The sequence below is a fragment of the Marmota monax genome, unplaced genomic scaffold, assembly GCF_021218885.2.
Source record: "Marmota monax isolate L192 unplaced genomic scaffold, Marmota_monax_Labrador192_F-V1.1 WCK01_AAM20220418_F8-fsc00099, whole genome shotgun sequence".
Lineage (NCBI taxonomy): Eukaryota > Metazoa > Chordata > Mammalia > Rodentia > Sciuridae > Marmota > Marmota monax.
In genome coordinates, this window is record NW_026692126.1 from 131,245 (window position 1) to 203,333 (window position 72,089).

General features: G+C 38.6%; 1 protein-coding gene across 16 annotated transcripts; it reads left to right on the forward strand.

Moving 5' to 3' along the window:
* The first annotated feature begins 5,930 nt into the window (after positions 1-5,930).
* On the forward strand, positions 5,931-59,200 carry LOC124105642 (complement factor H). 16 transcript variants are annotated; one of them, XR_009228625.1, is made up of 11 exons: positions 5,931-6,073; positions 10,641-10,820; positions 12,020-12,205; positions 15,290-15,388; positions 16,753-16,944; positions 18,917-19,087; positions 21,075-21,248; positions 49,989-50,173; positions 54,774-54,921; positions 57,931-58,801; positions 59,037-59,200. XR_009228625.1 is itself a non-coding variant. In XM_058585584.1 (8 exons), coding segments are annotated over exons 1-8 (1,062 nt in total). In that variant the 5' UTR covers positions 5,931-6,015; the 3' UTR covers positions 38,369-48,861. The 16 variants fall into 16 exon arrangements, 7 of the variants coding, with proteins under 7 accessions (XP_058441567.1, XP_058441554.1, XP_058441542.1 ...); XR_009228627.1 differs by having other exon boundaries at positions 57,931-58,488; positions 58,651-59,200; XR_009228633.1 differs by lacking the exons at positions 49,989-50,173; positions 54,774-54,921; positions 57,931-58,801; positions 59,037-59,200 and adding exons at positions 28,967-29,011; positions 29,583-30,633; positions 38,367-40,230; positions 41,230-48,861.
* Positions 59,201-72,089: the final 12,889 nt, after the last annotated feature.

Sequence of the window (72,089 nt, forward strand, 5' to 3'; positions counted from 1 at the left end):
GCCCATCTTATTGACAGATAGAACAAAATTGTTAATTATATCATTTAAAAAACTTAACATTTTTAGTCAAGATCTTTCTTACAGGTATAGAGCTCTAAATATGCTATGCAAAGTGTGGTGACATGATAGATATGATAATAATTATCTTACTGCCACTGTGTGAATTTATTTTTTTTCTGTAAGATTCTTAATAATGTTACCTGAAAAATGTAACTCTATAACTGTAAAGGCTAAACAAAATTAACCATGACCCTATTTTTTTCCATAAGCCCCACATCAGAATGATTTTGCATAATTTATCCAACTTTCAATACATTTTAGTCCATCACTGGTTAGTTTGAATTTTTTTTTTTGATACCTTACATTTTTTGTGTGTTCAATATAAATCAACAGCTTATATCAAATTCAATCCCACTCCCACATGCTTATTATCAGTTTAAGGGAGGAAAAAATGCTCTGCTCAAATAGACTAAATTGCAAGTATGTGCACTTTCTCAGCAGGAGAAGAAAAAAATTATACCCAAAGATCCTGGCAAAATTATTTGGAAAATCAAACATTTGGATCCTCTTCACTGTTTTGCTTCAATTATCATGTGTAAGAAAATACACATAATGAAGATTGCTTATTTTAAACAACGCACAGTTTGTGATTACTCTGTTAAAAAAAAAGTAGAGATTTACATTATATAAGTAATTTCTATTATTATAATAAATGATTATCAAAATCAACGAAATAGCTTTGGCCTTGTAGTCTTTCTTCAATATGTTATCCCTTGTGTTAACATACAGAACACCATTCAGAATTTAAACCTAGACCACATCTATATTTTATCCATGTATACAAGCTTAAAAATAAGCACAAGATCACTTGTAGAGGTTCTAAAATAAATCAGCCAGCAGACATCAGGAAACGGAACATGCTCTGTTTCTCACTTCTGTTCCCTTTCTGCTTAGTTATCATGGGAGCCTGTTACCTCCAGGCAGCTGCTTTCTGTTCTCTGAACCCAAGGCTGTGGGTGCAGAAGAAAGGAGGGAAAGGATGCTGAGAATAAAGTCATGTGGACCCCTGGGAAATTTAAAGGCAACATGGGCAGATCATGTTCCAAATCATATTTTTCTAAATACAAAAACTCTTCCCCTTTATATGTTTGGCATTCATGAATTCAGTGTCTTTACAGCACTGCCCCCAGGGGAGTCAAGGAAGGAAGCCAGGAGGCCAGCCTGACCTCCAGGAGGCCCCATGGAGCCCATAGGTTGCCTGAGCTTGCTTGGTCATGCCCCCATGCTGACTACTCAAGAGATGGATGGGAATTAACTCATGCTTAAATAACCCCTGGGGTCCGCCATCCTGTCTTAAATCTGTAAGGTCTGTTGAATCATTTTCTTCAGATGATAATACAAAGACACTGAACAAAAAAGCTGTTTTTGTTTTTGTTTGAAGACCAACACATAGGTTTGATACATGGAATTGTCAGTGTAAACAGAAAGAAGAGATAGAGTAGGAGAATCATCAGCCGGTGGCAGGAAGATGTGGGGGTTTTGAAGATGTTAAAAATGGGAGGACTGTTTTCAAAGGAGTGGGATTGTGGTGTGGAGTAAGAGACTCACAAAAATAAACTTTGACTACTTTGCTATTTTATTAAGATTTTGAGTGACTGCAGCTTTTGTATGATAGGAACACATAAAGGAGAAGGATCCAAAGTTAAATAGGAATCCCCTTAGAGGCCACCGTCACCTTCTCTTCCTAAGACAGCCACCTTCCAAATCATCCATGAAACACTAAGTATCTAGCATTTGCAGTAAGGTTCCCTGTGGCAGGGAATCCACCTCTTTAGGATTAAGTCCCCTCCTAAATATGGAACAATGCTTCCTCTAAGGATCTTCCTGCAGCTCCTTACCATCTCAGTGTTGCTGTGACTTACGACAAACAACAACCAAAAAAGTTTACCAATTACATTAATTTATAGAATAGCCATTGAAGGTTGTAATTGGAGCCACATTTAAAAAAAAAAATGCTTCCACAACAAATTAAAAGGCCTGAGGCTTACTTCCCCAAGGAGTTTGGCTATATCCATTGTGCCACATCCTTTGCTTTCAAGTTTCCTGTTTTGTTATGAAGATGGCCTGGTTGATATACTTACATGATTGTGCCTATAACATATCAAATCATGTGAGATTTATTTGGGGATTTCAGAATGCAATAGGAAGCAGGACATTATTTTTAAAATTTTTGATTATCAGAAACACTTATAAATACAATGAATTTCAAACTCTTTTCAAATCCATTGTCCTTTCTATATATTTCATCAGGTCATTACAAAGATGCCTATCTAATACCAACCTCTGTCTTAAACCTAAGTAGAATAAGCAGGAAAAACAGAAAAAAGGAAAGAAAGAAAAGGAGAGAGTCAGAGGTGGCTAGGGTAGGGGAGACAGAGGGGAAAGAAGGAAGGAAGGAAGGGAGGGAGGGAATAATGATGTTTTCTTTTCAGGAGTCTCCATATCATTAATAAAACTAAAACATTACTATTTAGCAAATACATAGAAATGGCATAACATCTTATTTTCCCAAGAATTCTAGTAGTATTTGAATTTTTGTCATAATCTTGAAAGTGAATTTATTTTGAAAACATAGCAAATAACATCTTACACCATTTCTGAAGGAATGTAACCATAGTAGTAAACAATGCCGCTTGGAACTAATTAGTAGTAAAGGTATAAATTTTCATGGCCCCTGTGGATATTCTTCTCATACAAATTTTAGGACTGAATGTGATCTCTGTAGGAAAAAAAGAACACGGAAAAGAAAAATGATTGTCTGGGCTCAGCAGGCACAGATTTATTCATTAATAGCAAAGTAATTATATTTTGCTTACATGTGGACTACCTAATTTCATGAAAATGATGCAAAAAGAAAAGTATAACATTAGGAAGGGATGTGAAAAACAAGTTTGAGATATGTGAAGCATTATTGGTGAATCAGATCAGGTAATTCCTTAAGAAGGTCAACAAACCTGCTGTTCCTTTATCTACATTCTTTTAAGTGAAAATATATTCACTATTCCAAGATGCCTCTTTCACTGTCAATGAAATCAAACTTCTTTATCAAATAATTCCTTTCAAAATTATTAAGAAAAAAAACAATAAGATCTAATTATTCTTATGTGGCAAATGGTGATGCATATGCTGCCAGGGAATGTTCTGCAATATTTTATCTCATTTTTGTCACCAAAATGTAACAAATTAGAATCCTGGCAAAGTGGGTGATGTCTTACACTTTCTATAAACTTCTCTTCAATAGCAAGCTAACATCATAATTGAATGAGGGATTGATTTTTATCCCTAATGAGAAAAATGACATCATGTAGTGAAACCAAAGAAAGCAGCTGAACATCGTAAGCACTGCTGAAGAAATTGTACATGTAATTTTCACAAATCATATAAAAATGTGCATATTCGAGTCATTGACGCCAAACAGAATCAAAGAGCCAAGTTAAAAAAAAATCCTTATTATCAATGTTTAAACATCATCAAGTAAAAATGCCATATCTGATATAATTTTATAACATTTTGAAAATCAGGCCTTAGATGGAGGGTGCATGTATCTGAACAATTTTTGTTTGTGTTGTTTTTATTCTGCTTAGTTTTTGCTGGCTTTTTGACTATTTTTTTGGCCTACAGCATTCACAGGAAAATGGGAGGGATAATATTTTCACAACCAGTGCAATAAGCCACGCAATGTGTCACTTACTGGAATCTCTAATGTCTTTGGAAACCTGGTCAATAATATTCCAGGAAAACAGAACCAAAAACAAACAGGCTATTAGCTAAGGGCAAAAAAAACTACATACTGAATTCAACAAGCAGTTACCTTGATTTGACTGTTTTACCTGAAAAAAAAAAATTCACTGAATATTTTCCTTAAATTGATCTCACCTAAGTAGGAGATTTTGAAGATGACTTGTATATTAAGTATGTTTTCAACAAGTCTTTCCTGTTTAATGTTTTTGCTTTTGATACAGGTCTCAGTAAATAGAATGCTGGTTCTGTTATTAATTTACAATGTTTGTGCATTATCTGGGAATCATAAAAAATAACACAGAAAAACAAATTTCCCATATTATTTCAAACACCTTATGCTTACACAGGAATTTACCCCATTAATATGTAAATTTCATAAACTAATAAGACATTCTTCCAATTTTGAATATTAAGATTATTTCCAGCTTTATACTATCATAAGTGAATTATAAATAGGAAACACTGAGTTGTATTCTGAGTTTCAGAATACAACCTTTAGGTAGACTGTCAAAAGTTGATTTACTGGGGCAGGGGCTTGGGCTCAGTGGTAGAGCACTTGCCTACCATGAGTGAGGCACTGGATTTGATCCTCAGCACCATATAAATAAAATAAAGGTATAAAAAATACAATAACATTATTTTTTTTTAAAGTTGATTTACTTGATCAAAGAATACAAATATTTCAGGGTTCCTGAAAAATACTGACAAATCATTTTGCAAACAGTTATACAAATTTATATTCCTGTTTGCCATGTAAGAAAGTTTCTGTTTCACTCTATACCCATCCATATTAAAAAGTATAAGAACTATTAAATATGGCATCTCGTTTTAATGTGCATTGCTTAGTTTACAGGTGACTTTTTTTCTATGGTTAGAAGTTATCTCAATCTCATCTTATCTGGATCTTCTAGTTAATTATTTATAAAGTAAACTCTGACAATGTTTCACAATACAACAACTAAACCATTGGTGTATGTTTCCCTCTATTATCTGACTTTTGACTTATATGTGTGAGTATGCCTGTGTACACGTGAACATGTTATATCAAATTTGTCATTCTCTTTGTTAAAGACATTAATTCTACAGTCTTATTTTTATTCTACAGTCTTATTTTTTCCAATCCCTTAATCCTAAGAAGTTTCTGTCCATCAGATTTTTAATATTGAATCATATTATCTTTTATTTTTTTAATAACTTAATTTTCATATTATTCTTCCTTACCCATTCATCACAAAAGATTAGTAAGGTACTTATTATTTGTCAAAAAGAAATACTTTGAACACAGCATAAAGCAATAGTCAACAAAAACTGATATGGCCCTTGTGTTTTTGGAACTAAAAATCTCCTGCAACAGGCAGCTGTTAATGAAAGGAATGTTGAAGATGAAATGAAAAAGATAAGGAATTCTAACTCAGATGAAGGGATGGTGAAACAGAAAAGTGTTTTTGTTATTCTAAAGCAATGTGGTGTGAATTCTGATAAAATAAGAACAATGTAGCTGAAAATGTTTGAGAAGGGAGCATGAATCAAGATAGCCAGAGAGGCCAGGGGACCCCGCCACAATACAAACCCCCTAAAATTTCCCTTGGTTTTATCCTAACAAGACAGGAAAATATTAAAATGTTTTTGATGTTAACACCAAAAGCTAAAAATTAAAAATAAGAAGCTTAGTTCTCCATGCTGAAAATAAGGGAAATGATTTCTCTGCCCATTTTTATTTATATTTACTTTAGAAGATTAGCAATTGAAATGTAAATTCCTGTGGGGTTTTGTTTCTTTGTTTGTTTTTGTTTTTTCCTTTTGTCAGCTTTGAAACCCAGGAATCTTCCCCAAGAAGCAGGGACTATCTTTTTGAAATATAAACATCAAAGGAGATAGTGACCCTCTCTCTCAGTGAGTACCTTTTCCAGGTGACAGAACTTCTTCCCATACTAAATATATAAGAAGTTTGGTTTTGTTGGGAGACCCCTTGGCTCCAAAGACTAACTTCCCCATCCCCTGAGAAGAGCGGTCCAATGGTGAGCCCTGCTAACTCTCAGGTTCCTTACCCACCAATCAGAAAGCACCCTGTGCCAACTGTCAATCCCTATTTCCCAAGCTCTATCAACTTCCTTTAAAAGGTACTTTCCTGTCCTGATTGCGATTTTTAGCAGAGGTGAACTGGACCCTGTGAGCACTCTCAGCTAATAAATGTGCCCTTAAAAGATTCAAAACATGAGATTGCCTGCAAAGATTATTTGGTTGATATTATGGACTGTTTGTACAGCAGAAGGTAAGATGAAAACAAAAAAGCTTTTTCCTCATAAGTGTATTAGGAAACATTTGCTGATGTTGTTTTTCACATAATTAAAATTTAGTGTAGAAAATGTGATTTAATTAGTAGTTTGTAGCTCAGTGTTTGGCTTTTGACATTTTATACATTAAAAATGGAATTACCTGGGCTGGGGCTGTAGCTCAGTGCTTGCCTCGCATGTGTGAGGCACTGGGTTCAATCCTCAGCACCACATAAAAATAAATAAAGATACTGTGTGTTCATCTACAACTAAATAAATATTTTTTTAAAAATGTAATTACCTTATTTGAATGGCATACATGACTATTCATCATTTTATTTCATGTATAATTTAAGAAACTATTTCAATAAGTGTTTCTGAAAACTAATCGGGTATGATCATTTCCCATGTAATTAACATAAGATACAATCTACTCTTTTTGTTTACAAGCTTCATCAAAATGCTTTATGTGAAAGTAGTAAGAGATTTGTGCATATACATAATCAAAGAAAGCCTTCAAATCAATAATGATTGGATTTATTTCAGATATAATTTTAACTCTTCCTAAAAAATAATAATTTACAAATGATATTACCATGGTCTTAAAAGTTTTATAGAAAAGCATTACTTGTATTATTAGAGTGAGAAGACCATATCAGTTTGAAACACAATTGAATATACAATATTTGTAACATTTAACTTTTTCATTTGGTTTCTTTTTTCCTATGGTTTTCTATAAGGTATAGTCTCTGTGAGCACTCTTTTGAATTAGTAAATGTGAGCACTAGAATTTTTTTTCTGATAGTAGAAAAACAAATTCTGAATTTATAATTAAATTTTTAAAAATTCTTTTTAGTTGTAGATGGACACAATATCTTTATTTATTTATTTTTATGTGGTGCTGAGAATCGAACCCAGTGTCTCATCCATGTGAAGCAAGTGCTTTACACTGAGACACAGCCCCAGCCCCTATAATTAAATTTAATTCTACTTATAATTACCAATAGATTAAAATTTTTATCCTCAGAGGAAGTTTGCTTTCCTAATTCATGATAGGTAACTAGATATGTGATAGGTACCTGAGCAACATTACAATGTCAATTGAATAACATATCATTCATAATTTCCCCAAACTTTTTACTTCTCCAAAACATTTTGATTGAGTGCCTACAATATAGTATCTAACCCCTGAAGAGTATTAGCAAATGTTACAGAACTTTTAACATAGCTCTAATCCCCTTCATGAGAGCTCCACCTACATAATCTAATTACCTCCCCAAACCCCACCTCCTAATATCAACACATGGTGATTAGGTTTAAACATGAATGTTGGGGAAGCAACAAACATGGATATCATAGCACGAGCCTTCTTAACAAAGTCTGATGCTAATTTATCACTCAGATTTCAGAAGAAAAGTCTAATCGGCAGAAGATTATCTAAATGTCAATCAGTTGATCAATATACCCATTTATCTATTTAGCTCTTAAAATAAGAGATTCTTCCTAGTTGCTTAGGAAATTGTGGGAACAATCTAATAATTCTGAAATCTACATGTGGGAAGTCAGAAAGAGAAGGTCACAAACAGACTGGAACTCTCAGGGAAGGCAATTGCTGTCCACAGTAAAATTCCTTCCAGAATTTTTACCTTGAATAATCACCTGGAGTAAAGTCAATAGATTTATTGCATGCCCTCCTAGCAGCACATAGATTAGTGTCTGATGGAATACCAAAAGATGGAGGCCCAGCCATTTTCATCTATCAATTGTTACGCCTATGTATGAGTATGAGTGCATAAATGGTGTAGCCCTACACCATGTACAATCAGAGAAATGGAAAGTTGTGCTCCATTTGTGTAAAACATAAAATACAAATTATTAAAATAAAAAAAGAAAACTATCTCAGCTAGTTAATACCTTTCCACTCTTCTCAACACTGAGGGCTTATAAGACATCAATTCTCTTTTCTCAGTTTATACACCATTGTCATGTAGTTTATATATGTGTGTGTATGCACACTTAAATATACATGTACATATATTATATATATTTGTTTTGTAGTCAATGTTAATTTAGATTTACTCCTGTGTATATCATTTTCTTTGCTCTTCATTTCTTCTTTTATCATAGACCCTATATCCAGGGGCATTTTCCTTTTTCTGAAGTATATCTTTTAGTTCATTTGTTTTTGTTTTATTAATGTGAATTTATGGAGGCAATTTTCTCAAATTTTAGTGATCCAATTTTTATTCTTGAAAAATTATTTCTGTATGTAGAATTCTAGATTGGTAATTACAGCTTTCTCCAAATTAAAAAGATCTTTTTTATTTTTGAAGTCTTGGTCAAATTTATTAACTATTTGAAAAAGTGTTTCAAGCCCCCACCCCAGCATAATGCAAATACATGATGAAAAAATTGAGATCAAAGCGTAGTTCATGTATCATGTATTTTTTTTTTATCAGTTCAATGAGAGTTTCTGGAGAATTTGGCCAAATCTGATATATTCTACAAAGATCTCAAGTGAGATATGCATGTCCATTTGCCACCTGGGATCAAAACAATAACTACCTGTCTGTCTGAATTTCTTTGCCAATGTCCTACATTTTTAGTGTACAATTCAGTGGTTTTTAATATACTCACAAACTTGTACACCCATCACTACCATCTAATTCCAGAACATTTTCATCATTACAAAAAGAAATCCTGAACCCACAAGCAGTCACACCTAATTCTACTTCCCCCAGTCCATAGCAACCACTAAGCTAGTTTTTGACTCTGTGAATTTGCCTATCCTAGATAGTTCATGTGAATGGAATTGACAAGGGTATGGCATGTTACGTTGCAGTCTAGTTTTTGTGTCTGGCTTCTTTCACTGAGCATAAGGGTCATTCATGTTATAGCGTGTATCAATGCTTTTATATGCTCTATAATTTTAAAAAAGAATGTTTCTTAGAAAAGAAGGTAAAAAGATATTTTAACTTTTCTAGCTTGTTACCGCTATTGAGAAGTCTGCTGTAAGTCTAACCATTAATTGCCATTAAATGAATCTGACTTTTTCTTTGGCCAGCTTTGCTTTAAACATTCTAAGTTTTCTCCAGCCTACATATCCAAACTTATCCAAACTCCTGCCACAAACCAGTTCAAAATGCTTCTGAACCACACGGTCAGGTTACTCACAGCAACCTGTTAGTATTTGTATGTTAGTCAGCTTTTCATCACTGTGACCAAAGTACCTAACAACAGTTACTTAGCAAAGAAATAATTTACTCTGAGTTTATAGTTTTAAGGACTAAACCTCTGAGGTGTTGAGCCTAAAATAAATTTTTCTTTATGAATTCTCAGTTGACATATAATTTTAAGCACCTAACTAATTTTTGAAATGAAATTTTAAGCACCTAATTTTAGAAATATAAGACAATGATTTCATGCTTCAACATTTACTATTATTGACTCACTTGTTATTTTAGTGCTATCAAAATAAAATGTTTTTTTTTCTGTATGTGTTTAAGGTTTTTGCTTTTGTTTTTTATGTGTGTGTTTTAGCAGAGCCTGAATATAGGTTTCCTTTGCCAAGATTTGCATTTGTGTTTTGATTTCTCTAATCAATTTTAGGTACCTTTCAGTATTAATTTTTCTGTCAATTTTTCCTCATTGAAACTCCAGTTATTCATATGTTGTGTCACTTGACTCTGCATGACACATCTTTTTACTCTGTTTGATTTGTTCTTATTTATGCACTTTAGCCTTTCTGTATTTCACTTGTGGCATTTCTACATTAGACTTTCTTAAGTTTAATATATTTCCCTCTGTGTCCATATGACTCATGAGACATTATTTCACATATTTATTCTGTACTTTCAGAATAACACATGATTTTTAGAGTCATTTTGTTTTGGGTATCTTTTTATTTTTACTCATTTACATCTTCTTTATATAATTTCTTTAACATACTTAAAAGAGTTATTCTAAAGATATTGATAGCATTGTAGCTTCAGGAGCTAAGTGTCTGCTATTTACTAACTTTATTTTCTCTTTCTGGACATACTTTTTCTCCTTTCATGTGTGCTTTAATTTTCATTCGAGTCCATACATTTTGTATGAGATGGAAGGTTATGACTTAAGTTTACATAATTACTCCCACCAATGAGAGAGTTTGCTTTCTTTTGATCTAATTAAATTCATTTGGGCCTGGGTTACATTTTAGTTTGAGTCAGTCCACTTCTGGTATGAAAAGATGCAAAGAGAGGACTATGTGTGTGTGTGTGTGTGTGTGTGTATGCACGCTCATATATTTTCAATTGAGAACCTGGTAAGAATTTTGTTCCTCTATCCCAAAAGACTGATAAATTCACCTGCTTCTTTGATGCTTTGACTCCTGTTTTAAAATTTGATCCTGAGTGAATATGTTCAATAAAGATACTGTTTACTTAAAGCAGGCCACTTTTCCTGTTGGGACTTTTTGTCTGAGAATATGTGAAATTTCAGTCCAAATCTTCAGCAGGGAACTCTGATTCTAAACAGGTTTCAGAAAATTTTATGTTAGATGTAATCTCTTGTCCTGGCCGGCAGGACACATCAACGTGGGCAGCGAACCTAGATGGGGAGGAATGAAGGGACAAGAGACACAGAAGGATGACAGCAAGACAAGAGTTCTGATCAAGCTGCAAACTTTTATTGTTCACACAGGGGTATTTATATGCTGGGGATGGGGAAGCTCTCTTATCGGCAGTTGCTGGATGTCTGCACAAGGTGAGATAACCGCAGGATGTTTCAGGAAGATAGGTTTCAGGAAGATAGGTGGCCGCAGGATGTCTCAGGGAGATAGATGGCTGCAGGGTGTCTCCCAGGCAGGATGTCTCCCAGGGGGCTGTCAGGCTAATCTTTGAAGGAGAATTTCCTTCTAGTCCCTGACAATCTCTCAAAGTTTGTCTGGTTCTTCCTTTCTACATTACCATTCCTCTATTTATTCAACTTCTGATCATCAATCCATATCCAGAGCTGGCAGTCATAACTAGGTAAGAAATAGCCAAAGACCATATGTTTGCATGAAATAGGGCTTTCTCACTTGGATTTAATTTATTTAATCCTCTCAATCCCACAATTTACTTTTAAACACACACACACTGTTTTACATGCACACTGTTCTAGTCAGCTTTCTGTTGCTGTGATTAAAAGATCTGACCAGAACAATTGTAGAGGAGGAAAAGTATATCCGAGAGCTCACAGATTCAGAAGTCTCAGTTCATAGATAGGCAGCTCCATTCCTCAGGGCTCGAGGTGAGGCGAAACATCAGGGTGGAAGAGTGTGGCAGAGGGAAGCTGCTCACATGATGATCAGAAGGCAGAGAGACAGAGAGACTCCACTGGCCAGATACAAAAAATATACTCTATTTGAAAGAATGAACAAGGAACAAGGCTCGTCATCGGAGAAAATGCCTGTTTATTGAGGAACAGCTCTGCATATTTACAGAGCCAGGGGTGGTTTGACAGTTATGACAGTTTAACGGTTTAACAGTTTGACAGTTGGCATGGAGTGCTTTCTGATTGGTGGGTAAGGATCATGAGAGTCAGGAGGGCTCACCATTGGGCGGCTCTTGGGGGGGGGGGGGGGGGGGGGGTGGGGAAGTTAGTCTTTGGAGCTGGGGTGACTCCCAACACTAATGACCCATCCATCTCCTCCAGCCACAACCTACTCACCTTTATTTACCACTCAGTTAATCCCCAATCCCCCCATTAAAGTATACATTCACTGATTGGGTTAAAGCTCTCATAACCCATTCATTTCTCTTCTAAACCTTCTTGCATTATCTTATAAGTGAGCTTTTGGGGACACATCACAACCAACCCGTGACACACATTGCAACAAGGGATGGATCAGTAACCACATAGGTATTTTTAAAAGCAAAGCTAACCCCAACATACCATATGTTTGCTTTTATTATTTGCAGATTGCCAAGGACCTCCTCCAAGAGGAGATACAGAAATTCTGTCTGGTTCCTGGCCTGACCAGCCTTATTCAGAGGGTACTCAGGCTATCTACAAATGCCTCCCTGGCTACAGAACACTTGGCATCATCATAAAGGCATGCAGAAATGGAGAATGGGTGGCTCGTAATCCAGCCAGGATATGTCAGAGTAAGTACTTCACTTTTAAAAAAAAATTTATTCTTAAGTTTTAGGTGGACACAATGTCTTTATTTTACATTTATGTGGTGCTGAGGATTGAACCCAGTGCCTCGTGCATACTAGGCAAGCACTCTACCACTGAGGCACAATCCCAGCCTGAGTACTTCACTTTTTTTGTGAAACTTATGAAATCTTTTAGTTGTGAAAATGCTTGATACTTGATATTGCAACAATACTTGTTGAATTATTTCATTCTTATCATTTTAATACAAAACGATACATGATTATTTTTAAAAAGACAACAGTAATCTGACAAAATTTAAAAATGCATTCAATTATAAAATAATAGCTTTGCTATTTTCAATTTTCTTTTAATTCAATGTTGTCCTCTCATTAAATACCAAATATCTTTGTCTACAACTCCTACATAAAATGTGTTCCCTGTATAACATACTTATATATATATATATATATATATATATATATATATATATATATATATATATATTTAGGGAAGACCTGTGGACATCCTGGGGATACTCCCTTTGGTTCTTTTCATCTTGAAGTAGGAAATAAATTTGAATACGGTGCAAAAGTTGTTTATAAATGTGATGAGGGGTATGTAGTCAATATTAAAAAGGTTTATAACTCAAATACTAAAGAGGAACTGTACTAATTTACATACACAAATTACTTGAAAATTAAGGTACAATATAAATTATTATATGTGTATATCATACTATCTCCTTAACATTAAGAAATTCAAGCTGTAATTACCCTGGTAAGTAAGTGTTCACCCAAGGCATCTTTTCTACATTGTACTATTTGTAGGGTATTTTGGGTTATTTATGTTGGGGATAATTGGACATATAATAAAATTATAAATTTATAAAATTTAAGGGGAAGCAAGACTTTGGTTGTAAGTTTTATTTATAAATGCTATTATTTAAATTTTCATGTTATACAAATTCTTCTTATCATTCATATCAAAAATGCTACTCTTTCAGAATCATTGATTTTATGCCTTCTAACCAACCAGTCAGGTTTCCTGACTGATCTCATCACAGTACCTCCTTACTATTTTTTCCTCTCTTTTATTCCTCTCTAGATCAAAAACTTATTTAGCAGAAAATATTGTACATTAGAAAGCCATGATCAGATCACTGTAATTTTACACTAAACAAGAAGTATCAAGAGATTATAAATTGAATCATTATTCTCCCCTCATACATTTCTTGATTTGGAGCAAGAAAATGTAATAGTTTAAAGGTTAGACTTCACACTAAATCCACATTTCAAACCTTCAACTCTCAGTATCTGTGTGTATAAATAGGTTTTCACTTGTATTTTGCTCTCTTTTTCAAGTGAACACATATCATGTGCATCATGGGATTAGTGAGAGAAAGAAATAAGACCCATATTTGATGCCCTTAAAAGAAATCCTGGAATATTGCAAATGCCCAATAAGTATTAGTTCTTAATAATTTGGCCTTTTCTGAGGAAGTTTTTCAAACACATTTTCAGTCCAACTCTCAGTCATTATTACTGTCATCTTTATATAATAACCAAGTAGGTTAAGCCAATCTGGGCCTGAACTTTTCGATTTGCTCTACCTCTGAAATTTCTGGAAAAGTCTTCCCTTTAGGTTCCAACAATGACTTGGAAAGGAATCAAAATCCATAAATTTCTTTTACTTGATTTCCTCAATTGTAACAATTCATATTTACAACTTGTTCAAGAAATTAGCTACAGACTTGCCTCTGATTCTGGATCTCTTTACCTCACCCTGTGTCAAGTAGGGGTAACTCTGCTATAGCCTCACTGTGGGAGTTTCGGCCTCTTCTCTTAGTCTCCAACAAAACTTTGTCAGTAAAATTGCTGATATTTATCAGTGAAATGAAGTGCTGAGATCATTCAGCAAACTGAAGTAATTTATGTTATTTTAATTTTTTATTTAAAATAAATTTGATTCTTAAATTTATTTTCAAGGGGATGTAAATCTTTTGACCTAGTTGTAGATGGTGAAGTAGATTTAATTTTTTTTGTACTTGTAGATGGACAGCATGCCTTTATTTTATTTGTTTATTTTTATGAGGTGCTGAGGATCAAACCTAGTGCAAGGCAAGCACTTTGCCACTGAGCTACAGCCCCAAACTGGTGAAATAGATTTTTTTTACCGCTTGCTTTCTGTCAGTCAACTAACCCTTTTTGATCTTTTGCCTTTAGTTATTTCTCTTGCTGAATACTAACCATTAAACTGGATATTCAATGCAGATATCCAGTTTTATAATCCTACAGGAAGGTAGTTTTCAGAAGTTTTGAAAAACCTTTAAAAATTTTTTTTATTATTATTCTGCTTGTCTGGGTTTGAGTATTGTGAGCTACTGTTTTTTGCCAATCACTATCAAATAGGCAACTTCTCTCTTTTTCCTCCACTCCTCCCTCCAAATATTTGGACCATGGGAGGCTTTTGCAGAATGTTGCAGAATATCTGCAACATCTTTGGGAAACAAATGGATCTCTGGTGCAGGTGGAAAAAAATAAATACAAAATCTGCTTTCTCTGTTAAGAGGGTACATTCTAGCTAGTAGAGAAGTTACAGGATTATCTTAGTAGTCAATTATTTTGTTTCCTTTACATGAATGATACATAGAATAAATGCTTGTCTCTGTGACTAAAACTAGGTTTATGAAACTGTTTTCTTTCCTTACAGAATTAGTCACAAATAAAAGCCATTTTCCTTTTTTTGAGGAAGAACATCTATTTTACTTGTACAATGAGCAGAACAATCCTTATTTGCAAATGAAGAAAACAAAGGCCCATGAAAATTATTTAGTGAGTCTGCAGGTCTTTCAAAGAAAAAAAAGAGAGGGGGAGAGAAAGACATTTAAGACAGGAAGGAAGGAAGAAAGGAAGGAAAGAACAAATGATGGCAGGAAGGGAGAAAGGATAGTAGGGAAGGTAAAATAAAGGAAGAGAAAAAGAAGGAAGTAAATGTATAAGTAGCTAATTTTCCATAAAAAGGAGTTTTTGAAAGACATTCAGAGTAGGATTAAGCTAAAAACTGCATGCAAATACGTAATCTCTTGCCAGTCTGTTATTTTTGTGTTTTCAGGTATCAAATGTTAAGCGACAATAATTTCCGAGAATGTAAAGCAGAAGGATGGACAAATGATATTCCTATATGTGAAGGTAATATAAAATTTATTTACAATCTCTCAAGATAGCTAAACTATTTAAGCTTTTTCAAAATGTTTGACATCAAAACATCCTTAAGTTTATAATTAAATATTTTTTATTTAAATTATTTTTCTGGTTTATAATACAGTGAAGTTCCTTCCCTTGCTGAATACCAACCACTTAACTGGCTATCCAATGTGGATATCTAGTTTCATTATCCTACAGGTAGGTGGCTTTAAGAAACTTTTGAAAAATCTGAAAAAGTTGTTCTTTCTGCATTCTGCTTGTCCAGTGCAGCAATGTATCTAGTTATTTTGTTTTATTTTTTATTTTTAAATTTATTTTTGGTACCAGGGAATGAACTCAGGGTGCTCAATTACTGAGCCACATTTCCAGGTTTTTTGGATTTTATTAAGAGACAGGGTATTGCAAAATTGCTTAGGGCCTCACTAAGTTTCTGAGGCTGGTTTTGAATTTGTGTTCCTCCTGCCTCAGCCTACAAAGTCATTGGGATTACAGATGTGTACCAAACATGCCTGACAAGTCATTTTATTACTACATATTTTGTGTTTCCATATATCAAATATAGGAGTTGAGGTTATAGCTCAGTGTTAGTGTGTTTATTAGCCATGCATGAGGACCTGGGTTCTATTTCCACTACCTCAAAAATAAATAAATAGATAAATAAGAGGGAGAGAGAGAGAATAAATAAACAAATAAATCAAAATCCCTTGGGATTCTTGTTAAAACTGAGATTTGGGTTACTAAAAGAAAGGCCTATTGAATCAGTATCTTTGGGGTGAAAGAGAAGCACTCCTATAATTTTCATTATAACAAGAATCCAGGGTCCTTCTACAGTAAAAAGGTTTGACTACCATAACCTTGGATACTTGAAAATATTAAGTAAAAAATCAAAATAAGTACTCAAGTTATTTTGAACACTGAGGTGAAAGAGGAAGGAAATTTAAGAACAATTTTTCTATTGAAGTAAATATTATGAAGTTTACTTTTATATCTTTTAGAATGCTGGTTTACATTATTTGGGGGCATAAATGGAAATTTTGTATTTAGTCATTCTAAACTTATATTTCTTAATAATTTGAACTACTTGTTACCATAAAAATGCAAACTACCATTCAAAGTAGTTGTTTGTTCACTTCCACAGAAAAGAATCAGAGATAAACAGTAATTTTAATGTTACCGAGCCTTTATCTTTTGCAAACAGGTGTATCAAATGCTTCTAAAAATATTTAAGTAATTTCCTCTATTTTATCTTGATGATTTTTACACATACTCACACACACACACACACACACACAATTTCATTATAAAGTTTTCTAATTCTACTAGAAAAAAATTTATTTTTGTTTTTTTAGTTGTTAAGTGTTTGCCAGTGACAGAACCAGAGAATAGGAGAATTATCAGTAGTGCGACAGAACCAGATGAGGAATATTATTCTGGACAAGTCGTGCAGTTTGAGTGTAATTCAGGCTTCAGACTTGAAGGACACAAAGAAATATATTGTTCAGAAAATGGTCATTGGAGTAATGAGAAACCAAGATGTGTGGGTGAGATATATTTAACTGCTTGCTTGATTGTTCTTAGTTTTTCTTATGAAAATATATATTTAAAAACATTGTATACAATAATGAATATAAATAATTCTTAAAAAGCTAACATTTATTAAGCACGTACAATATCCCTGTAGTTGATCTTAGTTTTCTATATAAGTCATCTTATTTTCTACCTTACAAAACAGTTTTATGATTTATGTACTAATATCATCTCTATAATTGAAGAAATTTTGGTGCAAAATTGTTTTAGTCAGCTTCTTGGCTGCTTGACTAAAAAAAAAAAAAAAACAAGAACAATTAGAGGAGGAGAAGTTTATTTGAGGTCTCAGTTTCAGCTGTCTCAGTCCATAGATAGCCAGCTCCATTCCCTGGGGCTCAAGGGACATGATGGTGAAATAATGAAGCAATGGAAAGAGGCTCAGGACATGATGATCAGGAATGAGAGAGAGAGAGAGAGAGAGAGAGAGAGAGAGAGAGAGAGAGAGAGACTCTCCTCACAACATACAAAATGTATACCCCAAAGGTTCACCCTCAATGACCCACCTCTTCCAGCCACACCCTACCTACTTTCAGTTACCACTCAGTCAATTTCTATCAGAGGATTAACTGGGTTAAGGCTCTCATAACCCAATCATTTCACCTCTAAATCTTCTTGCATTGTCTCACACATGAGCTTTTGGGTGTTACTTCACATGTAAACCATAACAAAAATCAAATCATGCAGCCTAGATTACCACAGCATAGGGAGTCTAGATTTAAACCTAGATTATTATCTGACATCAACATCCATACTCTAACCATAAACATATTGTTGTTGGCTCATTTTTCAGGGTGGTGGGTACCAGGGATTGAACTCAGGGGCACTCAAACATTGAGCCATATCCCTAGCCCTTATTTAGAGACACTAGACAAGCCTAGTGTCTTGCTGTTCCTGAGGCTGGCTTTGAACTTGAAATTCTGCCTCAGCCTATGCTGCTGGGATTACAGGCATGTAACAATACTACTGGCTATTTTTAGGTGACCATGAAGAAGGCAAAAGCATGCCAGTCCCAGGAAGGTCAAAGAGGAACATAGAAAGGCAGTGAGGTTTCAATAAGTGTGAAGTTCTATTGTTCCTTGTCCACTGTCCACAGGGGCCTTGCATAGGATGCAGTCAGGTGATAAGTCAGTGGTAAACTGAAGATAGGAAGATAGGCCCGTACAAGGTACTGAGAAGCTAATGCACCATTCTTAAGAACTTAGCTTTAATACAGACTGATTTGGGAACTGATGAAGGATTTCAAGTGGAGGAATAAAGTGACCATTTGGAAGTTTTTGTAGTTAAACCCAAGAAAAACAGATTAGGAAGATGGAAGAAGAGAATTTGGGAAAACAGTTATCATTGTCACTATCTGAGGGAAAAGTGTTGAGAGAAGTGGTGTCAAGGATGATGGGCAGTTTTCTGTTGTTATTGTTTGTGTGTTTGTTTTGTTGTGATTTTTTTTGACAGAAAACCTGTATAGATGATGAAGACACAAAAACAGAATCTCAGTTACTTTTCAAAGATGTAATGAAAAATGAATTGAATAAATTTCCTTGACAAAGTTTTCTGTTGAATAAGTACTCTAATCAATAACAAGAAAATGTTTTATTTTTACAAGTCACTTGGAGAAAATCTAAATTCAATATCACATATACATTTGATGAGTATTACTATCATTTATTGCCAAAGGACTAATTTACCCTTAAACTAAAATTGAAACATAATTTTACTCAGAATTTTAACTTCTGGCAAAAAAGAAGGGCAACTGATAATAACAACGATGTTAAGAATAACAGATAAATCAGTCAAGCCAAATGAGAACTTTTGTTTGTTTGGATGATTTACCTAATGGAAAAAAAAAATTTCTATTTTTATATAAACACAACTTGGTCATAGTCCTTTAGTTCATAATAAACATTTTAGAATTTAATCTCTTGTATTTAGAAATTTCCTGCACATCGCCAGAAATTAGAAATGGCTATTCTGTATCTCTGAAGAAAATTTATAAGGAGAATGAAATATTTCAATATAAATGTAATCAAGGTTTTGAAAACAGTGAAAGAGGCAATGCTACATGCACTAGTTCAGGATGGAGTCCAAGTCCCTCATGTGAAGGTAAGATTATTTTTATTTTCTGTCTCTTTTGTTAAAAATTTTATCAGGCCTGGTGCGGTGGTGCACATCTGTAATCCCAGGGCTTGGGAGGCTGAGGCAGGTGCATCACAAATTAAAAATCAGCCTCAGTGACAGCAAAGTACTAAGGAACTCAGAGAGACCCTGTATCTAAATAAAATACAAAAGAGGGCTAGGGATGTGGCTCAGTTGCCAAATGCCTTGAGTTCAATCCTTGTTCCTGACTCCAAAAGAATTTTATTGGTTATTTATTTATTTATTATTTATTTTTGTGGTACGTGGGATTGGGCCCAGGACCTTCTGTATACTAGGCAAGGATTCCACCATTCACTGAGCTATAGCCCCAGACCCAATTGTTTTAATTAATATAATCATTTTATGCAAGCAATCTATTTTTCTCAAAAATGGCATATTAAATTTGTAAGAATTAAATGTGCAAAGTCCTTTTTGACACTAATTTGTATGATATTCTCTCAAGATAAAAATAAATAGGACCATAAGCTTAAATATACTATTAAGTAGCTAGTTCATGGTGATAAAACATTCCAGGAGCAGAGTCAGGATTGTCAATAGGCTTTCCAATTTTAATAATCTGCAATTCTCTTTTTTAAAAAATATTTTTAGTTGTAGATGGTCAATATCCTTATTTTATTTATTTATTTATTTATTTATTTATTTATTTATTTATTTATTTATGTGGTGCTGAGGATCAAACCCAGTGCCTCACACTTTCGAGGCACTCAATCACCGAACCATAACCCCAGCCCTTGCTATTCTGAAATACATAGATTGCTTTTCTAAAGCCTAGAATTTGGCTCTAAAGAGTAAATTATGTTAACATCAGATGAGGTAAATCTCTATTTAGACAATGGAATTAAAGGGATCCAGAAAGTGGAGATTTTCATGAGCAATGGGTCTAATTTGGAACAACAGTGATGATGGTGCTGAAAAAGAAATCCTAACTCCCAGCTTCTTCATGGAAGGATGTCATGCAGAGAGGCAGAGCGCTTTCCCCACAAGAAGTATATCTGAATATTGTGTTCTTTTTTGCCTACCTCCTTTTAAAGGGATGTCTTCCAATGATCATGACCTAGACAAGAGATTATAGATGATTGAAGAGTTAAAGAAATCATAACCATAAAAAGAATAGCAAGAAGACATAGCTATATTGTCGTAATTCCTGTCCTCAGATATTTGCAGCCATTTCTGAAAAGAAGTTAGGTATATTTTTCATGAGAACAGCAACACCTCCTGCTTTGGGGCCTCAGCCTTTGGATACAAACCCGCTGGACCAGTGCCAACACTAATATGCTCTGCTTCCTGCTGAATGCCCTGGTTCCTGGACTCTGTGGAAGAATCCTGTAACAGTGGCAATGGTAATGCAGTGAAATATGGTGAACTAGTTCTAATAATCAGGTGATAAAGGCATCATCTTTCCAATGTTCTTCTTCAGTTATTGCAGATGTGGGAGTGAGAACATGAAAATTCATATAGCATCTTTTAAAACTCCCTTCTGTTTTTATTTTCATTACATTGAACTATCTAAGTCATATGGCCACATTTAATTCAAAGAAGGGATGTGATATCCTACTAGTTGTCAGAAAGAAGAGTCTATGTATATTTATGAGAGCAACAGTGCCAAAAGAAATAGAAGAAAGTGGAAGAAATATTTGAAGTTATACATGATGAAGTCATTGCCATACATGGAGTATCATGAAGTATGTGATGGCTTTGGACAAAGAGGGATTTAGAGTTCAGGGGACACAAACATATTGGTGAAAACCACAGTAAGTTTAACAGGAGTAATATATAAGGATATATATAGTGATATGTGAGGATATGTTTATTTTAATGTCATTTTGTGCTCCTCTTGGGACAAATAAATATCACCTATAGTCTTACTTTGATATACTTAATTTTAATGAGTACTGATTTCCACACTATTCACACATCCTATTTCTTTTTCCAGAAGTAACATGTAATCCTCCTTATATTCCAAATGGTGTTTACTCACCTCAAAGGATTAAGCACAGAACTGAAGATGAAATCAGATATGAATGTAAAAGTGGTTTTTATCCTGCAACCAGGGGAAATACTGCAAAATGTACAAGTAGTGGCTGGATACCTCCTCCAAGATGTAGCTGTAAGTTTCATTTACATCTTGACCTACTTTGTAATTCTGAATTGATATTTTTCCTAAACACACTAACACACACACACACACAAACACCCAGTGACAAGACCAAATAGTTGTCTATGTTTATGTACATGATATGTACATAAATTAGAGCCTTTAAAATCATTCTTTACTTTTCTTAGTATGAAATTTACTAAAACAATTTCTTGCAACTCAATAAATGTATGTATGTGTATAAATGTATTTCTCTAATTAATAAAATTCTTCCAATATGTGAATAAAACATTGGGTAAAAATACTACCTTCTAACAGATAATATGTTAGTTATTTGTTTCATTAAAACAAATTTCCCCCAAAACATATTTGTTTAATACCAAACATTTGTTGTCTCACAGTGTCTGTGGGTCAGGAATTTGGGAATGACTTCCCTGGGTACTTCTGAGTCAGTTTCTTCTTGTGGTGCAGTCAGTACATTGGAGTAATAGACTGTTCTGCAGGATCTGCTTCCCACATGGTTCATGCACATAGATTTTGGCAGGAGGCCTCAGCTCCTGACCACATGGGCCTCTCCTTAGGTTACCTGAATGACAGCTAACTTTCTCCAGAGGTACTGATCTGAGTGTGTGGAGGCCCGAATACCACTTAGGATCTACTCACACACTCTTGCTGCCACCACACTTTGATCTTCTGAAAACTTTTAAATTTAGCTTACCATGTTACTTTCAATTACCCTGTTTAGATTTTGTTTGCAGTTCTCTTGGGTCTGCAAAGTAATTTACAAAGAATTCACAGCTTAATGATATTGACCTTTCTCTTTTAGAAATGAAGTATATTTCTATGTATATATTTCTACATATACATTCTATATTTCATATCTAGGTCTTTTGATACACATTTTTGCTCATGAGAAGCTTTGAGCTTTTCTGAACTTTATTCTTTTTTAGGTAACAGGTCTATCCATTACTTGTTTCAGCTCTAAGAATGTTCTTTTATCTTTGGCAATTTTAAATTTTACAAGATTTATATTATTAATTTGCTTAAAATTTGTATTGAGCTTTTATTTGATGCTTTTTAACTTTCTCTTCAGAACTATTTTTTGCTTATATTATTATTTTTCCTGTATTTTTTCTATCTGAAGTGTTATTTGGGTTAATCTGCTTTGAACATATAACTTTTATTTCTATATCTTTTCATTTTTTATATTCTATGTAGACAGATTGCTTTGACTTTTTTCTTTCAGTAACTTAATTATATTTAAAAATGTTTTTAAAACTGCATATTTAATTTCTAAGGGATGATTTTAAAAATTATATTAGTATGTATTTTATAATATAGACTAATGGGCTTTGTTGTGACATATTCATATCTGCACATGATAATTTAATTAGTTTCATTCCCCACTACCTCCTCTGGCCCTTCTTCCTCCCTTGCCAGTCACCTACTCATTTTTAAATTTCTAAGGGTTCAATTTTAAAAAGACAAACTTTATTTAGGTATGAAGTATATACAAAGAAGTATATAGTGTGAAGGTGAAAGACTTTGATAAATTATATAAGTATAAACATAATGAAGTTTGTGATACTTTTAATATTATGAGAAAGTTCTCTGGTTCTTTATCCACTGAGTCTACCCTCAATTCCATCAACATAGGTAATCAATGTTATTTCTGTCACTACAGATTAGTTTGCCTTTTGACAACTTTGTTATCAATAGATTTACACAGCATATTCATTTATATTTGGCTTTATGTTTTTCAGCAAAATGAAATTTTTTTCTGTTGTTTCTTGCATTAACTAATTGTTTTCATTATGAAGTCATATAACATTATACAAATCAATGAGTATTTGGTTTTCTATTCCACTACAAATGAACATTTGGGTTATTTTCATGTTTTGGTAATTATGATTGCACTCTTTATGAACATTAGAATAAAGTCTTTGTATAGACATATTTTTACTCTTTATCTAGGATACATTTCTAAAAGTGAAATTGCTGAGTCATATGCTATGTATATGACTAAATCTATAAGAATCTGCCATATTGATTTTCAGGATTATTGGAATATTTTATACCTTCTTATTGGCCACATTTAAGAGTTCCAATTGACTTGCATCTTCACTGACAAATAAGATGGCCAGTTTTAAAATTTTACCACATTGGTGTATATGTAATGGTATATCATTGTGCCCTCATTTTATTTTCCTGGTTGACTCTTTATGGTGAGCACTATTATATCTGCTTAGACATTATATCTGTTGGGACATTGTTATACTTTTTTTGGTAAATTTCAATGTTTTTCCCATTTAAATTGTGTAGGTTATCTTATAATTCCATTGTGATAGTCTTTCATATAGTTAGGATGCAATACCATTATCAGATATATGTCTATACATATTTTCTCACATTTTGTGGTTTATCTTCTGAGGTTCTAGGACATTGTTTCCAGTAACATATATTCTAACTTTTGATGAAATCCAAATTAATAATTTTTGTGAGTTATTTTTGGTCTATATAGATCATTTTTGCCAACACTAAATTTGCCCCAAAATTGCCATATTTTTCCAGTAATATTTCTATATCTCATATTCATATGTTGATTGACATACTGTTATGTTTTTTATGAAATGGAAACACATTTAACCAGATTAATAGAACAGTTACAATCTGAGAAAATTCCTCATCTTAAATGTTAAAACATTCAGTACATTTGACAACTCCAAGACATATCCACTTTGAGAAACAAAAAATAGGTCATTGAAGACTGATCAAAGAATACAAATATACACTTGGGCATCTTCAGTATATAGAGTATATTTGAAAATATGTGACTGAGTCTAGCCAGGGAATCACTCTATTTTAAAAATAAGTCTGGATATTTGGTCATCAGCATTCTAATATTTAAAATTCAGGAAATGAATAATGGAGATATTATATCATCCTTTTCCATTTTTAAAAATAATTTTTCCTAATTTATTTTCTCTTACTTTAATTTGAATCTACCTTTGGCTAAGGGAAAAGTCAGTTTTATGTAAACCACAGAATTAGGTCTCATTTATGAATCTATCTTGCCCTACTTGCTCTTTCACCTGATATATTTAGATCATTTATATTTAAAATAAATATTGGGCTTTTTGTTTCTTGTTTTATTTGTTTAATTTCTCTATTTCTAATTCTTGTTTCTTTTCAGGGAACATATTAAAAGAATTTCATTTTAATTTATCTTCCTGTTTTTGAGTGTATCTCTATGATAGCTTCGCCCACCACCTTTCTTTTTAAAATTGTTGCTTTAGGAATTGCAATATATACATAATATATTCCCAACTTACCACTCTACTAGTAATGGCACTTTATTTTCAGTCAAAACATGGGAACATTACTTCCATTAAAATCCATTTACCCTTTAGTATTTCCTGTTCATACACTGAACATTGTTCATACATTGAACATTCCTGTTCATACATTGAACATTGAACATTTGGTAAAACGCTATAATTATTTTTCAAGCAACAAACATAAATGAACAAACTGAAGAGAAAAAAAGTCTACTATATTAAATAGTCTTCCTTTTAGCAATTATAGGAGTGAGAAACTGACAATGTAATTGATAAAAGAAAGAATATCTAATATAATAGACTTTTTCCTCCTTAGTCTGTTCATTTGTTTGATAAGTCAATTATCCTTTCTTCCCTCTTTCTGGGCCTTCAACATTTTCTTTTCCTCTAAAGGTCTCTGAAGTTTGATTGATTCATTGATTGATTTTCAGTCTATTTTCACTCTGGGTAATTTAGGTTGTTATATCTTGAAGTGCATGGATTTATCCTTTGGACATCCTCAAACTGTTCAGTCTGTCCAGTGAGACATTTTGTTTTGTGTTTAATTTGTTATATTTATCTGTTCTAAACCCTACAGAGCTTTTAAGAAACATTGACTATCAATATTTTTATCACATCAGTATTCTCTTGTATTCTCTTTCTTGTTTTTAAATGTTTCTGATCCTTAATATGATGAGTAATTTTTAATTTTACACTTGATATTTTAGGTATTATACTTGAGGACTTCCCCACCAATCATTTTATTTAAATTTCATGTTCAGTGGTTCTCCATTACAGCCATGCTGGATTTAAGTCAGGTTTCTCATTCAGCCTCTACAGGCATACAGGATCTCTTCTGCCACTCCTATATGTGGCTGGTCTCTGGTCATCAGTGCCTTATGATGTTTTTATGATTTTCTCTAGATTAGGTCATGTATTGTTTTAAAGATCTCTTAGACTTGCAAGGCTGCTCCCTTCCTTGTCCTTAGGTTAAAGAGATGAGACTTTCCATGAGATTTTCCTTATTTATCTCTACCTAATATCATTTCGGAGATTATCAGTCTTCTCCAGTACTCCATCTAGAACACACAAGAGCCCCCAAATGAACTCATATAACAACCTGATTGCCATTCCTTGAGTCCTGAAGTTCCTAGCCAGAGTGAATTCTCTGTACCTTCTAGAATCTTCTTATAATGGTATTTAAAAATATTTATGTCCAAGATTAAAATTTATGGTAGCAAAAGGGGAAGGGAGGGGTGTTGTGGATAGGAAAGACAGTGGAAAGAAATGGACATCGTTACCCTAAGTACATGTATGAAGACAAGAATGGTGTCACTCTACTTTGTGTCCAGAGATATGAAAAATTATTCTCTATATGTGTAATATGAATTGGAATACATTCTGCTGTCATATATAACAAATTAAAATTTTTCAAAAGCCCCAACATACAAAACGTGAAAAAAAGGGAATAGGTAACAATGATTTTTACTCATCTTCTCCAAATTAGGAAGACAATATTTCCCTATTATTCTCTACAAATTTACTTCCTTCAAGGAGTTTTTTTTTTTTTTTTTGTAATGAAAAGGAAAATTAAGAAGAAGTCAGTAGGGTCACAATAAACACTGCGTAATGTCATATATAATAACAAGAAACTTTCTTAGTTTGTCCTCACTGTCTACGTGATCAGCATTTATATATTAAGACACATTTTTTTAGTATTGAATCACTACAAAGGAGACATATTTGTTGATGGTGTATGTGCGCCTTCACTGAGATGAAAAGAACTTAAAATGTAACTCTCATTTTCTATGATTAAGATTTCTGTGAGCAATCATTTGGTACCAGAAATCATAAAATCTTGATGCTATCTAGAGTGATGTGTGTGCTGGCTTTAATTTTATACTGTATTTTGATTTGTTCTCTCCACAAATGAAATGGTATTTTTCCAGATTCCACAGGAAAATGTGGGCCTCCTCCACCTATTGACAATGGAGACCTCACTTCATTCCCATTACCAGTATATCCTACGGGATCATCAGTTGAATATCAGTGCCAATCCTTATATCAACTTGAAGGTAGCAAGACAGTAATATGTAGAAATGGAAAGTGGTCAAACCCGCCAAAATGTTTACATACGTACTTCAGTAATCTCATGGGACTTTGGAAAATCAGCACCTATAGTAGGATACTTTTCTGTGTAAAATAGCAATAATTCACATATTATAAAAGAAATATTCTGTGGAATGCTTTATTACCAAATATTCATATGTGAGGAAATAAAGATTAATAAGTTATTTTTTTATTTTAAAATCATTAATTAATACAATTTTATATATGTTTTCAATCTTTTATTAGCATGTAATTGTTGCCCTTATTAATGGGGGTCAGTGTGATATTTCCATATATTCAAACACCCAGCATGATCATATCCAACCTCTATTTACCCACCCTACATCCCTTGCATTCAGTCACCCTTTTTAATATTCCACCTATGAGAGAGAATGTATGGGACTTATCTTTCTGTGTCTGGCCTACTTTGTTTAACATAATGTCCTCCAGTTGTATCCATTTTGCTGTGTAAATGACAAAGCCAATTCTTCTTTGTGGCTAAATAATATTCCCTTGTGTAAATATACTACATTGTCTTTATCTCCTCATGTATTGATAAACACATGTTTTCATTCAATATCTTAGCTACTGTGAATAACACTGCATGGGCATGCAGATATCCCTTTGGTATGCTGATTCTTTTTCCTATGGATATGTACTTCTGAACTAATTTAAGTTTTTTGAAAAACCTTCTGCTCTCCATAATGATCGTGCCAATTTAAATTCCCACCAAGAGAGTGTAAGTGTTCTTTTTCTCCCACATCCTCACCAGCATTTATTAATTTTAGGGTTTATTGTTAATAATAGACCTTCTAACTGGGGTGATGTGGTATCTCATTGTAGTTTTCATCTTCATTTCCCTGATGGCTAATGATATTGAGAGGGTTTTTTTAAATGTATTTTTGACTGTTTGTATGTCTTTGAGATATGTCTATTCACAAATCATTTGCCCAATGTTTAATTGGATTAATTGTTTTTAGTTTTTTTGAGGTCATTATACATTCTAGGTATTAACCCTTTGTGAGATGCATAGGTGGCAAGTTTTTTCCCATTCTGGTCTCATTCTGTTGACTGTTTCTTTAGCTGTGCAGAAAGTTTTCAATTTAATATATCAACTTTGTCGGTTTTTGCTTCTGTTTCTTGTGCTTTTGTGGTTCTATCCAGAAAATTGTTGCTTGAACCACATTCTTATTTCTCCATATTTTCTTCTAGTAGTTTTAGAGTTTTCAGGTTTTACATTTAAGCCTGTGTACCTTTTGAATTTAATTTTGTGCATGGAAAGAGGAGTCAAGATTCAATCATCTGTATGTGGATATCCATTTTTAGCATCATTTATTGAAGAGGTGGTACTTTATCCAATGTTTTCTTTTTTGGAAACTTTCTTAGGAATCAGCAGATATAGATGCATGGATATATCTATATGTATGTTTGTATTCATCTATCTATAAATACACATATTTATGGAGAGAGAGAAAGAGAGAGAGAGAGAGAGAGAGAGAGAGAGAGAGAGAGAGAGAGAGAGAAGGAGAGTGTGTCTCTATTCTGTACCATTGGTCATTGCATCTGTTCTTATGCAAATACTATGCTCTTTTGGTTGCTATGGTACTGTAGTATGTCTTGAAACCAGTTATTGTGATGCTTACAGCCTTTGTGTATTTATTTTTTTCAAGATTTCATTAGCTCTTCAGGGTCTTTTGTGCTTCCATATGAATTTTAGAATTTTCTTCTTTAGTTCTGTGAGGAATATCATTCATATTTTCATGGGAATGGCTTTTAATCTGTAAATTGCTTAAGGTATTATTGCTGAAGGAATACATGTTTAATGTATTATTACCAACACTAATTCTTCCAATCCATGAGCATGGGGAGTTTCTTATTTATTTTGTATCTTCTTCAATTTCTTTAATCAGTGTGTGGTACATGTCTTTTTTCTTTGCGGTTTTGTTTGCTTGTTTTAAAGATTCGTGAATGGGATTGTTTTTATTATTTGGTTCTCAGTATATTCATTATTGGTGTATAAAAATCTCACTGATTTTTGTATATTGATTTTGTATCTTGCTACTTTAATGACTTTATCCATTCTAATAGTCTTTTGGTGGAGTCTTTTGGTTTTTCTATATATTTAAACATATCATCTGCAGACACAAATAATTTGACTTCTCTCCTTCCAATTTGTATGCCCTTTATTTCTCTTATTGCACTGTTCTGACTAAAATTTCTAGTACTATACCGAATAAGAGCAGGGAGAATACATACCCTTGTTCCTGATCCTACAGGAAATGTTTTCGTCTTTTCTCATTTCAGTATATTGCCTGTGGCTATGTCTTGTATGGCCTTTATTATTCTAAGGTATGATCTTCCCAAACCTTATTTTCTCAGGACTTTTATCAGGAAGTGATGCTGAAATTTTTCAAATGCATTTTCCATATCTATTAATCGCATGATTTTTATCTTTCCTTCTGTTAATGGGATGTATTATGTTTATTGATCTGAATATGTTGAACCATCCTTGCATCTCTGGGATGGAACCAATTTGATTGTGGTGAATAATCTTTATAATTTTCTGTTGAAGCACATTCAGATTTGCTCATATTTTATTGAGAAATTTTACATCTATGTCCATCAGGGTTATTAGTCTACAGTTTCTTTTATCTTGTGTTCTTGTTGCTATGGTACCAGGGTAATGGTAGCCTCAGAGAATGGGTTGGGAATGATTCTCTCTCTTTCAAATCTTTGCAACAAATTTAAAAGAAATGGAATTAGTTCTCCTTTAAAGATTTCAACAAATTAATCAGTAAAAGCATCTAGTCATGGGCTTTCCTCAACTTTTTATTACTGATTCAATCTCTTCTGGATTCATGTTTTCGTGGTTTACTTTTGGCAGAACCTATGTGTCTAAAAATTTATAAATTTCTTCCAGGTCTACCTGCTGCTTGTTGACCCCATCAGGTGGCCAGGCTCTGTCCTCCTGATTGTCCAGTTCTCACCTTCAGCAGGAATATGTCTTCACCTGCAGCACCCCAGATGGTGGGCCAGCTCAGACTCAGCCATCAGAACCTTGCCCCACAGGCCTAGGGTGGGATCCCTGCACCTGGGTGTCCCAGCCCTGGCTCCCCATTTTGTGCCTGGCAAGCAGCCATCTCTAAAACCTTCCTCCTGGGACAGTGGGTTCATGACCCTCTGTAGCAGGGCACTGAGGCAGCTGAGCTACATGCGTGCCACAGGCTTAGTGAGTGCCTGCTCCTGCATCTCAAGCAGTAGGTGAAAGGCCACATTGCATACAGCTGCATGTGCGCCCACACATATGTGCCTGGAACTCCGACCTGTCCTTCTTCCCCTGGGGAATTGGGTCTCAGACTGGAGGATTCAGCATGCAACTCCATGAAGTTGGCCCTGACATCCCTGCCCTCACTTTGACCATCCCTGAAAGCCCTGGAGGCCCTAAGCTCCACAAAGAAGACCACACTAGCCCCACTGTCCTGGCCCTCCTGCCCTGGCCTCACTGCACCTGTGAGGGCACCCTGGGGGCGGGGCCTAGGGCAACAGGGTCCACCCCGACACATTGTGGCAAACCCTCGGCAGCCCCATCCCCTCACGGTCTGGCTCTCCTAGACTCAGAAGCCCACACGCTCCGATGATCTACGTGCTCCAGTGGGATGGCAGTTGATCTGTATTGTGGCCAACCGCCCAGAGCGCAGCGGCACTGAACAGGCTGAACTGTGACTTGGAGCTCCCTTCAGCTTGGACACGGTATAATCCTGATCCGAGGTTCCCAGTTCAGAAGCTGGGCCCCATGTTAGGCGTCCATTGTCCGCCCTGTGTTCCTATTGACCACCCTGTCTGCAGTGTAGCGGTGCAGCCCTCATCTCCATTCCTTTGGGGACATTTGGGGACTCGGTGCTGGACTGCCATGGCCATGCTGCAGGACATGGTAGCTGCAGAGGCTTCAGAATCCCCACACTGAACTCCAGGTAGGAGAGGTGCCCAGGTGGGCAAGGTGGGGTGAGGTTGGCCCTGGAGGTCAGGCCTGGGGAACCAGGAAGGGTGCTGTGTGGCTAGCTGGCCTTCACCCATTGTGGTCAGAGCTGGTGCAGAGGTGAAGGGCATATGGAGAAGAAGGGCCACCTCTCCAGTGCAACCCAGCACAAGGCAGAACCTCTACAGCCCCAGGCATCCCTGGCCAAGTCACCAAGGGAGTCACAGGTGGGCTGAGCCCAGGGCAGCTTGAACAGTACCTGTTCATGGAATCTGGTTAAAGTCTCTGGTTACTTGGTCATGTCATCTGTCCAGTGTTTCACACTATACCTGGTCAGAAATATGTGGTTAATGTCTGTTTAATGTAACTGGTCATGGTTATCTAATTATTGTCTTTGTTTACTGTACCTGGTCACCGCAATTGTCTAAGTGGTTACTGTACCTGGTCACAGTATCTGGGTAATGTCTCTTATTGTAATAGATCCCAGTATGTAGGCATTATCTTTGTTCACTGTACCTGGTCGTGATATCTGGCTATTGTCTCTGGTTACTATATCTGATCATAGTATCTGGATGTTGTTCCCTTTACATGAACACAGTATCAAATGTCTCTTGTTAGTGAATCTGATCACAATATGTGGCCAATGCCAATTGTAACAATATCTGGTCATCTCTCTGGGTATTGTCTGTAGTACTCTATTTGGTCATGACATCTGGCTGGTGTCTCAGTTTGCTGTACCTGGTCAGGTATCTGCATAAAAGATTCTGGTTATAGTATCTAGTCACAGTATATGGGTAGTATTTTGTTTATTTTATTTGTCTCTCAGGTTATTGTACCTTGTTCCAGTGTCTAAATATTGTTTCTGTTTAATGTATGTGGCCACAGTGTCTGGCTTTGTAATTGGTCATAGAATTTGCCTAAACCTCTCTGGTTACCTACAATTCCTTGTCGTGGTATCTGTGTATTGTCTCTGTTTATTGTGTCTGGTCAGAGTACCTGGCTGTTTCTGGTTATTGTACCTGGACCTTACGTGGCTAAGGTCTGTGGTTATTGTACTGGGTCATGGTATGTGACTCATGATTCTGGTTACTGTACCTGGTCAGGTATCAGGGTCTCTGCTTGATGTACCTGTCATGGGATCTGGCCAAGTCTCAGGTTTCTGGACCTCATGACCATACTTGGGTATTGTCTCAGTTTACTATACCTGGTCACAATATCTGGTTTAATTCTCTGGTCATTGTATCTTGTCATAGTAGTTGATAAAGTCTCTGATTTCTCTGGTCACAGTATCTGGGTAATGACTCTTTTTACTATGTCTGGTCTTGGTATCTGGTTACTGTACTGTGTCATGGTATCTTGGTATTATCTTGTTGTGTGTACTCTACTTAGCCTTGGTATCTGGTTAATGTCTCTGGTTACTGGTCACAGTATCTGGCTAATGTCTGTTGCTCGTGAACCTGGCCAGAGTAAGTGTATAATTTCTCTGGTTTATGTACTTGGTCATGGAATCGGGCTAAATAGTCTCTGGTTATCATACTTCTCACAGGAGTTGCTCATGGCTCTGGTTTCTGAGCTTGTTGCTATATCTGGCTAATGTCTCTGGTTCCTGTACCTGGTCATCTTATGTGTTACTGTACCTAGTCATGGTATTTGCCTAATGACTCTGCTTATTGTAACTGGTCACAATATCTGGTTTGGCTTTTCTTTCTCCCTCTATTTATTGAACCTGGTCATGGTTTTTGGATTATATTTCTTGTTATTGAACCTGGTTATGGTAACTAGCTAATTTTTCTGGTTCCCGTACCTGGTCATGGTAAGTGTTTAATTTCTCTAGTTATAGTATCTGGCCACTGTATCTAACTAATGTCTCTGGTTACTATAACTGATCACAATGTCTGGGAAATGTCTCTTGATTACTGTACCCAAGTCATAGTATTTGAATATTTTCTCTGGTTACGGTATATGGTCACATTGTCTGGCTTATATCTCCTGTTCTTCTACCCAGTCATGGATCTGGGTAATGTCTCAAGTTAGTGTATCTTGTCAAAGTATATGATTAATGTCTGGTGACTGTGTCTGATCACAGTAACTGGACATTTTTCTCTATGCTGTACTTATTCAAGATGTCTGACCCATTTCCTCTCATACTATACCTGGTCATGGTATCTGGCCAATATCTCTGGTGACAGTAGCTGTACACTGTATCTGGGCAATGTCTGTGTTTACTGTGACTGGTCAAAGTTCTAGCTAATGTTTCTGGTTAATGCCTCTGCTTTTTGTAACAGGTTGGAGTATGATGTATTGTCTCTACTTACTGTTCCTACTGACAGAATCTGTTTACTGTACCCAGTAACAGTTTCTGTCTCTGGTTACTATATCTGGTCACCATACCTTGCTAATGTTTCAGATTACTATATCTGGTCATAGTATCTGGCTAATGTCTCTGTAGACTGGACCTTTTCATGGTATCTGGCTAATGACACTGGTTACTCTACTTGGATACAGTCTGGGTAATGACTATTTATTTTACTGGTTCTCCATGTCTTCCTAAAGTCTCAGCTACTGAATATGGTTGCAGTATCTTGCTAATGTCTCTAGATAATCTATTATCTATTCATGGCATCTTATTAATATTTCTGCTTATTGTAGCTCCACATGTAATCTAGTTATCATCACTAGTTACTGTACCTGGACATGGTATCTGGACAAGGCCTCTTATTATTGTAACAGGTTGAGGTATGAGGTATTGTCTTTTCTTACTATTCCTGGCCACAGAATCTCCATTTAATTTAGAGCATCAGGTTGTTGTGTCTATTTAGTGCACCTGTATCTGGTATTAGAGTGATGTCTCTATTTACTGTATCTGGGCAAAATATTAGGCTTATGTCTTTGGTTATTGTGCTGGGTCATGGTATCTGATATTATCTCTGGTTACTCAACTTGGTCATGGTATCTGGTTGATGTGTCTGGTTACAATACCTGGACAAGATATCTGGCTAATGTCTCTGGATGCTGTACCTGGGCATGGTATCTGGATATTGTCTCTGTTGAGTGTACCTAGGCAAGGTGTCTTCATATTGTTTTCTGTCATGGTATTTGAATCTGTTTAATGTCTCTAGTTGCTATGCTTGGTCATGGTATCTAGGTAATGTCTCTGATTATTGTATCTTGTCACAGTATATGGCTAATGACTCATCATGGTATTGTTCTGTGTACTATACATGACCAAAATGCCTGGATTCTGTTTCTGTATATTGTACCTGGTCACTATACCTAGCTAATGACTCTGGTTACTGTATCTAGTCATGGTATTTGATTAATGTCTATGGTTATTGTCCCTGGTCACAATCTCTGGTTAATGCTTTTGATTATTGTAACTCATTGAGGTATGAGGTATTGTCTCTGCTTACTGTTCCTAACTGCAAAATCTGGCTAAGGTCTCTGTTTACTATACCTAGTCAGAGTTAGGATATTGTCTCTGTTTACCATAACTGGTCATGGTATCTGGCTAATGTCTCTGATTATTGTATCTGGTCCCAGTATTGGATTCATAGCTCTGCTTACTGTATCCAGTCAAATATTTGGGTATTATTGCTTGTACCTTGTACCTTGTCACAGTGTCTGGAAAATGTCTCTGCTTACTGTACTGGGTCACAGTATCTGAATATGGTCTCTGTTTACTGTAACTGGTCACAGTACCTGGCTAATGTCTATAGTTACTGAATGCAGTCACGGTATCTGGCTAATGTTTCCTGTTGCTATTCCTCATCACAGTATCTGGCTTCTGTGTCTAATTGCCATACTAACGCATGTGGTCATTGTATCTGCTATTGTCTGTGGTTCCCGAACCTGATCACTAAATCTGGATATTACCTCTGGTTATAGTGACTGGTTTCCGTATCAGGCTGATGTCTCTCTTAACTGTATCTAGGCACAGTATCTGAGCATTACCTACCTAGTTACTAAATCAGGCCTGGTTACTATATCTATTTATAGCATCTAGCTATTGTCTGTTTACCTGGTCACAGTAGTAGGCTAATGTCTCTGTTGATTGTATTCAGGCATAGTATCTGGACATTGTTTCTCCCTGGTCATTGTATCAGGCCTGGATATGGGATCTGTTCACTACATCAGGCTATGTCCCTGGTTACTTGAACTGGTTATAGTAGGAGGCTACTCAGACACTACATGTTTCAAGAGATTTGATCTCAGTGGAGTCTCAAGCTGTTTTCTGATAATAATGTATTTCAACCTAATTATGGCATACCTGTTATTTTACCCAGTTTCTTATGGTTGTTACCTGTTTTTTTATTCTCTTTTTATGACCCTGGAATAATCTTTTTTTATATAATTTTTTTAAGTTGTAGATGGACACAATACCTTTATTTTATTGATTTATTTTTATGTGGTGCTGAGGATTGAACCCAGAGCCTCACACACATTAGGCAATCACTTCACCACTGAGCTATAACTCCAGCCCCACCCTGGAATAATCATCATACTTTTTTTCACTATTAAAAATTTTGCACAGAAATTGCACAATCATCTCCTTAAATATAAAAAATATATAATTTTATTTTTTGAAAGCTTATTAAGTGCAACATAAACTCTTTTCCTTTTTTAGAGTTTATTTTTTTAAAAAACTTCCTTACTGCCACTGATTTTTTTACACCACTTTTCCCGATTACCTTTCTTCTCATGATATTTCTAAATTGAATAACATTTTTAGAAGCTATTTGGATCATACCATATATATGCATATAAAGTATACTCATGTATATCCATGAGAAGATAGGAAAGAAATTTGATGCAAAATATCTGCTTTTTTCCATTTTCATTTTTTTTCATTTGCTTTATTTTTTTCTAAATTGATTCTGTAGTTTGGGTTTTTAGTATATTCTACCATAATCTAAGTTAAGAAGTAGCCTATTTAAAAATATCTCCTACTCTACTCTTTTTCCCTCCAAAAAAAAAAATGATTTTAGAAAAATAGAGCAAATGTACAAAAAAAAGTAAAAATTTAAGTAAAGTTTTCTGAATCCTACTATTATCTATAATCATAATGGAACAATAAAAAAATTTCAAAGATACAAAGAAAATAATACCATTCTCTTAAATTTAAAAGTAAAAAAAAAAAGGTAAATGATGATTAAATGACTATTAAATGCATAGGGTGAAACATTTGTTGTTTAATCCAAATAAATACTTGGATATAAGAACACTGACTTATTAATCTGGAATTGGAAGCATAACATGGAAATTTTTAAAATTTTAAGATAAATCAAACATGAAAAAACATTTTCACACTTTGAAAAATATTTTTATGCTGCTTATTTAATAAGTCCCTGCTCAATTTTCTTTAAGAACTGCCAATTTAATTCAAGAAAATTTTGTACATACATGTTGATGGTTTGATTATTTGGAGCAAAATAACTTATTGCTTACTTTGAAATTTTTGAGAATGTTTTTTATTAAGCTTGAACCTGTAGTTTTTTTGTTGATTCACACAAATAAACATCCTAACATAAGAAATGCTTAATTATTGTTATAACTCAATATGGTGAATTATTACTTGAACTATTTTTGCTATGACATAAGTTGGTAATAAAAATTCCATGTATTGGGGATTACAACAAAAATAGTCAAGAAGTACTTGAAGAGAGAAGATATTAAATATTATTGAAAATTATTCTACCATACAAACACAGACAGTCCTCAATTTCAGTTAGCTTATACTTTGAGAGTGACAGACTGAATTATAAACTAAGATATGGGGCTGGAGATGTGGCTCAAGTGGTAGCACACTTGCCTGGCATATGCAAGGCACTGGGTTAAATCCTCAACACCACATAAAGACAAAATAAAGATATTGTGTCCACCTAAAACTAAAAAATAAATATTAAAAAAAAACTAAGATATGAAGGAAACCAGGGCCAAAGGAAAGGACTTGGGGTGGAACTGTGTTGCGACATTAGATGAGCTAGACTTGGGAATCGACTAGTAAAAACTGGATGGCTTTGAGCAAGCAGCATTTGAATAGAGATCTGAAAAATGAAGCAAAGCCAGTCATCAAAAATCTCTAGTACAAATATTCTAGAGGAAGAAACAACTAGAGAAAAAAAATCTTTAAAAAAAAAAGAAAAAAAACTAAAGAGAGACAAGTTTTGAAATGCTTAACAAATTATAAATAAACCAGAGTAGAGCTGCCCTAGTTAATAAATGGGACACATATGAGAAGAAATTGGAGAAAATGGCAAGATCCAGATAATTTCCGTCCAGGTGGAGGTAAGGAATGAAGACTCCTTAGTAAAAAGGAGATGTCTTAGAAGAATTTTAATCACAGGAGTGATGTGATCAGATTTGCAGAAATCACTTGTGGTTTTGTACAGAATGGCCTGAAGGATAGAAGAGCTGAGGCCTAGAGTCAAGTTAGGCTGGTCAGTAACAGAATGTGGGGAAATGGAGAAGGGATGATAATTTCTTTTCTTACAAAATCCAGTGATGCCACTTAAAATTGTGAAAGAAAGCACTGGAGTGTTAAAAATTATTTGTGGTTAAAAAAAAAGAAAAGGTAATCGTATGAGAATTCCTTAGGTCTGATAAATATCTATACACAAAGATTGTGAGGAGCTGGTAGGAAGAGATATGGCCTTATACTTTATTTATTGTTAAAAGTAACTAAATTTGAAAGATCAAGAATTAGAAGTATAAACATATTTTTTGAAATTGGAATAGTAAGCAGAAAAAAATTATTGGGCCAAACTCTTTGCAGATGAACTACATTTTGGGTAGAGGTATTCCTTTAATAAAAGTGATTTTAATCAAATAAATTTATAGAAAACTTTGTATCTCTCTGTCCCATTAACTTAATAAAGGCAAAGGAACTGGATTTATCAAAATTTTAAGGTCATGGAAAGTAGTCTCTACTTACAGTGTTGGGAACTACATTTGATATTTAATGTATTTTCCCAGTAACTGGAACACCACAAAATTGATCTAAATTTTGAAAGTTAAAGACGTACAGTCCATCCTATAACTAAAGAGAAATTCTCCATGTAGCAACCTAGACATGAAATTTCAGTATCAAAACAAAAACATCAGGCTTTTTGGTAGTGGTGAAGGGTGGAGAGTGGTGGTGTTTTGTAACAGGATATTGGCACCACCTAGTGGAGAAGATTTTGTTTGTTTAAATTACGAAAATCAAAGCTCTAATGAGGAAGCTCAAGTTAACCAACTTCACTAACACTAATGTTAAAATATTTTGCAAAATCTTCAGAGGAAAATCAATGAATATTACAGCCTACACAGATATTTTATTTTTTCACAAAATGCAATTTCAGGAGTGTTTTTGTTTGTTTTTATGAAATGTAAAACATTTTTTTGCTGAATATGTAGGACTTGTCTCAGTTATGTTAGTTTTTCCCCTTACTTTAAAAAAATATATTTTTAGTTGTAGATGAACACAATACCTTTATTTTATTTATTTATTTATTTTTATGTGGTGCTGAGGATCGAATCCAGTGCCTTACACCAGGCAAGTGCTCTACCACTGAGCCCCAACCCCAACCACTTTCCCCTTACTTTGTAAAAAGAAATTCCAGAACAGAATGCTAAATAATTACCATTATTATAAAACCAAGTAATAAAAGAAGTTTGACAATTTAAATAATAATCTAACCAATATGTGTGATTATAAAAATCTTAAAATTTATCATTTTTTAAAACTAGGATGCTGTCGCGACCCCTTGCCTGCAAGGAAGACGCAACTCAGGAATCTTCTTTCAGCAGTTTATTCAGGCCCTTGATACTTCTTCTTCTTCCTCTCGGATGCCCCTCCCAGCCTTAATAAAGCATCTCAAGCCCCAATGCGAAGCTGCCACGTGGAGCTTTCTCATAGGGTGGTGAAAAACCATGCGCCAACTCTCCCAAATAAGGAGTTGTTTGTCACAGACCACAGCGGAGCCAGCGCCATCTTGTAATGGCGACCATAGTCTGCAGAAACAGCAGAAGCGGCTCACCACAGTTCCCCCTTTCTGTTTTCTTAATACAGGCGAGAGTAGAGGTCCTATCCCACTGTGCAGAAGTGGCTGCATAGTATGGCTCAGTCCTAAGGAGGGCCCTTCCCCAGATCTGAGGCCATATCAGCCGACGCTTTTTTTTTCGTGGGGCGGGGCGTGGACGCGTCTAACCTGCATGCAATAGGACATGCTCTCCTTGAGGTCCTCGTCAAGGATCACTCAAGTGCAGTGCCTTGCCTCGCATCCTGTATCGTGACGATGGTGGACAAAGGGAGATAGCTGAGGCTGAACTGTGGCTGTTTATAACGACAAACAAGTTGACAGCACCCTGAAAGAAAGGCACGGACTTTAAGACGATAGAAAAGCACTAGTGTGGAAACCCATCTGCGTGCAATGGCAGTAAGACCGGCAGAGTGCAAGGGCTTTCCAACACTAAGAGAATAACAAAGAAAGTCATGTCCATCCCAGTGCAATGTTATAATAACTTGGGGTGTAACGACCATGTCAAAGGTTTACTGTTTAAGATGCGCAAGCCAGACTTGAGGTGAGTTGCCATTTTCTAAAGCTGCAAGAGCTTGTATGATCATAGCCTTATCGTGAGCACTGCGGGCCTTAAGGCGACAGAGAAACCACAAACAGAGGAACATACCGAAGCAACACATTGCACCAAAAATGCCTACCCCCACCCACTCTTTGAAGAAGGAAAAAGCAGAAGATATCCAATCGGTGAATTGACCCAAAGTCACGGGATCGACACGGGTACTGTTCAAGACAGCTATCTGGGTTAGTTGAGACTGGATCATGTCTTCCGCTGCCATGGACCAATTTCCGGCCAAATATTCGCCAATGATGCGGGAGGCATTCCTGGAATCATTAAATCTGACAGAGGTTATGCATAAATGTGCACGTTGGTCAACACAACCCAAAAGCACCAAGTCAGCCAATTCTTCTACCTGAGCTTGGAGTAAATCTATTCTTTGGTTGGCAGCTAAAATCCCTGACAAAATATGTTGATTAATTGTATTTTGGGATTCAAGTATGGTGGAAGTTTGTTGAACAACTTGATTAATTGTGGCAGCAGTTTGTACTTGACTGGCCATGGCCACTCCGGCCGTAACTGCTGCAGCAGCAGACACTGCCACAGCTGTCACTATAGCTGCCATAATTCCAAAATCCCTGCGGACTCTAAGTAGCTCAACAATGGGGAATTTATCTGGGTCTGCAATGACTGGGATTGGGACAAAAGTTGGAATTTTCATAACCACTGCTACAGTCCAAGAACCATTCCAACACTCAGATAAGAGACAGGTAACATTAGAACAATTAAGCATCCCCTGTGATGTATCATTAGCCAAAAGAAACAGGAACGGAGATTGGAGACAGACTGCTGCGGAGGGTAATGTAGCATTAGATAATTGTGAATTATTTGCAGAAATTTTAAGCCTCCTACCTCGCTCCGAGTCTTGGGTACTGCCGGAAACATTAAACAGCCAACTTTGGACTCCTAATATTTCCCTGGGGAAACACAAGCGCGGACTAGACTAGCCCAATCTGAGGGAGTCATGCAAAATCTAGTAAGTCCCTCCACCTGAGTGAGAGTGAAAGCGGCATCTATGCTATAAGTGCGGACAGATTCTGCCAAGGTTTTAATTATCTTAAAGTCTAAAGGCTCATGATATCTTCCCCTGTTATTGTCCTGAAATACAGGGTATGCAAGTCCCATATCTGTATTAACTGTCCTCCAAACTTGTGCATGAAAAGATCTCCCGGAACCTTGGCTCCCCCCACATACGGAGGTGGGGCAATCGGCACCATATCTTCTTCTAGATATTCTACCTCCTCCTCCTCCGAGTTTTGTTGACCGATGTTAACTCCCTTCCCCTTCTTACAGTAGGCCTGTGTGCCCTGTGTCTCCTTTTTCTTCTTTTTCATTTTTATCTTATGTAGTTGTTGTAACAATATATCAAGGTCCTCAGAACTCTCTGAGTCGCTTGTGTTCTCAGGCGTTTTTAATTCGGTCAAGTCTGGGTAGAGCCTTCTCCTATTTTTATCTTCAGGCTCTTTTGCCTTCTCACTACTGTTATTTTTAATACTCTCTGCCACTTCACTACATGATCCTTCAGATTTTTCCTCATGCAGTTGCTCAAGAATAGCTTGACCCTCACTCACAGCTTCCTGGCATTTACCATCTGTTATACATCCTCTAACTAACTTCCAAAGTGGTATAACACCACCCTCTAAGGTTCCTTGCTCACAAGCGAAATCTAGATCTTTCCCTAATTTGTCCCAGCTGGGAATCTTAAGACTCCCTGAAAAAGCAAACCAAGGAGCCGCTATATCAGCTTCTCTTAAAAACATCTGCAAAGTGCTCTGCTTTATCTTAAGTCCTTTTGAATGTAACAACCCATCTAGGGCCAGGAGAAGCGGACTTGAAGATGCGGCACCCATGACACAACAACAAAAGAAGCACAAAAAACAAAAGCGAAATGACACAACAAAAGAAACACAGAAAACAAAAGTGAAAGTACACAGTGCAGCTGCAATAAAATGTAATGCTCTCTCTTTCTTTACAGGGGAGCTGCCCCGCTTTGGTCGCGGATCCCACTTACCTGGGACTAACCCCGCTTTGATCGCGGATCCCACTTACCTGGGACTAACCCCGCTTTGATCGTGGATCCCACTTATTGGGACTAACCGGTGCACCACCCCTGACTGCTGAAAGTTCTGGTTCCCGGGTTTCGGCACCACTTGTCGTGACCCCTTGCCCGCAAGGAAGACGCAACTCAGGAATCTTCTTTCAGCAGTTTATTCAGGCCCTTGATACTTCTTCTTCTTCCTCTCGGATGCCCCTCCCAGCCTTAATAAAGCATCTCAAGCCCCAATGCGAAGCTGCCACGTGGAGCTTTCTCATAGGGTGGTGAAAAACCATGCGCCAACTCTCCCAAATAAGGAGTTGTTTGTCACAGACCACAGCGGAGCCAGCGCCATCTTGTAATGGCGACCATAGTCTGCAGAAATGGCAGAAGCGGCTCACCACAGGATGCAGTCTTTCTAATATCACTGTTATTGTATCTTAGTTAAACAGCACACAGTCTTAAAAGCATTAACAATTAAAATCAATAACCAGCATATTTATTTTTTCATTTTATTTTATTTTATTTTTGTTTGTTCTAGTTAGCTATACATGACAGTAGAACGCACCCTTACACATCACACATAGATGGAGTATAATTCCTCATCCTTCTAGTTGTACACGATGTAGAATCCCACTGGTCTTATATGTGTACATAGGGCAATAATGTCTGATTCATTCTACTATCCTTCCTACCCCCATGCCCCCGTATTTATTAACTTTGTTTTCATTTTGTATATCATATAACTAATATTACAAATAAGAATAATATGTAGATTTTTCTTTCATATTTTATTGTAAAACAATACATATAAGTAAATAAAATATGAACATAATCTATTACAAATAATTCTAATCATTCTGTTTTATTCCTAATGATGATTATTTGTGCCCCCTCCCTTTACTCTTGATTAGTCTTTTCAGGATTGCATTAATTTTGTTTTGTCCCCAAACTAGCTTTTAGTTTCTTTAATGCTTTATATATTGTGTATTTTTTTTCATTTTATTATTTCTTCTCTTTTTACTATTATTTCCTAATTTCTTTCTACACAGCTATTTTTCTAGCTTTTTGAGAATTCTCACTTCCTTAAGTTTTACCTCCTTTCTGTATTTTTATTTATTTTACTAAATGTTTGTGTACAATTTTGGTTATTATTCACTTCAAAATATTTTCTAATTCTCATTGATTTTCTCATTGACCTATAGAAGACTTTATGAATTTGTAAACCAATTTTTGTTCATTGCTATTTTCTTGGTTTTTTTTTTTTTTCTTATAACGTGGGGGAACAAGAATATATTCTGATTTTGATAGTTTGAAATTTATCAGAACTTGCATTATTATCATCTAATGTAATTTATTTTCATAAATATTTTATGTGTTTTTTAAAAAATATTGTTGGGTACAGTGTTCTTTGTATATAAAGTAAGTCTTTTGTAAGTTTTTCAAAATATCCTTAAGAATTTTTCTTGCTATGTTCTCATCAATTATTAAAGATGTACACACTGTCTCCAATAGTAATTTTGAAACATATACACTCTAAGATTTTATACACACACACACACACACACACACACACACACTCACACACACACATATATATACTTTTTACTAGGTGCTTCACATTTTATTTTAAACTTTTTTTTTTAATGGTGCTGGGGATTGAACCCAGGGCCTTCTGCATGTGAGGCAAGCACTCTACCAACTGAGCTATATTCCCAGCCCATTATTAGTATTCTTGATGACTGCCATTCTGACTGGTGTAGATGAAATCTCAGTGTAGTTTTGATTTGCATTTCCTTGATTGTTAATAATGTGGAATTTTTTTTCATATGTATTTGTATTTCTTCTTTTGAGAAATTTGTGTTTGTTTGCCCTTTTAGTAACTGGGTTATTTGATTTTTTTGGTGTGAAGTTTTTTGAGTTCTTTATATATCCTAGATATTAACCTATGTCAGAAGAGTCACTAGTAAAGATTTTCTCCCATTCTGTAGGTTCTCTCTTCACATTCTTAATTGTTTCCTTTGCTGTGCAGAAGATTTTTAATTTGATACCATCCCATTTATTAACTGTTGGCATTATTTCCTGAGTGTTGATAGCCTGTTGAGTTGGAGTGATGATCCTACATTTTCTTCTAGGAGTTGCACAGTTTCTGGTCTAATCCCTAGGTCTTTGATCCATTTTGAGTTGATTTTTGTGCAGGGTGAGAGATAAAAGTCTAGTTTCATTCTTCTACATATGGATAGCCAGTTTCCCCATTTAACTGGAACATTCAATCCATTTCTGTGTCATAAAATTACTGATGTGTTGCAGTTAAAATCTAACCCTTTAGCTTAATCCCTTTTACTGTATTTGATTCCTCTTTACAATCTTGCTGCCTTCTGAATTGGTTAATTTTCATGATTTAATCTTTCCCTTAAAGGTTAAAAATTTCATCTCAATTCTGCTTCTGTAACTTTGGCAATTAATCTAGGAATTAAAACTAGTTGTCTTAATTCATTTGGACTGCTATAGCACACCATCATTAACTGGGCAGTTTATAAAAACATCAGATGTTTATTTTTGACAGTTCTGAAGGCTGGGAAGTGTGAGAAGGTGCCAGCAGAGGATCAACTGAGGACATCTTCTGGTTCATAGACAGCACCTTCTACTTGTGTCCCCACACAGTGGAATGGTCAGGGCAGCCTCCTTTGTAAAACCACTCTAAAGCTTCTTTTAACATAGCTCTAATCCCCTTCATGAGAGCTCCACTTACATAATCTAATTACCTCCCCAAACCCCACCTCCTAATACCAACACATTGGTGATTAGGTTTAAACATGAATGTTGGGGAAGCAACAAACATGGATATCATAGCACGAGCCTTCTTAACAAAGTCTGATGCTAATTTATCACTCAGACTTCAGAAGAAAAGTCTAATCAGCAGAAGATTATCTAAATGTCAATCAGTTGATCAATATACCCATTTATCTATCTTGCTCTTAAAATAAGAGATTCTTCCTAGTTGCTTAGGAAATTGTGGGAACAATCTAAGTCTGAAATCTACATGGTGGGAAGTCAGAAGGAGAATCTGGTCACAAACAGACTGGAACTCACAGGGAAGGCAACTGCTGTCCACAGTAAAATTCCTTCCAGAACTTTTACCTTGAATAATCACCTGGAGTAAAGTCAATAGATTTATTGCATGCCCTCCTAGCAGCACATAGATTAGTGTTTGATCGAATACCAAAAGATGGAGGCCCAGCCATTTTCATCTATCAATTGTTACACCTATGTATGAGTATGAGTGCACGAATGGTGTAGCCCTACATCATGTACAACCAGAGAAATGGAAAGTTGTGCTCCATTTGTGTAAAACATAAAATACAAATTATTAAAATAAAAAAGAAAACTATCACAGCTAGTTAATACCTTTCCACTCTTCTCAACACTGAGAGCTCATAAGACATCAATTCTCTTTTCTCAGTTTATACACCATTGTCATGTAGTTTATATATGTGTGTGTGTGCACACTTGTGTATTTAAGCAGCATAAGATTATATATGTACATATATTATATATATTTGTTTTGTAGTCAATGTTAATTTTGATTTACTCCTGTGTATATCATTTTCTTGGCTCTTCATTTCTCTATTATCATAGACCCTATATCCAGGGGCATTTTCCTTTTTCTGAAGTATATCTTTTAATTCATTTGTTTTTGTTTTATTAATGTGAATTTATGGAGGCAATTTTCTCAAATTTTATTGATCAAATTTTCATTCTTGAAAAATTATTTGTGTATGTAGAATTCTAGATTGGTAATTACAGCTTTCTCCAAATTTAAAAAGATCTTTTAACATCTTCTAGCTTGTTACTGCTATTGAGAAGTCTGCTGTAAGTCTAACCATTAATTGCCATTAAATGAATCTGACCTTTTCTTTGGCCATGTTAAGATTTCACTCTTTTCTTTGGTTTTCTGTGTATTCTTTAAAATGAAGCAAGGCATTCATACCAGTGATACCACCAGTTACTGGAGAGGAATCCTGCTTCCTCACATGTTGAAGTATAACATTAGAGAAGCACACCAAGGCAAGCATATAAAGCAGGGTTTATTTAGAAAGGGGTAACATAGACTTCTCCCAGGAGGAAGAAGGGGGCCATGGCTGGTATCCTGGTATCTTAAGAAGTGAGGGTATTCTGCCTTTTGTTTGTTTGTTTTTAATGTCTTAGGCTTCCTTTGTTCTCCTGCTCTCTTCCCCTTATCTCTCTCCTTTCTGTGTATGTGACTAGGCCCAGGAGATGCTCAGGTGGAATGACCAAAAGGTGAGAAGCAGATGGACAGGGGGATTGGTCAGATGAAGCAGCCCAGGACACATTAATTAACAGCTTTTACAACTCCCTGTAGGGAGGGACAATTCCTGGGGCAGATTACCTTAGCAACAGGTTGGAACAGGGCAGATTATCATGATAAGGGTGGAGGAAGGGCTCTGAAGTCCCTAGGAGGCAGACTCCAACTTTCTGGACTTACTCAAATTGGCCTCCTTGATCCGACCTGACTCGATTTACCTACCTATGTTGACTGCCTGGCTAATTCTGGCTTCACCAGCATGAACCCATTCAGGGTCCAAATTGGACTTTTATTACTTTTGCCTAATAAACCTAACAAGTAATGGTCATGTTAATGACTGTTCTTAAGAAAATGAACTTTTTTTTTCATTTTAACATTTGAATTTTGGTAGTATTAATGCTTTTCTTACTGGAAAGAAGAATGTAATTTTTCAGTTGTTTAATTTTGCATAGTTTTTTTATTTTTAAAATACTATAATATATATGTTGTTTTTGAAATTTGTTTTATTCATTAAACTTTATACTTTTGATATTTAATCATAGTGTTTAAAACATTAAGTTTTCATTGTATATAGGGTAAGTATCAATTATGATAATGTACTGTGTATTTCAAGAGCTGGAGAAAGGATTTTGAATGTTCTAACTGCAAAGAAATAAATGTTTGAAGAGAAAGATATTTGTCCTGATTTGGACATTGTGCAAAGTATACATGTATTAAAACATCATAAAGACCCCATAAATATGTGCAAATAATTATCAATTAAAAAGATGTTTTCACCATGAAGAAATGATAGATCATTGAGAAGATAGATGTTTAGCTTGACTTAAACATTACACAGACTATACAAACAGGGAAATACCACATAGTAAACTGTTATTAGGTATAATTTTTGTTTTAATCTATCATTTTTTCAAAAAATTAAAGAAAAAATGAAAATATTGATAAAATAAGCAAATATGATAGTAGATTAATGGCACAAAATATTAGTGAGTTAAACAACTGAGTGTCAAATATAGTGGATGGTTAAAGAAGATTTAAGAGAATATTTGTGTTCTCTTACATAGATTGTGGTGAGATGTGAATCCCTTTTCTGTGGCCCCACCCCTTTGGCCTTGTGCGCTGCATCCAACATGGCTTCTCTCTTGGATGGCTCTGCCCATTGCTTCCTACAGCTTTCCTTGGCAGATGTTCCATGTTACTAGAATCTCTTAATTCCTGAGGTCTCCACTGCAGCTTTAGCTTCATTCTCACATTTTTATGCATTTCTGTCTCAGGGGCTACCTGAAGGGATGCTGACCCTCCTGCACTTTGCCTGGCCTCCCAGGACTTCCTTTGAAACCTCAGTGGAGGCCTCCATGATCCCCAACTCCAGAATCCTACATTCTTGAACAACTGGCACCACATGGATGATGCCAACTCCTGCTGCCAGCTCAAGGAATAGCTGGGCTCCTTGACTATGGTTGCAAGGGCCCTTGAATCTAGACAACTGAACATTATTTAAGGACCCATGAGGAAGGAACTTCATAGGTCCCTCTTATGGAGGCAGGGTGCTCCTATGATCTCTTTTCAAATGAATTTTTATTTTACACCCTTAAGACTTCAATGGGTGTAGTTTCCTAAGGTGCCCTTAAGGAATCTTTTCTATTATCTCTGGATAAAATACTTAGCTTCTCTTTAGTGGTGGTAATCTCTTCAGCAACCACATCTACTTCTTTGGCCAAACTGAAAGCTTTTTCAATCTTTCCTGGGTTTTTTGCTTCTGATTATCATAGTAAACTTGGATTAATAACCACCAGCAATACCCATGCAACTTTCTGAATTTGTGCTGCCTTGAACTTTACTCCCCCAGATTTATTAGTCCATCAACTATAGATTGAGACTCAAAGTTTCAGGTCATGGGCAAATTGCAGAAAAGTTCTTTGCTGTCATGTGACTGTATCTAATGTGACTTGTCTCTAATCCAATTCCTAAGAGTCCTCATTACCATCTGAAACCTCATGAGCATAGTCTTTTTACTGTTCATATTGTTATCAACATTCTGGTCTTCTCAGCTCCCATCAGAATTACCTAAAAAGCTTTGCTTTTAACATTCTAAGTTTTCTCCAGCCTGCATCTCCAAACATGTCCAAACTCCTGCCACAAACCAGTTCAAAAGGCTTCTGAACCACATGGTCAGGTTACTCACAGCAACAACCCTACTTTTCAGTATCAATTTATCAGTCAGCTTTTCATCGCTGTGACCAAAGTACCTGACAACAGTTACTTAGCAAAAAAATAATTTATTCTCAGTTCATAGTTTTAAGGATTAAACCTCTGAGTTGGTGAGCCCAAAATAAGATTTTCTTCATGAATTCTCAGTTGACATATAATTTTAAGCACCTAACTAATTTTAGAAATGAAATTTTAAGCATCTAATTTTAGAAATGTAAGACAACGATTTCATGCTTCAACATTTACTATTATAGACTCAGTTGTTATTTTGGTGTTATCAAAATAAAATTTTTTTCTGTATGTGTTTAAGGTTTTTTGCTTTTGTTTTTTTATGTGTGTGTTTTAGCAGAGCCTAAATATAGGTTTCCTTTGTGTATATACTCTGGGGAGTTTGCCAAAATTTACATTTGTGTTTTGATTTCTCTAATAGATTTTAGGTACCTTTCAGTATTAATTTTTCAGTTATTACTTCTGTCAGTTTTCCCTCCTTTGAAACTCCAGTTATTCATATGTTCTGTTACTTGACACTGTATGACACATTTTTTTACTCTGTTTGATTTGTTCTTATTTATGCACTTTAGCCTTTCTGTATTTCACTTGTGGCATTTCTACATTAGACTTTCTTCAAGTTTACTATATTTCCCTCTGTGTCCATATGACTCATGAGACATTATTTCACATATTTATTCTGTACTTTCAGAATAACACATGATTTTTAGAGTCATTTTGTTTGGGTATCTTTTTATTTTTACTCATTTACATCTTCTTTATATAGTTTCTTTAACATACTTAAAAGAGTTATTCTAAAGATATTGATAGCATTGTAGCTTCAGGAGCTAAGTGTCTGCTATTTACTAACTTTATTTTCTCTTCCTGGACATACGTTTTCTCCTTTCATGTGTGCTTTAATTTTCATTTGAGTCCATACATTTTGTATGAGATGGAATGTTATGACTTAAGTTTATATAATTACTCCCACCAATGAGAATGTTTGCTTTCTTTTGATCTAATTAAACTCATTTGGGCCTGGGTTACATTTTAGTTTGTGTCAGTCCACTTCTGGTATGAAAAGATGCAAAGAGAGGACTGTGTGTGTGTGTGTGTGTTTTCAATTGAGAACCTGGTTAGAATCTTGTTCCTCTATCCCAAAAGACTGATAAATTTACCTGCTTCTTTGATGCTTTAACTCCTGTTTTAAAATTTGATCCTGAGTGATTTTCAAATATAGCAAATATGTTCAATAAAGATACTAACTGTTTATTTAAAGCAGGCCACTTTTCCTTTTGGGACATTTTGTCTGAGAATATGGGAAATTTCAGTCCAAAACCTCAGCAGTGCCTCGTGCATGCTAGGTGAGCACTCTACCAAGTTTCAGAAAATTTTAAGCTAAATGTAATCTCTCAAAGTTCATCTGGTTCTTCCTTTCTTCATTACCATTCCTCTATTTATTCAAATTCATATCATCAATCCATATCCAGAGCTGGCAGTCCTAACCAGGTAAGAAATAGCCAAAGACCATATGTTTGCATGAAATAGAGCTTTCTCATTTGGATTTAATTAATTTAATCCTCTCAATCCCACAATTTACTTTTAAACACACACACACTATTTTACATGCACACTGTTCTAGTCAGCTTTCCGTTGCTGTGATTAAAAGATCTGACCAGAACAATTGCAGAGGAGGAAAAGTTTATCTGAGGTCTCACCATTTCAGAAGTCTCAGTTCATAGATAGGCAGCTCCATTCCTCAGGGTTTGAGGTGAGGCACAACATCATCAGGGAAGAGTGTGGCAGAGGGAAGCTGCTCACATGATGATCAGGAGGCAGAGAGACAGAGAGAGACTCCACTGGCCAGATACAAAATGACCAGATACTCTAATGACCCATCTCTTCCAGCCACACCCTACTCACCTTTATTTACCACTCTGTTAATCCCCATCCCCCCATCAACAGATGCATTCACTGATTGGGTTAAAGCTCTCATAACCCATTCATTTTTCTTCTAAACCTTCTTGCATTATCTTATAAGTGAGCTTTAGGGGACACATCACAACCAACCCATGACACACATGCCCACAAGGGATGGATCAGTAACCACATAGGTATTTTTAAAAGCAAAGCTAACCCCAACATACCATATGTTTGCTTTTATTATTTGCAGATTGCCAAGGACCTCCTCCAATAGGAGATACAGAAATTCTGTTAGGTTCCTGGCCTGACCAGCCTTATACAGAGGGTACTCAGGCTACCTACAAATGCCACCCTGGCTAAAGAACACTTGGTACCATCAAAAGGCATGCAGAAATGGAGAATGGGTGGCTCTTAATCCAGGCAGGATATGTCAGAGTAAGTACTTCACTTTTTAAAACAATACTTATTCTTAAGTTTTAGGTGGACACAATATCTTTATTTTACATTTATGTGGTGCTGAGGATTGAACCCAGTGCCTCGTGCATGCTAGGTGAGCACTCTACCACTGAGCCACAACCCCAGCCCTGAGTACTTCACTTTTTTTGTGAAATTTATGAAATATTTTAGTTGTGAAAATGCTTAATACTTGATATTGTAACAATACTGGTTGAATTATATCATTCTTATCATTTTAATACAAAACAATACATGATTATTTTAAAAAAGAGGACAGTAATCCGACAAAATTCAAAAATACATTCAATTATAAAATAATACCTTTGCTATTTTCAATTTTCCTTATATTCAATGTTGTCCTCTAATTAAATGCCAAATATCTTTGTCCACAAACTCCTACATAAATGTGTTCCCTGTAAAACATACTAATACATATACATATATATTTTTATTTTAGGGAAGCCCTGTGGACATCCTGGGGATACTCCATTTGGTTCTTTTCATCTTGATGTAGGAAATAAATTTGAATATGGTGCAAAAGTTGTTTATAAGTGTGATGAGGTGTATGTAGTCAATATTGAAAAGGTTTATAACTCAAATACTAAAGAGGAACTCTACTAATTTATATACACAAATAACTTGAAAATTAAGGTACAAATATAAAGTATTATATGTGTATATCATACTGTTTTCTTAATATTAAGAAATTCAAGCTGTAATTACTCTAACATAGTATTATTATAAGTATATGGAAAAACAGTTCGCATGTAAGTAAGTGTTCACCCAAGGCATCTTTTCTACATTGTACTATTTGTAGGGTATTTTGGGTTATTTATGTTGGGGATAATTGGACATATAATGAAATTATAAATTTATAAAAATTTAGGAAGAAGCAATTCTTTGGTTGTAAGTTTTATTTATAAATGCTATTATTTAAATTTCCATGTTATACAAATTCTTTTTCTCATTCATATCAAAAATGCTACTGTTTCAGAATCATTGATTTTATGCCTTCTGACCAGCCAGTCAGGTTTCCTGACTGATCTCATCATGGTACCTCCTTACTATTTGTTCTTCTCTATTATTCCTCTCTAGGTCAAAAACTTATTTTGCAGAAAATTTTGTACATTAGGAAGCCATGATCAGATCACTGTAATTTTATACTAAACAAGAAGAATCAAGAGATTATAAATAGAATCATTATTCTCCCTTCATACATTTCTTGATTTGGAGCAAGAAAATGTAATAGTTTAAAGGTCAGGCTTGACACTAAACCCACATTCCAAACCTTCAACTCTCAGTATCTGTGTGTATAAATAGGTCTTCACTTGAATTTTGCTTTCTTTTTAAAGTGAACACATATCATGTGCATCATGGAATTAGTGAGAGAAAGAAATAAGATCCATACTTGAAGCCCTTAAAAGAGATCCTGGAATATTGCTAATGCCCAATAAGTATTAGTTCTTAATAGTTTGGCCTCTTCGGAGGAAGTTTTTCAAACACATTTCAGTCCAACTCTCAGTCATTACTACTGTCGTCTTCATATGTAACCAAGTAGGTTAAGCCAATCTGGGCCTGAAATTTTCGATTTGCTCTATTTCTGAAATCTCCCTTTATTTCTAGAAAAGTCTTCCCTTTAGGTTCCAATAATGACTTGGAAAGGAATCAAAATCCATAAATTTCTTTTACTTGATTTCCTCAATTGTAACAATTCATATTTATAACTTGTTAAAGAAATTAGCTACAACTAGGCTCCAGTTTCCTCGCCTTCTAGGAAAGAGATTTCCCAAACTTGCCAACCATCAGAATCACCTGGGGAGCCTTAGGAAAAAAAAATACAGATTGCGATTCAGTAGGTCTAGGGTAGTCTAGAAATCTGTCGTTTTTTAAAAGCTCCTCACTAGCCAGGTGCCATGGCGCACACCTGTAATCCAAGCAACGTGGGAAATTGAAACAGGAGGATCCCAAGTTCAAAGCCAGCCTCAGCAACTTAGCAAGGCCCTCAGCAACTTAGTGAGACCCTGTTGCAAAATAAAAGAATGGCTTGGGATGTGGCTCAGTGGTTAAGTACCCTCAGGTTCAAACCCTGGTACCAAAAACAAACAAACAAAACATAATAATAGCTGTAGCTCAGTGGTAGAGCATTTGCTTAGCACATGTGAAGCACTGGGTTTGATTTTCAGCACTGTATATAAAACAAAAAATAAATGTGTATTGACAACTAAAAAAATATTTAAAAATAAAATAAAAGCTCCTCATTGAAACAGTAATACCATAGCATTGTGGGAAGGGGAGTTGAGATAAAGAGGAGTGGCATTGCTGTGTGTCCCTAGCATTAAGCTAGTATAACTCTGAAGCTGACTCTGATGTGTTAAGATGGAATCGTACCCTTTAGAGCAACCGCTAAACCAATAGCACAAAAATAATTTTTTATTTCATTAAGAAATTAAAATGATACATTAGACAGATTCACTTAATGCAAAAGAAAACAGAAAAGAAGGAACAGAAAGGACACAAGATGTAGAAAACAAAAAGTAAAATGGAAGATGTAGATCCAACTATATTAAGAAGACATTAAATGTGAATAGATTAAATAATCCAATGAAGTACAGAGACTGTCCAACCGGATGAGAACAAGATCCAAATAAACATGCTGTCTAGAGGAGCCACAATTTATATTTACAGGTACAAAAAGACTGAAAGTAGGAATGTGGGGAAAGATCCATCATGCAAACAGCAACCAGGAGAAAACTGGGGCTGGGGGTGGGGTGGATGTATACTGACTGATATCAGACAAAATAAACAAAAAATGTTACTAAAGACAAGAAGGGAATCTTACACGAACTGCCCACTGACCTGCCTCCTGACCTGCCTCCATTCCTCATCCTGCCCTCTAAGCAGAAGCCCCAGCAACAGTCACCAGCCACACATACATCTCACCAGTAATCTCTGCATGTGCCCAGGCAGGCCATGGCTAGGGAGGCCGAGATCAGGGATTTTGTTTTTGTGGTCACCATTTCTCAAGGTGAAGTCTCCAGGAAGATTCAGTGATATTTCCTCAGCTCTTGAAAAGAAAAACCATCATCTTTCTTTTAAGGCTGTTCCTGAATCCAGAGGAGGCAGCAGGGGTGATAGGTTTATATGAAGATGGAATTTTATGCACAAGAACTATGGTTATTTTTAGAGCTAGGCTTGGTGTTGCATGCCTGGAATCCCAGCAGCTTGGGAGGCTGAGGCAGGAGTTCAAAGCCAGCCTCAGCAATTTAGCAGGGCCTTAAGCAACTCAATGAGACACCATCTCTAAATAAAATATAAGAATGGGCTGGGGATGTGTAGCTCCGTGGTTAAGGGCCCCTGAGTTCAATCCCCGGTACCCCCTCCCCTCACAAAAAAAAGTATGGATATTTTAAATACATAATGTTAGAGGCAAAAGACAAAAAGGCCAATCCATCAGGAAGATATAACAATTACAAACACATATGTAACTAATAACAGAGCACAAAACACAAGAGGCAAAACCAGACAGACATTAGACAACTGAACAATAGTTAGAAACTTCAATGCTCACTTTCAAAACAGAACAGTTAGAACAACAAGGAAAGAGAAAACTTTAACAACACTAACAATCAATTGGACTTAACAATGCCTAAATGCCTTCTAGGAAGAGAATGTATGGATTTACATTTCCATCAAAACTGGTCCAAAAAATATTGTGTCAGGTTATCCTTTAAAGACAAAAGTTCTTTAACCATTAAAAGTTAAGTTCCAAAGATCTTTGGTAAAATACAGTCCTGCGAAAATGGTCGCTGCTATCCATTCACCCACCAGATAATGGGAGTGGCCTGAGCCTACCACACCTGTTTTCCTGCTCTTTGCTGCCGCCTAGTGTTGTAATAGGAGAAGTTCATTGCAGGGGAGCCTGACTTCTGGGGCACCCAGCGGCTGTGCTCGGACCTGATGGGCTGTCCTAAATGGGCCCAGGCCACAGGAAGTGGCACTTCTGGGCTTTCTGTAATGAGAACCTGGGGCACATCCCAGAGGAAGCCTTGGAGGGACAGGAGAAGAGCTCAGGACTGGGCATTTGAGACCTGGTTTTTGAATCCTGTATGGCTTTATCCCTGATTTGCAATGAGGCAAGTTTGTTCTTTCTTTGCCCTCTGTTTCTTCTCAGTGAACTGAGGGGTTGGCCAAAATTGGTATTTTGCAAACTATTGGTAGTGGCCTATTAATGAGCTGTTAACTCTCTATTTAAAATTGTAGATGATTTTTTTTTTAAATGGGAAGTACAGAATAAGAAATAATGGAAATATTCAGATGCATTATACACAGTAAGGGTAATTATTGCTTCCAGAACCTTCTGTATGCAGTATACCCTGTGCTGTTTGGTCCGTGGTAAAATATATTTCTTACCAATGGTCTTGGTCAGTTCTGCTTGAAAGCCTTTGGCTCAGGGGAGCTCCAGGGTCCTCCTAGATGGAGAGTTAAGCTCGAACTGAGCCTGGTCTGGGGAGAAGGTCCCACCTTGTGGAGGAAGATCTGGTGCAGTGCTAACCGGATCTTTTCCTTCTCCCTGTTCTAGGATGAATGGAAGCCTAGGCGCTAACGCAGATGACTGCAGAGACTTTCCCACCGGGCCTCAAGCCAAAACAACACAAAAAACCACAGCTCCTGAGTCGGAGTTCCTCAGTGCAGCTCACTCTCAGGGGTGCCCAGATGGGCCTGACAAGGTAGGTGCAGGTGCCATTGAGGGGACACAGGCACTAGGTGGAGCCACAGTGTCAGGCAAAGATCTGTTTTCCCTGTTTCATCACCGCCCGGCGGGAACTGCGGAGGGCAGTAAGAACTCACGACTCGGGGATGCAGAAGAAGCAGCGATGCTTGAGGCCACAGGTGTCTGACCTGTCCCCTCTTGGATTCCAAAAGGCTGGAGTGGAAGAGGGAGGCTCTTTTACCTGACCCAGGGGCTCTCATTACCACCGCGGACTTGGTGGGTTCTGCGGTGGCCTAAAGCTCCCAGGCAGCTGCAGAGGACAGGAGCTGCCACGAGGGGACAGCAGAACACCGGCGTTGACAGAGTGAGTTCTGTCCGCCATAGTAGGAATGGGAGAGACGTCTCTGTGCAGGGAACAAGGATGCTCCAAGAGAGGCCTGGCAAGTTCTCTCCCCGAAGGCTCCAGGAGGAGTACAGCGTCCAGATTTCCAATAGAGGTCACCAGGGCCAGCCGGAGCTGACTCATACAGGCTCACAAGAGCAGATGGTTGAATTTTTTAAAAAAATCTTCAAGCCCACTGGTAAATATAGCCTTTGTCAAAACTCACCTTAAAGGAATTGTTTGAAAGCAAACATACTCTAAAACTCATCATTTTCTAATTATTTTGCTACTATGTTTTATGTTCCTGAGGTTATTTACATTTATTCTGGTGGAAATGCCATAACACTGTTTTACTGCCGGCAGCAACAGAACATCTTTAGTCTGAAACTGATCGTGGAAGGGGAATTTACACACCGAGGAGTCAACCCATGCTGCAGATCAGGGCTACTGCTGTTGCTCCTCTTCCTCCCCTGCCTCCTCCTCCTTCTTGTAGTGGGACTTGAACCCAGGTGCACTTTGCCACTGAGCTAGACCCCAGGCACTTTTTTTTTTTTTTTTTTTTTTTTTTGAGACAGGGTCTTGCTGAATTTCTTAAGTCCTCATTAAGTTGCTGAGGTTGACCTCCAAACTTAAATCCACCTGCCTCAGCCTCCTGAGTGCTGGGGGTTACAGGCGTGGCCGTCCCACCTGGGCTTACTGGGCTGCTTTTGGAGAGCCAGCACACCTCTGGGACCCACTCCCCTCCTATACCCAGTTCTCCCATCTCTTCTCTTATCCAGCCAGCCACTCCTACCTCTTCAGAGATGGGAAGATAAAAGGCTTGGCTTTGACCTGTAGCTCTGAGAACACTTCAGGACTTTACCTGGATAAGCAGACATGGAGAGAGAACTTAGAAGAGCATGTCATTCAAAGGGAAAATATCAAGGCAGGGCAGCACGTTGCCCCTCATCCTCCCCTGCTCCCCACTCCTCCCACAACTCACAGAGCAGGTGAAGGAAGAGATGTTGAGCCTGAAGAAGAGGAGATACCGCCAACTGTCTACCAAACATTTGAAGGGCTGGGATGTGAGTGAGAACTTCTCTATCAGTATCCAAGATAAAAAAAACCAAGGCCAAGACATACAGATTCAACTTAATATGAAGAACCTCAACTGAGCCATTCGAAGATGGGATGAAATGGTTCATGAGTGCTGCCTCCTCCTCCAGTACATGGGATGCATAAAAGAGAATTTAAGACTCATACAAAAGCCATGCTGTCCACAGTCCAACATTATAGTGTTAGCTGAGAACTAGTTAGAAATGCAGGACCTCAGGCTCCACCCCAGGCCTGCTGAATCAGAATCTAAATTTTAACAAGACCCCAAAGTGACCTATAAGAAACAGCAGTTTCAGAAGCTTCAAACTGAATCAGATGAATTTGAGGTGGAGATATACTATATTATTTCGTATAATGTAGTGGAAACTATAGCAATTGTTTCTTTATGGAAACAATCTGTATTTGGGAGCTGGTTAGTACATTATAGCAATCAATGTGATGGGATAACTGTTCATATGGTAACATGAAGGAGATGATTTTCATTAACTGGTAGAGATGAAATCCAGGCTACATTGTGAAGTGAGGAAAACAAAGTCATTTCTAAAATCAAAATTTGTTCTAAATCACCAATAGAATAGCTAAAAATAAAATTGAACCTGTATAAGAATCAAAACAAAATGTGTGAGTAAATATTTTAAATATTTTTAGCTGTAGATGGGCGCAATATTTTATTTATTTACATTTATGTGGTGCTGAGGATCGAACTTCATGCCTCACACATATGAGGCAAGCGCTCTACCACTGAGCTACATCCCCAGCCCTGTGAATATATTTTTATAATCTTGAAATGTGGACGATCTAAGTATGGCACAAACCCGAAAGTCATAAAAGTAAAAACAAATAAGCTCAGACCATACATATAGAAACCAAACATTTTTCTGGGTGCTGTGGTACATACCTGTAATCCCAGTGACTTGGGAGCCTGAGGTAGGAGGATTGCAAGTTCAAGACCAGCTTCAGCAACTTAGTGAGGCCCTAAGCAATTTAGCAAGACCCTGTCTCAAAATAAAAAATAAACAGGGCTAGGGATGTGGCTCAGTGGTAAGCACCCCTGGATTCAATCCCAGTACAAAACAACAACAACAACAGAACACACACACATTTTTACTTGGTGAAAAACTATCACACACATACACCAAAAAAAAAGCAAAAATGACAGATTGGTAAAGTAACTGTAACACTATTAAAAAAGAGGTTATTTTAATATATAAAGAGCTCCTGCAACTCAATAAGAAAAACACCAACAATTTAAAAGAAAAAAAATGGACAAAAGACATAAGCAATTCATGGAAAAAGAAATGAAAATAAGTACCTTTAAACATGTAAAAAGAAGCTCAACTTAATCCATGAAGAATGTAGATTAGCATAATGAGATACCATTATCATTTAAGTTGGCAAAGATAAATTCAGCACTAATGAGAAGGAATTACTCTCAATTTCTGGTACTTCTGGGGAGGGCTGTGGGTAATATCTGTCAAATTTAAAATGTACATAGCACTTGGCACAGTTGTTCTTTCTTTCTTTCCTTCTTGTTTTTTCTTGAGACAGGGTCTCACTAAGTTGCCCAGGCTGGCCTTGAACTTGCAATCCTCCTGCTTCAGCCTCCTGAGTTGCTGGAATTATGGGTGTGCTCCAGTGCACTAGGTGACACAGCTATTCTTATAGATTCACATGTATACATTGAAGATATACAGGAATATTATTTCAACATGAATTATAATATCAAAAAGTTGGAAATAACTATCCATCAATATAGACCTGAAGCAATTAACTTGTCATATGCATGCAATGGAAAACTATGAAATCCTAAAATATAACAGGGCAACTCTATAGGGACTGAAATGGAATGATCACTATATGTTTTTAATAAAAATAAAGATGTATTACATTAATATATTGCAAAGGAAAATATAATTTTCCTTTTTTTTTTCGGTACCAGGGATTGAACCCAGAGGCGCATAACCATTGAGCCACATCCCTAGCCCTTTTTGTATTTTATTTAGAGACAAGGTCTCTCTGAGTTGCTTAGCACCTTGCTAATTTGCTGAGGCTGGCCTTGAATTTGTAATCCTCTTGCCTCAGCCTCCCAAGCCCCTGGGATAACAGGTATGTGCCAGCTAAACTTACATTCTTCTCCTTCCTCCTCCTCCTCCTCCTCCTCCTCCTCCTCCTCCTCCTCCTCCTCCTCCTCCTCCTCTTCTTTTATAATTTCTCAGTTGTAAATGGACACAATGTTTTTTTATGTACTTATCTTTATGTGGTGCCAAGAATCAAAACCAGTGCCTCTTAAGTGTGAGACAAGTGCTCTACCACTGAGCTACAGCCCCAGCCCTAAACTTACATTCTTAAACATCTCTGGATAATACAAGAGACAGCTACCAGTGGGACCTGAGAAAAGAATCGTGGACCAAGCATCAGGGTGAGAAGGAGCTCAGATTTTCAGTCGATATCTTTCAATACTGTCAATTCTGTAGAGTGTGCACAAATTACCTTTAAACATTAAAAAAAAAAATTCATTTGGAGAGAGAGAGAACTCTCTCAGGTAAAGACCAAGCAGCCCCATCCCCATCCTACCGTTGAAGGGACAGTGTCTTTGGGTTCACCCTATTACTTCTGTTCTTGCCCTAATAATTAAATGCTTTCTTTTCTTGAAGGCTCATTCCAGCCTCTGAATCCTTCCATCAAGTTCACAGAGGTGACCGTCGGTCCCCTGCTTTCCACAGTAGCTTGCAGGATCTGTAGCTCCCCGCACCCTGCACTTTGTATCAGTTGCGTCTCTGCATCTGCCATTAAAATTGCCTCGCGCTTCTTCATATCACCTCGAATGCCATGTGGCTTTGTCATGAGTCACCCTCTCTCCTGATCTCTGGGACACCCACAGCCACACTTCACCCTGCAGTTCATATCAGGACCTGACAGCATTGCAGAGCATCGGGACTCTCCTTCTCTGCTTGCCCCAGGAGCTCCTGGAAGGTGGCAGCCTGGGCTTCACTCATCTCTGTGCCCTTGAAAGTGCTGAGAGCAGAGTGAGCGCCCCAGAGAGCCGTCTCCAGTTCTCGGGTGATGGATGGCCATTCAACATAGCACAGTGTCATGCGGTCTTTACTAGTCACCCTAGTACTTGCCTTGGCACTGAGAGCCGGTGTGACTGGAGGTGTGGTGCTTTCTATGCTGCAAGGGCTGTGGTCCCCTCACACAGCAGCAGGGCGGGCGTCCAGCACCTGGCCACATGCCCAGGGCTCAGAACCCTGCACCTTTCTCCATCCTGCAGCCACGGTTTCCTGGCTCCACCCTCCCACTCTCTGGGAAACGTGTCCAAAAACAATCTGCTTCCTCTCTTCCCACAATTGAATCTCACCCCTCCCTTAGCTATCAATATCACCGATACTGAGGCTCACATTTTCTTTTGTGAATTTCACAGGCTTGGGGAGATTTCACCACAGGTTTCTGAAGTGCCCATGATGTGTTGGACACTGGTGGGCAGTTCAAGTTCAAAGACAGAAAAACAATACACAGATTCTTTTCTCACAGAGTTTACAATCTTTGGGGGAAACAGTCACGTGGGCAAAATCAATAGGATGCTAGAACAGGGAGAGGGAGTCGGCCAGGGGGGTAGAGAACACAGAGGGGGCAGGACCCTGGCCCTGGGAGGCAAGGAATGAGTCTCTGGCTCAGGCCAAGTAATGAGTGAGAACCCCAAGCCCCAGGGCGGCTCTCACACTGGTCTTTCTAGCCTTGACCCTTTTACATCCCGCCCCACCCTTTCGGCCTCAGCAGAAGAGTCCTAGGTGGGGGAAAGGAATCTGGTTTTGCCAAAAGGGCGAGGTTAGCTCTTGGTGAGACTGTCATGCAGATGCAGAGTGGAAGGGCCTGCTGGGAGTTGCAGCCGCTTAGGGTGCAGGGCAGGGGGGAGGGGGATGTAAAGGGGCTCTGGGGAGGTTCAACCAGCAGGAAGGCACCCTCCTCCCTGCAGGGAGCATTCTCCTCTCCAGGGGGGTCGGGACACAGCCTTCGGAGGCTGCAAAAGGACTCACAGGGCAGGCACACTCTGGGCTGGAGGTCCACAACTGACCACTCTCCAGGGAACCCCCACTCTCCCTTCTTTTCCCACCACTCCTCACCCTACCCCAGGGTCCAGAGGATGAGAAACCATCTGTCCCAGGTGCTCACCAGGTGGCCACAGTGAGGGTGCTGAGCAGCCAGCTACAGAAGGAAGCGCTTCTGTATTGGGGGGGGGTTCCTGACACGGGGGCTTTGTGCTGGGAAGAGGTGGGAGGCTCTGCTGGAGCTCCTCTGTGGGGCTAGAGGCAGTCATCTAGGACTTCCTTCCTGGGCTCAGTTCTGGGGAGATCTAGAAGCCCGTGGTGTGAGGGTAAGAGCCCTGTACCCCTTGCAGGGCTCAGCCTCTGGGTAGTGAGTTGAGAAGCACTTTGGACCCTGGATCACAACCCATGTCCTGAGGCCTGGCTGTGCAGACTCAGGGAGTGAAACTTCCAAAGGCTGGTCAGTTCCCAGAGCCCAGAGCCCAGGTAGCAGTGGCCAGCAGACCTTCCCTGCAAATTTAGACACTCAGGCTGCCGCAGTGAAGGGCAGCCTTCCAGCATACCCCAAAAGGCTGAGAACCTCCTCCCTGTGCCTGTACCTACTGCTCCCCCATTCAGGACCCCTCCCCTCATAAAGGGCTTTTGTGCAAAAAGCTCCATCTGAAGCTCTGGGAATCCTATAAGCCGACTGCATTAGCTACATGTCATAAATATTTATGCCCCTGCTGACGTGTGCCGGAGCGGAGCGTTATGTGTGTGTGCAGGGTAGGGCTGCCGGTAGTGGGCACGAGGAGGCAGATTCCAAGTCAATGAAAAGAAGAACTTCCACACCCTGCACACTGCCTGCGTCTCCAAGATGGAGTCAACTTCAGCTCTAGGCCTGGTCAAGCAGGGACGAGTGGCCTCTCAGATCTGGTGAGCACCTCAGGGACACTGTAACAGGAGTTCTTTATTTTAATTTATTTTTTGGTGCTGCAGATGGAACCCAGGGTTTTGCACATGATAGGCAAGTGCTTGACCACTGAGCCACATCCCCAGTCCTATTGTGTATTTTATTTAAACACAGGGTCTCACTGAGTTGCTTAGTGCCTCACTTTGGCTAAGGCTAGCTTTGCATTCTCAATCTTCCTGCCTCCATCTCCTGAGCTGCTGGGATTATAGGCATGTGCCACTGTTACAGCTGTGGACCGGTGACGAGTCCTTGCTTCCCCAATGTTGAAGTATAACACCAGAGAAGCACGCCGAGGTAAGTTTAGAGTGGAAAATAGAAGTTTATTAAAGGACAGTAGAAAAGACTTCTCCCGGAGGAAGAAGGGGACCCAAGAGATGGAATCCGTTGAAGGGTGAATGTGTTCCCCTTTTTATAGTTTTCAGTGATGGAATGTAGGTGGGAAGGCCGGAAGGGTTGGGACACAGGTGGGCCAAAGAAGTAATCTGGGCACTTCCAAGTCAGCAACTTCAGGTTTGCTGTTCATTAACATTTCTTTGGGATGGGCTATCTTCAAATCTGCTGGGGGCTGTTTCCTGGACTTCATTAACATTCCGAGAGTTGCTCAACTTTTCCGGGAATTCATTCTCATGGCCTCCATTTTAGATTTCACTTGATATTAGACCCGATTTACCTAACTACACTGACTACCTAATTTTAAATCTGGCTTCACCACCATGCCCAGCTCCACCCCTTTTTTGAGATGGGGCTCACCAAATTGCCCAGGCCAGCCTTCAATTTTCAATTCTCCTGCTTTAATCTCCTGAGTAGCTGGGATTACAAGTTTGCACCACCACATATCAACAGGAGTTCTCAATGGTATGGGAAGGAGACTATTTCAATCTACCCAATGCCCAGGTTCTGTGATTTTAGGGGATATAAGTGTCACCATGGCTCATTCAACACAGAGGCCCAGAATTCAAGCCCATCACTAAGAAAGCTCTTTCAGAGATGCACAGAGCGTAGGACCAAGCATTTCTCCACTCACAGAGGAGAGTGAGGCACAGCACAGGCATCTGGAAGGAGCCTCACCAGATCTGACACCCTGGCCAGAAGGCACGGAGGCATCTGGAGGGTAACCCCTAGCTCAGACTCCCTATGTGGCCCAGAGAAGAGGCCAGGTGCAATTCTCTCCTGTCCTTCCAGAGCAGGATAACCCAGAGCAGCACTAAGGGGTGACTCGGGGTACTTTAGCACCTCATGATCTCCATCAGTCCTTTCTGAGCCTCACCCACAATGAGCATCTTCCAGTGGCATATTGGAGCCGGCCTGGGGCAGCTCGAGAGCTGGGTGTGTGCCTCTCTCTCAACATATTCTTTCAGGGTCCTCACATGGGTTATGTGAGATTGGCCACAGAGGAAAATTGGAATGTGCTAGGAAAATCAGCCTGCTATCCCCCAGTCAGTCGTCAACACGGACCAGCACACCCCTGCTGTAAAAATGAAGGGCTTGCTATGCAACAAAGTTTAAGAAAGTCCCCAGACCCTGCTCCAGCCACGGTCCTGAAGTACCTCTTGTAAAGAAATTGAGAGGTGTCTCCTCATCTCCCAGACCGTGCACTTTTTGTTCAAATTCACACATGTGTTTTATAAAAAGCCAGGGTTACATGTACAAGATAATGCATATTTTCATACATTTATATGTGCACCGGTAGAGGCAGTACATAACACCTGTGGCCGTAAGTGAACAGAGGCACTGGGGTCTCCCAGAGTACCTACGCATGGGACACTTATGCTTCCAGGCTCTGGACCAGGGCGGGGATGTGAGCTCACAGAGGCTGGGAAGACAGACAGTAAATAGAAATCACAACTCCAGTAGCGAGCCTGAGATCAGCTGTGTGCTGGGTTCTTGGGAGCCCAAAGGAAGCCATTAACTAAGTCTGCATGGGGAAGTGGGGGTTTTGGTACAGATGGTGGAAAAAAGAGGAAAGGAAGGGAGAGGGGCAGGGCCCCGGGAGGAGAGGAGGGAATCCTCCATTCCAGTCAAGGAAAGATATTAAATGGAGAGAAAAGAACATTCTCTCACCTTTGCCCTCTTGCAGCCTTGAGAAGGCAAAGTGGCCTTGTCTCTGATTGAGGTGACAGTGAAATTCACTTGCTGGAGCCACAGCCTAGGTTGAGGCAAGGCAGGTGGACCTCAGACCCCACCAGGCCCCCATTGCCTTCCCCTCCCTGGAAGATGTCACAAGAAGCTTCAGGAGCTGATCCTGTATCTGTCCAGCATCAGGAGGACTGGGCCCCAGGCAGAAGGCCGTGTGCAGAGAGGGGGCACCTCAGGGGAGCTGTTCTTGAAGGCCTCCCTCCCCCGGTCCTCCCTGCCTTCTTGAGGTGACTGGCCCACAGCCCTCAAGCCCAGAGAGTTCAGACAGCTGTCACCTAACCCTGCCTTATCCCATGGGACCAAGGAGAGGACCTGGACCAGCACAATCACAGGTGTCATCTATATGGTGAGAAGTGTAAGGGTCCGGCGAAGCATCGGAGGAAGAGACCACCAAGAGACTGACTCATGCAATTGCAGAAGGGGATTTATTGGGGATCCATTCCAGCGCGCTGGGGCTCCGTGCTCACTCAAGAAGGGAGAGCAGCCCAGAGCCCCGGGGAGGGGTCGAGCAGTGCTTAAGTACACTTTTTGGGGAGGGCGGAGGCTTTGCATACATCAGGACAAATCATCATGAGGCTCGGGAAAATCAAACAACAATTCTTAAACTTGATTAGTACATTCATTGGCGGGAACAGGTCGGGCGGGGGTGATTGGTCACTCCTAAGCGGGGTACACATTCAAACTGATTGGTTAGGGGCCCTGAATGCCTACGTGACAAGCTGCACAGGGCCCTAGGCTATTAATCAACTAAATGGCCAGTAGGGCGTTGTCTTAACTGCCTAAGGAATTTCAGGTTCTGGGTGTAGCAGAGGAACTTAACAATACCTGGTCCTTCACTTTTTAACTCAGGCCTTGCATCTTAGAAACTTTACAATGCCCGGTCTTTTACATTTTAACTCAGGCTTTGCAGTTTAGAAGCAGCTTAGAAACTTTATCCTTTCAGAAGCACACGATGTCACTCTCAGGATTTAGAGTTCTAAGTCCTGAGTTCAAATCCTCTCCCTTGCACTTGCTTGCTGTGTGACCCTGGGAAAGCCACTTTCCCTCTCTAAGCTCAGTCTCCTCATCAGTTGTGTGGTTAGGAGATGGAGGTACCCGGCACGCTGCACCGCACCAGTGAGACCCAGCAAATACCAGCTCACTCCCTCTGGATGTGGGTCCCTGCTCACAGCTGGTGGCCCTGTTACTCAGTTCCATTTCTGCCGACTTCCTTAAGCAAGGTCTGGCCTGGAAGGGCCATCAGCGCGTGGGAAAGGCCGGCAGGTCTGGATGACTGGCTGCAGCCTCAAAGCAGAGGAGACTGTTGCCTCTGGCAGGCTTTGCCCGCTGCAGCGCCCAGAAAGCTTTGTGCATATGTTTGCTTAAGAAGCTGCTTGGGCATGCCAGCTGGCACCAGCAGGGCCACCCCGGGTGTGCTGAGGGGCCCAGGGACTGCCTTCCTTGCACACTCCAGCTTCCTGACCTGAAGGGAACAGCTACAGCTCTGGAAGAAAGGTGTGGCTGGAAGGGGAGGATTTGAGGGACCTTGGAGGGTCCTTGGGGGACTCAGAGGAGCTTGCTCACCTCCATACTGGAGAAAGCAAGAAAGGCAGCCAGCTCAGGACAGCGGTCAGCAGAACCGGAGAGACCAGCCTTCCCCTACTCTCACCAGGGCTCTTTCTGGAAGGTGTAGGATGTATACAGCTGGCACAGAATGCCTGCTTCTGATGCCCCCTGGCTCAAGGTTGGGCAGCAACTTAGACCAGAAAAATTTAGTTCCAAATATAGGAAATCTGCTAGTTGGTTATCTAGCCCAACCTCTTGGCAGGAGAATGAGGAAAATGAAAGCCAAAAAGGCCGAGTGACTTTCCCATGTGTGCAGATCTGGCTGGGGACACTACTGTGGGCATCAGGAAGGGGGAACTTCCTCTTGCCCTGGGGAAGAGAGCCTCAGGAATGCAGCCCACCTGGCCTCCAAGAGTAGGCCTCCCTCAGGCCTCACCCCAGGCCTGGAGCAGAGGCAGAGGCTGGCCCTCTGACCAACCAGGAGTGAAGTGCACACAGATGCCACTCAGCACTGGCTAAGAAATGAGAAGACAGCAGACAGGTGTCCTTGTTTCACTTACCTACTTAGTCCAAGCACCCAGGACAGTGTCTAAGTCCATAATAGGTGTTCAATAAACATTTGATGAGTCAACGAATGAATGAATATGGTCTAAGAGCCCTGAAGGCAACAGAGGGCACTCATTTGAGAACAAGGATCATTTGAAGAAAGTTTGATAAAGGGACAATTTACTTATACCTTTGCGTAGGCAGGTGATAGTTAATTTCATGTGTCAACTTGACCCAGCTGAGTGATGCCCAGATATCTAGTTAACCATGGTTTCTAGATGTGTCTATGAGGGTGTTTCCAGGAGAGCTTAGGATTTGAATCAGGAGACCAAGGACAGCAGATGACCCTCCCCAATGTGGATGGGTGTCACTCAATCTGTTGACAGTGTGGGTAAAATAAAAATGTGCAGGAAGGGGAAGTTGAATCCATTCTCTGACAGACTGTTGAACAGGCGGCACTGCTATGGTTTCGACATTTCCTTCCAAATTCCTGTTGAAATTAACTGCCAACTAATTGGTGTTGGGAGGTGGGGGCCTTTAAAAGGGAATTGGGTCATGGGGGCTCTGCTGGGACTAGTACCCTCATCTCAGGCGAGTCCTGATGGAAGGGAGACGTCCTGATGTTTGGTCTCCACTCTTTTCTTTCTTGCACATGCTCACTTGTCTTTCTGCCATGTTATGACGTAAGAAGGCCCCTGCCTGACCTCTCCACCTCCAGAACCATGACCTAGTATAAACTTCTATTGTTTGTAAATTTTGCATTCTGTGATCTTCTGTTACAACAGCAGAAAACACAGTAAGATAGACATCCATCTTCTCCTGTCCCATGCCCTACTGATCTTCTCCCTCCTGCAAACTTCATATTTGAACTAGAATCTGCAGCATCAGCTCTTGGGCCCTTAGAGCTCTGAACTACTCCAGGCCTTCCTGGATCTCAGCTTGCATGTGGCCGATGGCGGGACTTCCTGGCTTCCATAGTTGCACGAGCCAATATCTAGCTAGCTAGCTAGCAGCTATCACCCATCCCTCTCTATTGGTTCTGTTTCTGCGGAGAATCCGAATGCAGTAGGTAAGAGCAAACCATAAGACAGGGTGTAGACACAGTGGGGACTGTGATCATCTCAGATCTAGAAGGGACAGAAGAGAGACTCGTCTAGAGGGTGGCCCTGGAGAGGAGCTGTGGCTTCAGTGGAGGGATGCAGGCGGCCTGAGACAGCCCTGGGGAGAGGGGCCAGGGACTCACGCCCCTTCCCTGCTCCTCTTCCACCCTCTTCCCCTCTGCTGGGGCTGCCTTCCCTGGACACAGCCAGAGCCTCTGGTGTGGGGTTTCCGGTGCAGGAAGGCCCAGGGGCAAGCAGAAGACCTCCAGCACCGAATGGAAGGCTCCCCACCTCAGACACCCTTCTTCCTTACTTCTCAAGGCTCCATTTGAACTCCACATTTTGAATCCAGTCAGCGACACAATTAGCACACGCAAGCAGAGCCCCTGGCAGGCCTGGGCAGGCTGCGATTTTTGGAAGAGAGCTACACAAGAATATATACATATACAATGGGAAGCTGTTTAAATACAGATCGGGATGTATTTGTTTCTTCCCCACCTTGTTCCAAAACGGATTCAAGGCAGCTTAAAGTAAATTAAAACAAGTAAAGGGGAAAGGAGACAAAGGAAAAATAAGAGCAAGAATTTAAACCCAATGTAGGAAATGAAGCGTTGTGGGCTTGCTAAAGATGGACCATAAATTTAGCTCTAGGTTCTTTAGCATCCAACTCAAAAAGGGAAGCAGGACCCCTTACACTGCTGGTGGGGAGTCTTTCGACACCCAGGCCTCCGGGCTCAGCTGCCATGACATCTGCTTTCCCATGGTGGCTTGTCTCTAGGCTTGCAGCACCTGCTGGCGGCAATCTGTGGCTGGGATTAGCAGACTCACTGTGACTAAGTGAGTTTGGAATCCAACCTTGAACCTCTTTTGGGAGGTGCTGGCTGAGATGCCCAGACCAGTCCTAGAATTATTTTAGGAACTAGAGGGAGTCGCTTCCAAGACTAGAATGGAACACCATGCTTCATTTTTTTTTTTTTTTGTTCTCCTTTCTAGCTATTTTTATGTCTCTTTAGCATGCAATTTGTCTCACTTTGGGAATGAGGAAATGGCCATCATTTCACAGGTAAAACTAAAAATGAATGTTTATTGAGCACTTACTATGGACAGTCCTCTGTTAAGTGCTTTATCTACATTATCCCACTACGTTTTCACAACGACCCAACAAAGCAGATACAGATTAGAGGACTGAGGTTTGCAACTAGAAACTGAGGTTTATGAAAAGTTGGCAACCATCCCAAGTTCTCACAGCTAGTAGTAATGGAGCAGGGATTGCAACTAGCCTTGCCTCACCCCATTTAAAAGGTCTAGAAACTGAGATTCAGGGTCCAGGTGCCTTACTTGAGGTCACAGAGCCACTCTGGGATTCTTCCTCCAGGGCTTTCTCCAGCACCTGGACTCACTCTCAGTCCAGGGCAACTAGTCCCTGATCACCTTTGCACAGCCTCCCCCCTCCCGGAGTCCGAGAGCGGCCTCCCTGCACTGCCTCAGCAGGCTGCAAAATCCAATCCACTCCAGTCCGTGGGGAAAGCAGGTGGACTCTGCAGAGCAAACGTAAGATGTTGTCGGAGCTAATAAGATAACGATTTCATACGTTTCTCTCCCCTCCCCCCAGCCTCCGTCTTAAACAAGCCAGCGGTGTTCACAGTTTGCCTTTAAGTAATTTAGGGAAGGCATTTGAAATTCCCATCTGCCCTGCTCCCGAACCAGCGATGTTTCTTGTCACCAGCTAACAGCATTTAAAATATTTACAGCCCTTTCTTTGCCCTAGGGGTGTATCAGAATAAATCATTGTTACCACCAATAAATCAAAAATTAATCTCCAGAAAGCTCGATGCCTGTCTTATCCCTGAAATAACAAGTAGCAGAACCTATCTAAGTGACATGGCATCAGCTCAATCGGTGTCTCCCTGGCATCCCCAGGGAGAAGTTTTGAATTATAGGCAAAGGAGTTAGGGTTCCACACTGCCCCCTGGTGGAGCTGATGGGCGCGTGTGATCCCCGCTGGGATGGGATCTGGCCAGTCTCCTCCTTACCATCCTTAGGCGGATTCCCCGACTCCCAGTCCCTGTTTATCCCGAGAAGGCTTTTGTCCTGAAACACGACATCCCTCCCTTCATTGTCTCAGGATCTCTCCTTTCCCTCTTGCCTCTTTCCTTAAATTCTATTAATCTTTTCCTTTCCCTTTCTCTCTCCCTTTCCTTTAAAAGCTCTCTCTCTCTCTCTTTCCTTCCTCCTTTCTCCCTTGCCCTGGAATTTGGGATGGAAGAGTGAGCAATCTAACATATGGACCATGTGCTAAGTACCACAGTAGGCAACTGGGATAGCTCAGCCAATCCCCAAATGTTATTCTACAACATTATCCCCATTTTACAGACAGGAAAACTGAGGTTTGGAGAAGTTAAGTAGCTAATAAGATATGTAAGCTTATAAATGGTAGACCCCAGGGCCCACACTGCTACTCTGCCACAGATAGTCTTAAAGTTGGAAAGTTTGGAAGTTAGGTTGGGTGCAATTTGGATCCACCAAAACCTTTAAATCAAGAAATTAACACTATAAGAATTGAAAACCTGTGTTTTAGAGATGTTTATCTGTGAGAAAATAGGAGAAGACTGTTTGCATTTGTTAATTCCAAATGGTAGATACAGAGCTATTTGTTGTATTATTTATTCCTAATGTCTTTTTCTATTTATGTATGTAATATTTTATAATTTCTTTTTTAAGTTAGAGGAACATACATTCTTGGGGCTGTGCAGAAAATGGAAGGGCTCAGGGATCTGGAGATGAATTAGGGGTCAATAGGGAAATTCATATGGAGGCCTGAATAATGGCCATGGCAGAGAGGGGAAAAGATGATTTCAAAAGACATTAAGGAAGTTTAATGAGCAGACATTGATGATCGTTTGGAAGAGAGAGATGAGGAAGGAGGATAACATAGGATTGTTTTGACTTGGACATAATTGGATAGATGGAAAAAAATTGGTGGAATTCCAGAGAAGCTCCACCAGGGGGCAGTGTGGCACCCTGGCTCCCTTTGCCTATAATTCACCTTCTCCCTGGAGATGCCAGGAAAACACCAAGAGGGCTGATGGCATGTCACCTGGATAGGTTCTGCTACTTGTTGAGACAGGGTCACTGGAAGGAAGTGGGAAGTGCTGGGATTCACTGTGAGGTCTTATGGGCAGTTGTCTGCCTGGATTTGGAGCTAGGCGGGAGGGTAGACTTAGGGAGACATTCACCAGGATAAGGTCACTTCAGAAGGGAGCAGGTGTAAGAGGAGAAGAAGGCTGAGTAGGGACTGCAGAGAACCAAGAAGATGGTCAGAGGAAAAGTACCCCCTGACTATAAGGATAGAAAGACAATCAGGAATGTGTGTTCTCCTGGGATGAAAGAAGACAGTGAGCTTTAGGAAGGAGAAACAGAAAGTGTGTGCGGGGTCTCCATCCCACAAATGTCCTCCTGACTCCTTTCTCCATCTTGTGATACCTCAGCCTCTCTTCTTAAATGAAGTGTAGGAAAATACAGACAGAAGCCAAAGCCATACACCCCTTCCTCCACCCACCTACAGCAGCTGGGGTGGCCCGAGGTGAGTTCCAGTAGACCTAGACTGGGAGCATCTCATCCATTGTGTCCCTGTTTTTCCTCTTTACATGACTGGTCCTCAAAGAATGTGGAATTGAATTGTTTTCTTTCTCTTCTATTCTTAAATCTACTTAATAGACTTTCTACGTGCCTCCTACTAATGGGGTTCTTTCTTGTTATTATCTCGGTGTTCCTACTTGAGTTTAGAAATTTATGTTTGTCACCAACATAAAATAACACATGCTTGCTGTAGCAAATTTGGAAAAAGCAGCACAGTGCAAAGAAAATTAAATCCGCTCACAATTCTCCCACCCACAGATAACCGCCGTTATTAAGAGTTTGGTATATTTCATTCCATTTTCTTTTCTCAACGTACATGCATACTTTCTAAAGTTTTCAAAAATGCACCATAATCAGAATGTATTATGTAGGGTACTTTCTACTGCAACAATCAAAATGACCCCCAATTTTCCCCGTGGTAACACATTAGAAATTCCTTTGTTGTTCCTGTAATAATCTTGGCTGATTTTCAGGTGTGCCGGGCAGCTCTGCTCCACAGAATCATTCAGGATCCTCAGCTCTTTCCATCCTAGGGCTTCACATCTCCCTAAGCCCTTGTTATTGCCTCTGTCCAGTTCTCAAGAAGGGAAGGAAAGCGTGGAGGAAGCACACTCACTGTTTTAAAGACCCTGGTTCAAAAGTGGCACACACTACTTCTGTTCAGCCTCCATAAGGGATAACTTAGTTGGGTAACCCACCTAACAGCAAGGGGTTCTGGGAAATGTAGTCCAGCAATATGCTACATACAGTCAGTGACTACAGTCCACGGCTAGGTATCTGTGCAATGCAGAGAGGTGTTATTTTTGTGTCCTGGGGTGCTTCCCACAAGCTCCCTAAGAGCCCCCTGTTCTCCGCCAGTACCCTACTCCCCGCACTTCATTTGCCTTACACCTGCAGTCACACCCTTTGCAGGTGTTGTCCCCAGCAACAGGAGCTCCTTTAACTACCCCAATTCCCTGCAGCATCCAGGATGCTTCTCCTCTGTACTCTTGTACGGTATACTAAGGTGACAGATGATCCAGTCGCTCACCAACTAGGCCAGGAACTTCCCAAGGGCAGCACCCGTGTCATCCATAATCTGTCAAACAACCTGAAGTCAGTACTTTCGTTGAGTTCTATTGCACGACAGGTACACAGTGTGCATGTGCTGAGCAAGAAGGGGAATGAGAAGAAAAAGAGTGATCACATGGCCTGGTGCGGCAGGCAAGTCAGGAAAGAGGGGTAACTCAAAGGGGAGGGCAGGGGAAGATCCCTCTCATCAGAGCATCTTGGTGATTTTTTTTCTTCTTTTTCTTTTTTTGGTACCGGGGAGTGAACACAGGGGCGCTTAACCACTGACCCACGTTCCCAGCCCTGTTTTTTTTTGTTGTTGTTGTTTTTTTAATTTGGAGACAGGGTCTCACTAAGTTGCTTAGTGCCTCACTAAATTGCTGAGGCTGGCTTCGAGTTTGTGATCCTCCTGCCTCAGCCTCCCGAGCTCTGTGATCGTTCTTTTTTTTAAGGTAGTGTGTTGATGTGAAGATTATTTAGACAGAATGCAAAGATGTTAGAGGAAGCCAGACTTTGACTCACAAAGAGAAAGCCAAGTGTTTCTCCAGTCTCCGTCATTCAACTGCACCCGCCCCACCTCCACCCAGCCAGGCTCCCCAGCCCTGCTCGGGGATATATGTGAATGAACAGTGGAAAGGTGGATGGGCACCTAAACGCTAGACCTGGCAATGCTCCTGGGTCCATTCCTCTCCCAGA

Excerpts from the sequence above, each read along its gene's own strand:
- LOC124105642 (XM_058585559.1), top strand. The coding sequence starts at position 6,016 with ATGAGATTGCCTGCAAAGATTATTTGGTTGATATTATGGACTGTTTGT. Across the intron at positions 15,389-16,752 it reads TGATATTCCTATATGTGAAG|TTGTTAAGTGTTTGCCAGTG; the intron begins GTAATATAAAAT and ends TTGTTTTTTTAG. Across the intron at positions 21,249-26,502 it reads ACCTCCTCCAAGATGTAGCT|ATTCCACAGGAAAATGTGGG; the intron begins GTAAGTTTCATT and ends GTATTTTTCCAG.